Source organism: Rhinoderma darwinii, chromosome 3, assembly GCF_050947455.1.
Source record: "Rhinoderma darwinii isolate aRhiDar2 chromosome 3, aRhiDar2.hap1, whole genome shotgun sequence".
Taxonomy (NCBI): Eukaryota; Metazoa; Chordata; class Amphibia; order Anura; family Rhinodermatidae; genus Rhinoderma; species Rhinoderma darwinii.
Window position 1 is genome coordinate 383,251,732 of NC_134689.1, and position 60,948 is coordinate 383,312,679.

At 42.3% G+C, this 60,948-nt stretch overlaps 1 protein-coding gene across 1 annotated transcript; it reads left to right on the forward strand.

Annotated features, from left to right (window-relative positions):
* Positions 1–1,311: 1,311 nt before the first annotated feature.
* Positions 1,312–59,837, forward strand: DMTN (dematin actin binding protein). The gene is given in 17 exon segments (XM_075858855.1): positions 1,312–1,394; positions 37,299–37,352; positions 38,847–38,905; positions 41,361–41,435; positions 48,569–48,724; positions 51,594–51,638; positions 51,707–51,818; positions 51,907–51,963; positions 52,050–52,190; positions 52,267–52,373; positions 52,470–52,575; positions 53,642–53,679; positions 54,497–54,545; positions 56,586–56,621; positions 56,624–56,745; positions 58,390–58,470; positions 58,603–59,837. Coding segments are annotated over 15 exon segments (1,257 nt in total). The 5' UTR covers positions 1,312–1,394; positions 37,299–37,352; positions 38,847–38,887; the 3' UTR covers positions 58,717–59,837.
* The last annotated feature ends 1,111 nt before the right edge of the window (positions 59,838–60,948 follow it).

Consider the following 60,948-nt stretch of genomic DNA (forward strand, 5'->3'; position numbering starts at 1 on the left):
TCGTATGCTCCTTTTACAAGGAGCTATGATTAGTAATGTATGGGGACGAGCGATCGTTACTACGGTCGCTCGTCCAAAAAAACATTTCTATCACGTCGGTAGCACATCTGCCTGTTTACACAAGGAGATGTGCTGCCAACATCGATAATATTTCTTGCTGCATAAATTATATGATCAGCCAATGACCAAGCGTTTGCTCATTCATCGGCTGATCGTTGCCCTGTTTACACAGGGTAATGATTGAGAACCAGCGTTCATATGAACGATTGTTTTCCCGATTATTGGCCGTGTAAAAGGGCCCTAAGACTACATGGCCTAACACATTCATATAGATACATAGGAAAAGTCCCTACTGTTCTCTCTCTTTTACTATAGATCAATAGTCTTGCATCACTACATCTAAGGCCCTATGCCCACGACCGTAGATTTAATCCGTAATTACGGACCGTAATTACAGTCCATAATTACAGACCCATTCATTTCTATGGCCGACGGACTCCTTCCCGCATATTTACGGGAAGGTGTTCGGGCCGTAGAAAACTTCCGTCAAAAATAGGACATATCCTATTTTTTTATTTTTTTGGACTGTGCTCCCATACTTTATAATGGGAGCACATTCCGCAAATGCGGATGACTGTCCTCAGGCATCAGCGGCCGGCCGTATCCGTGATTACGAGCATGGTTGCGTGCATGGGGCTTAAAGCATTGGTCTGGGTCCTCGTTACATATTCATATCGGCTTGTGTCATTCATTATTAATATATGGTATTGTGCACTATTAAATCTAGTTTTCAGAACTGGAGATATGTGATATAAAGTAGTGATCATTGAGGCAGTGACTGGACTTCCCGTCATTCATCCCATTGAAGAACACTACATCTTGAAATAGCTGATAACAGGGAACACTAGTCAGCATTGAACTGTAGATGAGATATGATGTAAAGTGTGTTGTTGTGTTTTTATATTATGGCGTTCTTTTTTTTCTTAAATCTGTCGCCAGAGGTGTGCGTGACGTGACGTTGTATAAGATAGAGGAGGGGGCTGGTAATTTATTACTGAGAGGTTATTGTAGTGCACCATAGATAGAAGGAAGGCCATGCCATCGCCATTACCTACAACTAAATACGTATGTTTATATAGAAGGTGTTACAGGGATGAGGGTGCAGTGACAGCAGACAAGGTGAAACAATTGTTGTTCTGCAGATGTTCCCCTCTCGCTCGCTGACTGGGAGGAAGGGGTAGCGATGCGCTGCAGGGAGGGGCGGCTGCTGCTCTGCAGGCAGGGAGGGGACCGTTCAGCTCCCTGGTGAGGCTGAGGATTAACTGTTGCCATAGTTACAGGAGTCAGGAACAGCAGATGATGCTGACACTGTCTGTACTGCCCGGGAACCCACGGTAACACAACGATGGGAGGAGGTGGTGGTGAGGGAGGGGGTGAGACGAGCCGGGGGGGGGGCAGGGTGCATGGGTAAGTGTGCGAGGAAATTTAGGGTGTGTATAAGGGGTAATATGGGGGCGGAGGTGGATATGTGACTGTGCATCTTGTGACTGCGTAACAGGGAGCTGGGCCTGGCCATTGTGTACGTATTTATAGGTGTCTGTGTGTGTATAGGACTGCGTGCTGGTGTGTTATCACCGTATGGTGTGTAGCTATACATATATATGTCATATAACATGACGCATGCTTATATCTGTAGAATACGCAATATCTCAGTATTGTCAATGTGATTTTCCATATGTTTGTGCTATACCTATGTGAATATTCCTAGTGCATCCATGCCCGTACACCTGTTTCTGCAGCGGCGGGCACGTGTACTTATTTATTCTACGTAATTCTTTATCACTGATCCCGTCTTCTCCGTCAGGAAGGGATTTGCAGGCTACAGTCGTTGCTGGATAGAACTGTCTGTAGTGCTGGGTATTTGCTTCATAAAACAGATTAGTCATTCTGTATTGCTGAACAGAAATGTCTTTATGTGTCCAGTGTAGTGGAGACAAAGGGTAGAGGGTCAGCAAGGAGTGCCCGTGCAGGAATGGCACACGCATGCCAGGGCAAGGGGGGCTGCTTACAACTTGAAACGTCTTACTGGAGATGCAAAGAGGGACTAAAAGCGGATTAATGGCTATGGAAATATGATTAATGTTTAATATGTTTACGTTCTGCAACACTGGTGACTGGTGGCACATGATGGGATGTTCAGAGGGATAGCGTATCGTGCCCTGGCATACAGGATACTATTGGTATTACTGTATCCTATATGGTGTTGGTGTCCTTAGACATGTATATATGAGTGCTGTATATGGGGTACTGTACGATATATATATATGTATGACTATCCTGGTTGCTGCTCATGTGACATAACAAAACATCATTACCTCCGAGTGTGTCTACATCCCTCTTATATTGTAACGATGATAAAGCTCTAACAAGACTTACATATAGAATTAATCTACATAAAAAGTTGATTAATTTTCTTAATACATTACAATATCATTTTGTTCCTGTTTTACAGCCTGTATTGTAGTCCAGAGCAGCATTTAACTGAATTCTGCCTGCTTCAGAGCTGAAATCCCTACAATACTTGCTGGCTCAATGTTTACACAGAGCTTGGACTGTGAAATCTTTGTACCAGGCAGTATAGTAATTTTACTGTCGCGCTGCATTATAGGAGCTCACATAAGATGGTAGGGGTGTGTGTGTGTGTATGATAATTAGCTTTTTGACTGTTTACAGTAAGAGCCAGCAGAATTGTGAATGCAGCTCTGGAGTATAATACAGGCTGTAACGCAGGATCAGTACATAATAAGTAATGTAATGTATTTACAAAGTTACTTAACTGTTTAAGTTAATTATATTAATACAGTTTATAATCTATAAAATTGTACTCAAGTTTGGTCATAAGCTTTTATAATAGTCAGGGAAAATAGTGAAGGAAAGCTCAATTTCGGAAAAATTTTGCAGCAGTTCACAATTAAAATATACAATATTTTCTAATCATATAAAGGCAACTTTATATCACTTGCTTTTTGCACCCGTATTATGGATGCAACAGCCGGACCTCCAGTTCTATGGTGCTCTAACTCCGGTTCTCAAGTAAGCCTCTTTCTGGATCAGCGCTCCGCTCGCAATAAAATATCAAAACTCTCATAGAATTGGGGGAAACTCTTACTCTAGCAATAGTATGAAACATTGTATTGTATTTTTAATAAATGTATTTGTTAAAGTGCTTTTCCCACAAACACATGGATCCCCTATCCACAGGATAGGGGATACATGTGTGATCACTGGGGATCCGATCGCTGGTACCCCCAACGATGAGAACGGGGTACCGAAAGTTCCCCGAACTGCTCCACGTCCGGCCAGCACTCCATTCATTTTTATGGAGCTGCCGGAGACAGCGGTCCCAGAAGTCCCATAGAAATGAATGGAGCGCTGGCCGAGCATGCGCAACAGCACCGTTTTCATTGTGTACTTTGGGGGGGGGGGGACTTTGGGTCCCCCGTTCTCCTCATCGCTTGGGGGTTCCAGCAGTCGAACCCCTAGCAATCACACATGTATCCCCTATCCGATAAGGGATACATGTGTTTTGTGGGACAACCTTTTTAACTACTCGAGTAATTGCTGTAAACGGCTGTAAATATACAACGCTGTGATCACACAGGCACAGTAGTTGTGCTTGCTCGGTCACCCATTAATGACAGCCGACCTCCTGCTCTTACAGCCAGCATCAGAGAAAACTCAAATTTACTAGTTTGGACTTTCAAAACGCAGCAATTTTGAACAAATTTTTGCTATTTATTTTTACAATGTTCAACGTGGGGTATAAATGAAACGTTAACTTTACTCTGTGGGTCATTACAATTATAGCAATACCAAATTTATATAGTTTTTTTTTTTAATAATTATTTATTTATTTATTTATATTCGTGTCACAAAATTTTGAGCGCTATAACTTTTTTATTTTACCATCAACTGAGCTGTTTGAGGGTTTGTTTTTTAAAAAAAATACTTTTTATTGCTTTTTTGGTCAGGCGAAATTACCAAAAAATAGCAATGCTTCCATACGTCCCAACTTTCAACGAGCATAAGGCATCATTTACACGAGCATAATATACGCGCGTGCGACGCGCGTGCTTTTCACGCGTGTCGTACGAACCTATATTAGGCTATGGGGCAGTGCAGACAGTGCGTGAATTTTGCGCAGTGCGAGTGCGTAGCATAAAACTCACGACATGTCTTTTCTTTGTGCGCTGTTCGCGCATCACGCAGCCATTGAAGTCAATTGGTGTGTGAAAACCACGCATGCCGCACGGAAGCACTTCCGTGCGAACTGCGTGGTTCGCGCAACAGCTGTCAAACTCTGAATGTAAACAGAAAAGCACCACGTGCTTTTCTGTTTACAAACATCCAAACGGAGTGTCATAATGATGGCAGCTGCGAGAAAATCTCGCAGCCGCGCGTCATACACTGATGACACACGCAGCTGTTAAGTGCCTTTTGCGCACGCAAAACGCTGCGTTTTTTGCGTGCGCAAAACGCACACGCTCGTGTAAATCAGGCCTAAGGAGGCACAACTCTTGTGGCGCTTCAAGCATGCCAGTTTTATTCAGTTAAACCACCTCTCTAGCAACGCCCAATCCTTGCCCAAACCCTCTCCATACAGACCTAGTTCCTTTGTGCCCAACACGGTGTCATGCCTCCATAGTGCCCCCACGTAGTATCATGCCCCCAGTGACTCCTGACAGTATAATGCCCCCATTGCCTCACCACATTATAATGTCCCCAGTGCCTCCCCACAGTATAATACCCATAGTTTCCCACAGCACGGTGTAATTCTGGCATTGTACCCCCCTCGGGGTATAATACTGCCATAGTGCCCCCCCCCCACACAGTCTAATGCCCTATAGTGCCCCCACACATAGTATATTTCCCCTGTTGCTCCTCTCACAAGAGTATAATGCCCCCGTAGTGCCACCACACACAATATAATGCCCCCATAGTGCCCCCACACACACAGTATATTGCCCCTATAGTGCCTCCCCACAGTATAATGCTCCCATAGTGAACCCAAAACATAGTAGAATGCTCCCCATTGTGCCTCCGCACACAGCATACTGCCCCATAGAGCCTGTCCACACAGTATAATGCCCCTATAGTGCCCCCACACAGTATAATGCAACCATAGTGCCCCCACACAGTATAATGTACCTACCATATAGTGCTTCCTAAGAATAATCCAATAAATACTCACCTAGACCCATTCCCATGATGAATGGAGGAGATCCGTCTCCTGATGTCCTTCTGTTTGTTTTTGCATTTTTCCTATTATAACGCATTTTGTTAGTTTTAATGAACTTTTTGTAAACTTTTTTTTAGCCTCTCTATGGGACTTGAAAAACGATCTTCTGATAGCTTCTTCTATGCATTGCAATACTTCTGCATTGCAATGTTCAGTGTATTGTGCCTGTTAGTGTTACACCTTAGGCAGCGTCTAATATGCTCTTGTACGTTGCAGACCTGGTGGCCATGACATGGCAACCCATTGGCACCCTGTGATTAAGTCGCGGGGGTGCAGGTGATCTTACAGAGGGAGCAACCTCCCTATGTAAAACCACTTAGGTGCTGTGGCCACAATTGACCACAGCATCTAAGGGGTTAAACAACCGGAATCATAGTTATTTCCGACACCAGCCGTTAGAGCAGCGTGTCAGCTGTATAATACTTCCGACACCCGCAAGTAATGGCACGGACACAGCTCCTGTGCTTGCCCCATCTCTGCACCATAAAAATGCGACGGTTCGAGGAAACCACCCGCTCAACGCGATATACTATTATGGGACAGGCCAGAAAAGAGTTAACACTAAATACAGCACCTAACATAGAACCCCAGGCCTGTCTGGTAATAATGCCTGTTAGGCCATACCTTAGGGATACCCTAACACAGTGGGGGAGATTTTTTTAATACTGTCCTAAATTTGAATGGTAAAAAAATAGACCAGACATTCTGAAATTGCACCAAATTTATCATAGTGGCGCATGTTATACGATAAATTTGTTGGATACTTTTCTCTGTCTTACGCCACCTCTTGCCTGGCCTACTTTATGCCATTATTTTGCCACAGGAAAAAGGGTGCATACTATTAATAGAGTAAATCTGTCACATTTTTGCAACTTTTTGTAGCCACATCCTTATTTTTTAAGACACTTTTCAAAACTGTTAAAGAAGGTGCAAAAAGTGTCTAAAGCCCATAATAACTTTAGCTTATTTGTACCCATTGCTTTTCAAATTATGGGATGCCCACCAGTTTTTGGTGAGTTGCAGCTGGGGAGACAGTTTTGCATATGTTGCACAGGCAGTGGCGTAACTAGTGTTCTATGGGCCCCAGGACAAATTTAGCATTTTACTGTGAGTCTCAAATTCAACATAGGTATAAGACAATTTTCTATGTATGATAATATACCTCTAAATTATACAGTTGTAAAGTTACCACATAATACAACTATCCATTATACAAGGAACAAATATCACCATACTGTTACTTAACAAAACCCAGTATACCAAGGCCAATATTACCAATAATAACACTACACAAGAGACAAACAATACCGCCACAACATACTACCACCACATGGTGACTGAATAATACCACCATACTCTTACTGAATAATACCGCCACACCATAACCTCATAGTGACTGAATACTATCCCCGTACTGTTACTGAATAATACTGACAAACCATAACCACATGGTGACTGAATAATATCAGCATACTGTTACTGAATAATACCCCCATACTGTTACTGAATAATACCCCCATACTGTTACTGAATAATACCCCACACCATAACCACATAGTGAATGAATAATACCACGATACTGTTATTGAATAATACCGCCACACCATAACCACATAGTGACTGTATAATACCCCCATACTGTTACTGAATAATACCGCCACACCATGACCCCATTTTACCACTACATAGTGACTGAATAATACCACCATACTGTTACTGACTAATACCACCACATCATGACCACATATTACCACTACATGGTGACTGAATAATACCACCATACTGTTAATGAATAATACCACAACACACCATGACCACATATTACCATTACACAGTGACTGAATAATACTACCATGTTGTTACTGAATAATACCGCCACACCATAACCACATATTACCACCACATAGTGACTGAATAATACAACCATAATATTACTAAATAATACCTTCACACCATGAATACATAGTACCACCACATAGTGACCGGATAATACCACTATACTGTTACTGAATAATACCGCCACACCATGACCACATATTACCACTACATAGTGACTAAATAATACCACCATACCATTAATGAATAATACTGCCACACTATGACCACATATTACCACCACATAGTGACTCAATAATACCACTATATTGTTACTGAATAATACCCCCATACTGTTAATTAATAATACCACCGCACCACGACCATATATTACCAGCACATAGTGACTGAATAATACCAACATACTGTAACTAAATAATACCCCACACCATAACCACATAGTGAATGAATAATACCACGATACTGTTATTGAATAATACCGCCACACCATAACCACATAGTGACTGTATAATACCCCCATACTGTTACTGAATAATACCGCCACACCATGACCCCATTTTACCACTACATAGTGACTGAATAATACCACCATACTGTTACTGACTAATACCACCACATCATGACCACATATTACCACTACATGGTGACTGAATAATACCACCATACTGTTAATGAATAATACCACAACACACCATGACCACATATTACCATTACACAGTGACTGAATAATACTACCATGTTGTTACTGAATAATACCGCCACACCATGACCACATATTACCACTACATAGTGACTAAATAATACCACCATACCATTAATGAATAATACTGCCACACTATGACCACATATTACCACCACATAGTGACTCAATAATACCACTATATTGTTACTGAATAATACCCCCATACTGTTAATTAATAATACCACCGCACCACGACCATATATTACCAGCACATAGTGACTGAATAATACCAACATACTGTAACTAAATAATACCTCCACACCATGACCACATATTACCACCACATAGTGACAGAATAATACCACAATACTGTTACTGAATAATACAACCACACCATGACCACATATTACCACCACATAGGGACTCTATAGTACCACCATACTGTTATACCATACTAAATAATAAAGCCACACCATGACTACATATTCCAATACATAGTAACTGAGTGATACCATCATACTGTTAATGAATAATACAGCCACACCATGGCCACATATTACTATTACATAGTAACTAAATAATACCACCATGCTGTTACTGAATAATACCGCTGCACCATGATCACATATTACCACCACATAGTGACTGAATAATATCACCATACTGTTACTGAATAATAGCGCCACACCATGACCACATATTACCACCACATAGTGACTGAATAACACCATCATACTTTAACTGAATAATACTGCCACATCATGACCACATATTACCACCACATAGTGATTCTATAGTACCACCATACTGTTACTGAATGGTACAGCCACACCATAACTAGATATACCAATACATAGCAACTGAATAATACCACCATACTGTTACTGAATAATACAGCCACACCATGGCCACTTATTACTATTACATAGTGACTGAATAATACTACCATATTGTTACTGAAACAAATCCACTATACAAAGACCAATATTACCACCATACAGTGACCATATAGTGGCAGATACCAGTCCTACACAGGAGCTCTGCAGACCATATAAGTGAATACAGTACAGTTCCATTCAGTGACATACAGATAACGTATTCTCAGATTGGAGTCGGATCACTGTCCCTTTTCTTCTTCATTTGGTCCAGACCGCCATGGCGACTTCTTCCATTCAGGCTGATGTGTTCAACGTTATCAGAAGCCTAACAGCCACAGGCCTAAAACAGCTTGTGGCTTACCAGAGGTAGTGGTGGGGCAGGGAGCCAATGACTCTCTAATACTCTCTAATACTAAGCAGTGCTCATACGGGGGTCCGGGTCTGGAGGGTCCGCTTCTTCTTCGATGGCTCCTGTGCACAGTCCTTTCACTGGTTGTACCAATCTCTGGTTTAGCAACATGACAGACTCCTTTTGTGCCAGTAGAAAATAAGTTTTTAGAATGGTTTTTATAATTGTCTACAAAAGTGGGAGTGGTAAGATGCCCCAAATTTATTAAAGACCTGCGCAAGATATTTGTGTATAGGTATGCTAGCCATGAAATGGCGTAAAGGAAGAGAAAATGCACAATTTTAATAAATTTGTGCAATTTTCACGAACTCAGAAATACATGCGTTCTCTAGCCATATTGATAAATTCTCCCCTTAATTTTTATTATTTGTTTATTTTACAACTGATTTTTCATGTGCAACTGTGGCTGCTGAAGGATGGAAATGGCCCTGATATTGTTAAAGTAGTCACAACCAGCAGAATTGTGTATGCAGCTCTGGGATATAATAAGATAAGTAATGTACTTACAAAGCTACTGAACCTTTTACATAGATCATATCCATATAACTACTGTGGACATGCAAAGTTTTACTTTAATTTAAGGCTACATTATGTGCATTAAATGGGTATTCCAAACATTGATATTTATTGCATACCTGAAGGATACTAAATAGAATTTTAATTGGTGGAGTCCTACCTATTGAAAGAACGGGTATCTTATGAACTCCCTGGCATAGGCAGACCTCCAATGGTAGAGGCGGACGTCCTCTCTTTCTCAGTGGTCTTCTGTTGTTCTTGGCACTACTCTCTCTAGACCGCACCTATCATTTATAATATATCCTATGGATACCCCATAAATTTAAATGGTCGGAATGCCCCTTTAATTACATTTATTTAAAAAAATTAAAAAAAACAACATGATTCACTGAAACTATTTTCCATCCATTTCTCTATTACTCCTGTGTGCCAATTTTTTCCTCAGAAACATGAACAGACGAGTAATTAAGAGAGATTTGTCCAAAAACAAGTTGTGTGCAGTTCTGTACGAAATATATTTTTGCATAGATAAGTAGTTCATGTGAATATACAGTATGGATCGTCCTTACCTTTCAGTAGCCTTTAGTTTCCCTTTCTCTGGCTTTAGGATCTCTGTAAATGTTCAGAAACCTCCTCAGTCACCCAAAAAATCTGTCTAGTGTAAAACAGTAGATACTGGACAAGGGAGGTGGAGGGGAGGAGGGGGATGCAACTGCAGCTTCTCATTCAAGGTTCAGTGAAACCGCATGAGGGGGCAAGTCGGGAGACATCTCAGAGCACACAGCTCTGCTGTGGTATGAAAACCTTTACAAGTATATGCATCTATGTAATTAATGTCTTTTTTGTGTGCAATATAGCTTACATTTTGAAACATTATGAGAGGGATTGAGTTTCAAACCACAAATTTTTCATTGTCAGTATTAGTAATAACAATTACAATAGAACTAGAATATTTCACCATGGATATATTTTATAAATAAAGAATTATGAACGAGTCAGGTGCCAAGTGCCATCGTATAACCCTACAACAACATGGAGGTGCATACAGCGAGTAAATCACTATAAAGTTGTATTGTTGTTGCTCAGCATGAACTTAGTGCAGTTTATGGCGGTATTTATAATAAGGATATTTAACACCTATTCACGTAACACAGTCTCAGCAGTGTGGAAGGTCCTGACCCATTGAGCTGACTCTTTGTATCCTGGGTAGGGCAGGCGATTCCTCGCCCTTTGTTGGAATTCACTGCTCATCATTCCAGACTGCACTGAAAAAGAAAAAAAATCCTATAACTGAACTGATGCCTAGTGACAAAAATTATCTGTGTATTTATTAAGGGATACGACCTCCTTTATCTTTTGACATGTCAGAAGATAGAATCGCTAGAGAGAATAGGAGGCAGGGCAATACAGAATGTAACAATAAAAAAAACTGGAGCTTCTGCTGTTCCTCGGTCCCAGGTCCTCTCTATTTGCAATGTTAATGGAATAACATGACGTCGGAACGACATCATGTGACAGTGGCAGCAATTGCCATGATGTCACCATGGACGATAGCTCATCGATGAGGGCGGTTGCTTGATGTAATGTTGCACAGACATCATGTTATCACATACATAGAGAATCTGGAAGTGGCGGCTCAGAGCAGAATACCATGACTATACCGGCATAATGTCATGATTCTATGTATTTCAACTGCTGGGTGACCCCATGGGTAGTCCATTCCTTAGTGGCCCCTTTAAGTTTGCAACTATAAGCAGGTGTCTATGGTATAATTTCCTATTTTAAGAGCCCCCAAAAAAAAAATGGCTGCAGAATATTTAATGCTCTGGTGGTATCCCGAGCTCTTTGTTTACATCAATGAGGACGTGGCAATCACTGGCTGGTCATGAGCTGGTATATAGAATGTGGAATGTAAACGTAGACTTTGGGGGACCACCGGACCATCTGCGCTCGAGTGGTGGTGGTGGGGGGGGGGTTAATAATTGAGAAATGTGTTGTGTTTTTTTATTTGATTAAATTTTTTGCAGTAATAGGGCATATGGACAGGGATTGTTTTCATGGAAGATCCATGAGACTCAGTAACAATGTTTTCTCTATTTTACCCAGTGGGGTCTTAAACCAATGATCATATTTTAAACCTTTTGATCCCTCCAAGTTGGAGAGTCACCAACATTTCATAATTATGTTTTATTTCCTTATAGAGATATTGACATTTTTCTGTTACAGAAGTGCAGCCATATTGGTTGTCAACTTTTTTTTCCGAATTTTTTTTAGAAACATACAGACGGAATGAAAGTTTACCATACGTTTTTGAGAAGCTAAGTCACAGGTGACAACCATAATGACTTTTTCTACTAATTATCAGCCACAAAAATGGCCAGCACCACAAAGCAGAGAAATGCCAATATGTCTGTAAATAATAAGGCAAAATATATATTATTATCAAACTTTGGCTGCAGTTCTGGCTTCGGATTAATAATTTATGGACAATTTTACATTTTGGATGGAAATCCTCTTTTCTCCCTCAGATTCGCGTTTGAGGCTCCGTTCAAAGCCTCTGCGGCAAATTTTTTCAGATCGTAAACTAATGAGGTCTAATCCGGTACTGCATCATGGCTTCCGTTATAAGTGAAAGCCGCGACACAGATGTGAACAGAGCCTAAATATTTGCTAAAATATCTGTATATAAACAATAAAGCCGCAGTGTCTTGTTGTACGGGCTGATGTCATGTCCAGTAGTCATATGACCCCCATCTCCAATAAGGTTTAGTGCCACAAGCGCTCAGTTCTAGCATTTGATGATGTCATCATGTGGATGTACTGGATGCCACGACACAGTGACTCTTTTGATTAGATATGGCCATAGCTTTGTAAGTTAAAGGGGCTATCCGGGATGTGAATTTTTTTTTATTAGGGGCTGGACATGAAAAAAATAATCCAAAAAAAACAATACTTACCTATTCTTGCCCCCAGCAATCCATCGCTGACGCTCCGGCGGCACTCCCGTTGGTTGTTTACATGCACGTAGCTTGTGACTGCTGCAGCCAATCAGAGGACTCAGTGTGGCTCAGCGGCCATATGTTGTATTTATGGCATTATGTCAGAAATACAATTCGTCACCAGTGAGCCCTGCTGAGCATTCTGATTGGCTACAGCAGTTACATGCTACATGCATCTAAACAACCACCGGGAGTGCCGCCGGAGCGACATTGGTGAATCATATAGGGACTAAGTCTACGCCGTTACTAATATTATCTAGCGTGAGTCATTCAGTACAATGCAGATTGGAGGAGCAGTTTAGTCATGTATGAAGAAGACTTGGCTCTGGAGCAATATAAAAAATCCATTGCACACCAGTTTATCTCATATTTCCTAACACTGCGCAAGGAAGATTATTGCCTGTAGGGAGATGTGGAGGGAAGTGAATTATCCAAAGCCCCCTCTGTAGAGTCAGTGATGGAGATTGCTGAGGTCACTAGTCTTAAAGTCATCACAATAAATGCAACCCTAAATGGGAAGCCGGGAAGCGGGATTATGCGCTACTCCATGTTCTGGGCGTGCACCTCTGTGTCCATCACTTGACCAGAACAGATTTTTATCCTCTGGCAATGAAGGTTGCTATTGAATGCAAGCAGAGATCTTAAATTATCGTGAGGAATTGGTACAGGAAGAATACCCTAAAATTGTCTAACTTTTCATTATACAAAAAAAAAACATTTATTTTCTGGAACTGGAATACCCCTTTAAGGACATACTACATCTGTGTTCACATTATTTTTGCCTGGAAAAGGAGGAAGAATTGTCTGACTACATATCTAGAATGGAAAAACATATTGCGCACCACAAACTACATAACGATAGCGGAATATAATCATCACCAATTCACATGGTTGAATACATAAACGTACAAAATATACGAGTCAAGTTAATATATTATCTAAAAGGTGCCCAAATCATCGACTGAAGAAAATATCTTAAAGAGAACCTTTCACCTCCCCATACATGTGCAGCTGAGTGCAGCATGTAATGGGGAGGGCTGCACAAATCCTGGGGCACTTTACATTCTTTTTCTACCTCCCTCCGTTATTTAGATATCGGTGCCGTTATATTTGGCGCCCGATATTTAAATAACCCCCTGAACAGTCAATGGGGCGTGTACTGTCAAGGGGGCGTGTTACTATGGCTGTGACACTGTCCAATCAGATATGGACAGTGCCCCAGCAAGTGCGAGGAGAGAGAGTGTGCGATTGCAGTCTTTTCACCCGAACTGGAAAGGGGGTGTGTCACTGCTACAGACAGTGTACGAGCTGGGGAGAGGAGAGCGCGCATGCGCGCTCTCCTCTCTTCAGCTCTTGTGAGAGATCAGTCTTGTACTTTGTCTGCCGAACTGGCAAGGGGGCGTGTCACTCCTACGGACAGTGTAACAGCTGTGGAGAGGAGAGCGCGCTCTCATCTGTTCAGCTCTTGATAGAGATCAGTCTTGTACTTTGTCTGCCGAACTGGCAAGGGGCGTCTCACTGCTACGGACAGTGTAAGAGCTGGGGAGCGCTTACACGGTCCACAGAAGTGACACGCCCCCTTGCCAGCTCGGCAGACAATACAAGACTGATCTCTTGCAAGAGCTGAAGAGATGAGAGCGTGCTCTCCTCTCCACAACTCTTACACTGTCCATTAGCAGTGACACACCCCCTTGCCAGTTCGGCAGGAGACTAATCGCACACTCTCTCTCCTCGCTCTTGCTGTAACACTCTCCATATCTGATTGGACAGTGTCAGACGCGTCGCCAAGACAACAGCCGGGGTACGTATGAACTTCTTTTACTTACAATCGCTGCATTCCACTGCGGAAACTCTGCCCGAAATGGCTGCCCCTTCTCTCTATCCACCACTGATAGAAAGAAGGGGCTGCCGATTAGTGCAATGCAATTTTGCAGAGAAAACGGGTCCGTAAATACGGGTAGAATACTGGTGACAATTGGCCCGTAATTACGGGCACGGGTCTGTAAATACTGGTGGAATACGGGTCGAATACGTGTGACTAAGGACCCGTATTTATGGCAGTATTTACGGGAGGAAAAAAATACGTTCGTGTGCATGTGGCCTTAAGTCTGGTCTCACCCCTTATCACGGGGCATCATCACAAGATGGCCCTCATTATCATCTGCGACCCTCGCTTGAATCGCTCCCCCCCCCCTTTTAATGGTGTTTTAACCTGTATTGTTTGTGGGTGTATGTGTGTGTATATATATATATACACTACCGTTCAAAAGTTTAGGGTCACTTCGAAATTTCCTTATTTTTGAAAGAAAATCACAGTTTTTTTCAATGAAGTTAACATTAAATTAATCAGAAATGCACTCTATACATTGTTAATGTGCTAAATGACTATTCTAGCTGTAAACGTCTGGTTTTTAATGCAATATCTACATAGGTGTATAGAGGCCCATTTACAGCAACCATCACTTCAGTGTTCTAATGGTACATTGTGTTTGCTAACTGTGTTAGAAGGCTAATGGATGATTAGAAAACACTTGAAAACCCTTGTGCAATTATGTTAGCACCGCTGTAAACAGTTTTGCTGTTTAGAGGAGCTATAAAACTGACCTTCCTTTGAGCTAGTTGAGAATCTGGAGCATTACATTTGTGGGTTCGATTAAACTCTCAAAATGGCTAGAAAAAGAGAACTTTCATGTGAAACTCGACAGTCTATTCTTGTTCTTAGAAATGAAGGCTATTCCATGCGAGAAATTGCCAAGAAACTGAAGATTTCCTACAACGGTGTGTACTACTCCCTTCAGAGGACAGCACACACAGGCTCTAACCAGAGTAGAAAAAGAAGTGGGAGGCCCCGCTGCACAACTGAGCAACAAGACAAGTACATTAGAGTCTCTAGTTTGAGAAATAGACGCCTCACAGGTCCTCAACTGGCAGCTTCATTAAATAGTACCCACAAAACGCCAGTGTCAACGTCTACAGTGAAGAGGCGACTCCGGGATGCTGGCCTTCAGGGCAGAGCGGCAAAGAAAAAGCCATATCTGAGACTGGCTAATAAAAGGAAAAGATTAATATGGGCAAAAGCACACAGACATTGGACAGAGGAAGATTGGGAAAAAGTGTTATGGACAGACAAATCGAAGTTTGAGGTGTTTGGATCACACAGAAGAACATTTGTGAGACGCAGAACAACTGAAAAGATGCTGGAAGAGTGCCTGACGCCATCTGTCAAGCATGGTGGAGGTAATGTAATGGTCTGGGGTTGCTTTGGTGCTGGTAAAGTGGGAGATTTGTACAAGGTAAAAGGGATTTTGAATAAGGAAGGCTATCACTCCATTTTGCAACGCCATGCCATACCCTGTGGACAGCGCATGATTGGAGCCAATTTCATCCTACAACAGGACAATGACCCAAAGCACACCTCCAAATTATGCAAGAACTATTTAGGGAAGAAGCAGGCAGCTGGTATTCTATCTGTAATGGAGTGGCCAGCACAGTCACCAGATCTGAACCCCATAGAGCTGTTGTGGGAGCAGCTTGACCATATGGTACGCAAGAAGTGCCCATCAAGCCAATCCAACTTGTGGGAGGGGCTTCTGGTAGCATGGGGTGAAATTTCTCCCGATTACCTCAGCAAATTAACAGCTAGAATGCCAAAGGTCTGCAATGCTGTAATTGCTGCAAATGGAGCATTCCAAGACAAAAGCAAAGTTTGAAGGAGAAAATTATTATTTTAACTAAAAATCATTATTTCTAACCTTGTCAATGTCTTGACTATATTTTCTAGTCATTTTGCAACTCATTTGATAAATATTAGTGTGAGTTTTCATGGAAAACACAAAATTGTCTGGGTGACCCCAAACTTTTGAACGGTAGTGTATATACAGTATATATATATATATATATATATATATATATATATATATATATATATATATATATACACACAGGTAGAAAAAAGCAGCACTTCGTAGTAAAGTGGCGGGTTCTATGCGGTCCTGACCTTGATCCAAACGGTCCTATAGATATATGCAAAAATGATCGCAGAACTCCAAAAGTTGGTTTCAAATAAAGATGTGGTTTATTGTTCCATGTCCAATAACAAGCTAAGTTTCAGTCCTCTCACAGGCTTGAGAAAGGTCCTGTGAGATGACTGAAACATAGCTTGTTATTGGACATGGAACAATAAACCACATCTTTATTTGAAACCAACTTTTGGAGTGCTGCGATAAATTTTGTATATATATATATATATATATATATATATATATTCATTTTTGTATTTTTAAAAAAATATATATTTTGTATATTATAGGTCATTAAAGTGTTTTCTGCATTTTTCCATTATTGTGGGTGGGCATACCTCTTTTGGGTAGTCACTTTCTTGTTTTTTAAATCCAGCTCTCACTTGAGTGCCACGCACATTAGTACCAGGTTTGTGATATAGCATAGGAGGTGTAATGAACTTCTGTATTTCAGGATATGCTTTCTTCAAAATAGGCTAGTGTAAGAATATAAATTGATAGGTCTTGGGACTAAATAGATGGGATCTGTGTACAAAAGAAATTTAGTAGAATTTTGTAGATTTTGATGTTTTTATCCCTTTCATATCTCATTTTGATGGAAAGTTTAAGAATGTGTGGAGGATAGCCCTTATCTTTGAAATGGTCAGACATCTCAAGTAGCCTCTGGTCGAGAATCACAGGATCTCTTACTATCCTTGCCATTCTGCTGTTTTGGGAAAGTGGTGCTAGCTGCTAGGAGGATGACAGCTAGAATAATGTAATAAACTATTACAATCTGTAGGTTTGGAATATAAGTCCATAGACAGGACTCCAAGTGAGTCCTTCAGTACTGTGGTATAAAGGAAATTCATACGGTTATTATCATAATGGATCATAAGTTGGATTTCTTGAAACATGGAATTAAGGATGTGGTGGAACTCAAGTAGGCTTTCAATGGAGCAGCTCCATATGCCAAAGATGTTGTCTTTATATTTATGCCAACAAATTGCATGTTGTTGAATGGCTGTGGAGCAAGTGTAATAAGTAACTGTGGCTGCTAGTAACTGTGGCTGCTAAGAATACAATCTGAGAAATGGGGCATCTGAAAAAGGTATAGAAAAATTATGCAGCAGCACTCTGGTCCCCTGGTAAATCACCTACCTCAGACTCTACAAAAAATACATCCCATACTAAAAATGGTTGGCCAATTTCTGAATTAGACTTTCAAAGCTAATGGCCATGGTCACTATTTCCACCAGTATTTTTTTCTTCTACTATTTATGGATTATTTTGGACCTGTCAAATTTTGCATGAAAATAGGGATCTGCCCACGTGTGGCCTGCATAAGCCACATGAACCTCATGACATTTAATCATGAAAGTCTTTCTTTATATCTTATGCGTCTTATGTGTTTATATCTTAGGGCTTTTAAGTCCCTTATACATTATAATATTAATGCGCCTGCCCCCGGGAGAAGAAGTCTGTCCCATTAGTATATAACTCTTTCATCATTCTCCTCTCGAAAACAGCCAAGGTTGTCTCCTCTGCTATTTTCTACTCCTCCCTCCTGTTATCTCTTGTCTCTCCATCTAATTCTCTCCGTTGACCTCTACTGCTTTCTCTTTCCCTCTTCCTTTCCCACTCTTCCATCTGTTGCACTTTCACCCTACACCATTTCCATGACATCTTCACAGTCTGCAATTCTTTCCCATTAATCTGAAGAGACACCCCATGGTCCTTGCGAATCTCCTCCCTGGACAGGACATTTCTTTGCAGACAGTTCGCAGCTTCTGAGTACAGGGAGGGGCACTGAGAGACTGCCTGGATATCTGCAAACACAGACCAGACCTTAGAAAGAGACTGCACCTGCAAGAGACATCAAACCACTTGACTAAGGTGCACTGTCATATCCTATGTGTGGAATATGGGGTCGGTTACATGGAAAGGAAAGGAAGCCACTTGGACAGAGGAGCAGTGACAGGACTGTGGGTGGGTGTGTGTGCATATATATATATATATAATATGGGGTGTATACAGCGGTGGAGGGATTCCTGGATTTGGAAGACATAATGCTACATTATTAAGACTCTTTGTACATTAATGATAAAGGATAAGTAGACCACAGGGTGGAGATTATATTGATTATAAGGTATTAATACTAATGCATTCCAAACCATGAGGTATATAAAAGCATGTGGGTGTCAGAAAGTGCAACTATTACTGCTGGGAAGAATGATGTATGATGTGTGTTGTATGTGTGTTCACAGGGGGTTATTAATGTAGCAAGATGAGAGTGGAAGGGGTACATAGATGACATCTATGAGTATGGAGCAGAGTATGACAGCCTATTGTCAGCAATGAGAAAGCTATTTTTATGTATACAGCCCTGTATCTACCCCTCTAATAAAAACTGTGTAGAGTTTTGTTTTACCGATCCATTTAAATTGTGACCTTATTCCATATTAATTTCTGATTTTATCATATATTATTAACCCTTCTATTGCCATAGGGTCTGCAGTGTCGCTTTGCTGGATAAAAACAATATCTACAGCAAGTTGTCTCAGTGTATGCCAGAGATGTGTAGAGAACTGGTCATTAACCTTTGTGTATTTTCCTGGTCACATACCTTGCACAAATGATATAGATATTGATATATTTATTACAAATTTACAATTTAACCGTTTGTTAAATGTAACATTTTAATTTTAAGAACATATTTATTACCTAAGAATTCCACAGATGGGCTGAGCTGATATTTCTAGAGGACATGTGACCTCCTGGGTGGGGCGCTCCATGTTGTGCATTGATAAGGAGCCGAAATGTGTTATGAGCACGTGTAACCCATCATCAGCATGCATGTACAGATGCTTCGAAGTTTTTGCTTTGTACTAACAATTTTTTACAGACAAAGTCTCTGGTATATATATCATTCATAAAATAGGATTGTTGTCCGGTATACATTTCATCGTTTACTATGCATATATATCATTTATATAATAGGACTGTTCTCCGGTCTGTATATCAGTGTATAGGACGCAGTCTCCAGTGTATATATATCATTTATATAATAGGACTGTTCTCCGGTCTGTATATCAGTGTATAGGACACAGTCTCCGGTGTATATATATCATTTATATAATAGGACTGTTCTCCGGTCTGTATATCAGTGTATAGGACGCAGTCTCCGGTGTATATATCATTTATATAATAGGACTGTTCTCCTGTCTCTATATCAGTGTATAGGACACAGTCTCCAGTGTATATATATCATTTATATAATAGGACTGTTCTCCGGTCTGTATCTCAGTGTATAGGACACAGTCTCCAGTGTATATATATCATTTATATAATAGAACTGTTCTCCGGTCTGTATATCATTATATAGGACACAGTCTCCAGTGTATATATATCATGTATATAATAGGACTGTTCTCCAGTCTGTATATCAGTGTATAGGACGCGGTCTCCGGTGCATATATATCATTTATATAATAGGACTGTTCTCTGGTCTGTATATCAGTGTATAGGACACAGTCTCCAGTGTATATATATCATTTATATAATAGGACTGTTCTCCGGTCTGTATATCAGTGTATAGGACACAGTCTCCGGTGTATATATATCATTTATATAATAGGACTGTTCTCCGGTCTGTATATCAGTGTATAGGACGCAGTCTCCAGTGTATATATATCATTTATATAATAGGACTGTTCTCCGGTCTGTATATCAGTGTATAGGACGCAGTCTCCGGTGTATATATATAATTTATATAATAGGACTGTTCTCCGGTCTGTATATCAGTGTATAGGACGCAGTCTCCGGTGTATATATATCATTTATATAATAGGACTGTTCTCCGGTCTGTATATCAGTGTATAGGACACAGTCTCCAGTGTATATATATCATTTATATAATAGGACTGTTCTCCGGTCTGTATATCAGTGTATAGGACACAGTCTCCAGTGTATATATATCATTTATATAATAGGACTGTTCTCCGGTCTGTATATCAGTGTATAGGACGCAGTCTCTGGTGTATATATATCATTTATATAATAGGACTGTTCTCCGGTCTGTATATCAGTGTATAGGACACAGTCTCCAGTGTATATATATCATTTATATAATAGGACTGTTCTCCGGTCTGTATATCAGTGTATAGGACCCAGTCTCCGGTGTATATACATCATTTATATAATAGTACTGTTCTCCGGTCTGTATATCAGTGTATAGGACGCAGTCTCCAGTGTATATATATCATTTATATAATAGGACTGTTCTCCGGTCTGTATATCAGTGTATAGGACGCGGTCTCCAGTGTATATATATAATTTATATAATAGGACTGTTCTCCGGTCTGTATATCAGTGTATAGGACGCAGTCTCCAGTGTATATATATCATTTATATAATAGGACTGTTCTCCGGTCTGTATATCAGTGTATAGGACGCAGTCTCCGGTGTATATATATATATCATTTATATAATAGGACTGTTCTCCGGTCTGTCTATCAGTGTATAGGACGCAGTCTCCGGTGTATATATATATATCATTTATATAATAGGACTGTTCTCCGGTCTGTCTATCAGTGTATAGGACACAGTCTCCAGTGTATATATATCATTTATATAATAGGACTGTTCTCCGGTCTGTATATCAGTGTATAGGACACAGTCTCCAGTGTATATATATAATTTATATAATAGGACTGTTCTCCGGTCTGTATATCAGTGTATAGGACGCAGTCTCCAGTGTATATATATCATTTATATAATAGGACTGTTCTCCGGTCTGTATATCAGTGTATAGGACGCAGTCTCCGGTGTATATATATATATCATTTATATAATAGGACTGTTCTCCGGTCTGTCTATCAGTGTATAGGACACAGTCTCCAGTGTATATATATCATTTATATAATAGGACTGTTCTCCGGTCTGTATATCAGTGTATAGGACGCGGTCTCCAGTGTATATATATAATTTATATAATAGGACTGTTCTCCGGTCTGTATATCAGTGTATAGGACGCAGTCTCCAGTGTATATATATCATTTATATAATAGGACTGTTCTCCGGTCTGTATATCAGTGTATAGGACACAGTCTCCAGTGTATATATATCATTTATATAATAGGACTGTTCTCCGGTCTGTATCTTAGTGTATAGGACACAGTCTCCAGTGTATATATATCATTTATATAATAGGACTGTTCTCCGGTCTGTATATCAGTGTATAGGACGCAGTCTCCGGTGTATATATATCATTTATATAATAGGACTGTTCTCCGGTCTGTATATCAGTGTATAGGACGCGGTCTCCAGTGTATATATATCATTTATATAATAGGACTGTTCTCCGGTCTGTATCTCAGTGTATAGGACACAGTCTCCAGTGTATATATATCATTTATATAATAGGACTGTTCTCCGGTCTGTATATCAGTGTATAGGACACAATCTCCGGTGTATATATATCATTTATATATTAGGACTGTTCTCCGGTCTGTATATCAGTGTATAGGACACAGTCTCCGGTGTATATATATCATTTATATAATAGGACTATTCTCCGGTCTGTATCTCAGTGTATAGGACACAGTCTCCGGTGTATATATATCATTTATATAATAGGACTGTTCTCCGGTCTGTATATCAGTGTATAGGACACAGTCTCCGGTGTATATATATCATTTATATAATAGGACTGTTCTCCGGTCTGTATATCAGTATATAGGACGCAGTCTCCGGTGTATATATATAATTTATATAATAGGACTGTTCTCCGGTCTGTATATCAGTGTATAGGACACAGTCTCCGGTATATATATATCATTTATATAATAGGACTGTTCTCCGGTCTGTATATCAGTGTATAGGACGCAGTCTCCAGTGTATATATATCATTTATATAATAGGACAGTTCTCCGGTCTGTATATCAGTGTATAGGACGCGGTCTCCAGTGTATATATATCATTTATATAATAGGACTGTTCTCCGGTCTGTATATCAGTGTATAGGACACAGTCTCCGGTATATATATATCATTTATATAATAGGACTGTTCTCCGGTCTGTATATCAGTGTATAGGACGCAGTCTCCAGTGTATATATATCATTTATATAATAGGACAGTTCTCCGGTCTGTATATCAGTGTATAGGACGCGGTCTCCGGTGTATATATATCATTTATATAATAGGACTGTTCTCCGGTCTGTATATCAGTGTATAGGACGCAGTCTCCAGTGTATATATATTATTTATATAATAGGACTGTTCTCCGGTCTGTATATCAGTGTATAGGACACAGTCTCCAGTGTATATATATCATTTATATAATAGGACTGTTCTCCGGTCTGTATATCAGTGTATAGGACACAGTCTCCAGTGTATATATATCATTTATATAATAGGACTGTTCTCCGGTCTGTATATCAGTGTATAGGACGCGGTCTCCAGTGTGTATATATCATTTATATAATAGGACTGTTCTCCGGTCTGTATATGAGTGTATAGGACGCAGTCTCTAGTGTATATATATCATTTATATAATAGGACTGTTCTCCGGTCTGTATATCAGTGTATAGGACACAGTCTCCAGTGTATATATATCATTTATATAATAGGACTGTTGTCCGGTCTGTATATCAGTGTATAGGACGCAGTCTCCAGTGTATATATATCATTTATATAATAGGACTGTTCTCCGGTCTGTATATCAGTGTATAGGACGCGGTCTCCGGTGTATATATATATCATTTATATAATAGGACTGTTCTCCGGTCTGTATATCAGTATATAGGACACAGTCTCCAGTGTATATATATATCATTTATATAATAGGACTGTTCTCCGGTCTGTGTATCAGTGTATAGGACACAGTCTCCAGTGTATATATATCATGTATATAACAGGACTGTTCTCCGGTCTGTATATCAGTGTATAGGACGCAGTCTCCAGTGTATATATATCATTTATATAATAGGACTGTTCTCCGGTCTGTATATCAGTGTATAGGACACAGTCTCCGGTGTATATATATCATTTATATAATAGGACTGTTCTCCGGTCTGTATCTCAGTGTATAGGACGCAGTCTCCGGTGTATATATATCATTTATATAATAGGACTGTTCTCCGGTCTGTATATCAGTGTATAGGACGCAGTCTTCGGTGTATATATATATATCATTTATATAATAGGACTGTTCTCCGGTCTGTATATCAGTGTATAGGACGCGGTCTCCGGTGTATATATATATATCATTTATATAATAGGACTGTTCTCCGGTCTGTATATCAGTGTATAGGACGCGGTCTCCGGTGTATATATATCATTTATATAATAGGACTGTTCTCCGGTCTGTATATCAGTGTATAGGACACAGTCTCCGGTGTATATATATCATTTATATAATAGGACTGTTCTCCGGTCCGTATATCAGTATATAGGACGCAGTCTCCGGTGTATATATATCATTTATATAATAGGACTGTTCTCCGGTCTGTATATCAGTGTATAGGACGCAGTCTCCGGTGTATATATATATCATTTATATAATAGGACTGTTCTCCGGTCTGTATATCAGTATATAGGATGCAGTCTCCAGTGTGTATAGATATCATTTATATAATAGGACTGTTCTCCGGTCTGTATCTCAGTGTATAGGACACAGTCTCCGGTGTATATATATCATTTATATAATAGGACTGTTCTCCGGTCTGTATATCAGTGTATAGGACACAGTCTCCGGTGTATATATATCATTTATATAATAGGACTGTTCTCCGGTCTGTATATCAGTATATAGGACGCAGTCTCCGGTGTATATATATAATTTATATAATAGGACTGTTCTCCGGTCTGTATATCAGTGTATAGGACACAGTCTCCGGTATATATATATCATTTATATAATAGGACTGTTCTCCGGTCTGTATATCAGTGTATAGGACGCAGTCTCCAGTGTATATATATCATTTATATAATAGGACAGTTCTCCGGTCTGTATATCAGTGTATAGGACGCGGTCTCCAGTGTATATATATCATTTATATAATAGGACTGTTCTCCGGTCTGTATATCAGTGTATAGGACACAGTCTCCGGTATATATATATCATTTATATAATAGGACTGTTCTCCGGTCTGTATATCAGTGTATAGGACGCAGTCTCCAGTGTATATATATCATTTATATAATAGGACAGTTCTCCGGTCTGTATATCAGTGTATAGGACGCGGTCTCCGGTGTATATATATCATTTATATAATAGGACTGTTCTCCGGTCTGTATATCAGTGTATAGGACGCAGTCTCCAGTGTATATATATTATTTATATAATAGGACTGTTCTCCGGTCTGTATATCAGTGTATAGGACACAGTCTCCAGTGTATATATATCATTTATATAATAGGACTGTTCTCCGGTCTGTATATCAGTGTATAGGACACAGTCTCCAGTGTATATATATCATTTATATAATAGGACTGTTCTCCGGTCTGTATATCAGTGTATAGGACGCGGTCTCCAGTGTGTATATATCATTTATATAATAGGACTGTTCTCCGGTCTGTATATCAGTGTATAGGACGCAGTCTCTAGTGTATATATATCATTTATATAATAGGACTGTTCTCCGGTCTGTATATCAGTGTATAGGACACAGTCTCCAGTGTATATATATCATTTATATAATAGGACTGTTGTCCGGTCTGTATATCAGTGTATAGGACGCAGTCTCCAGTGTATATATATCATTTATATAATAGGACTGTTCTCCGGTCTGTATATCAGTGTATAGGACGCGGTCTCCGGTGTATATATATATCATTTATATAATAGGACTGTTCTCCGGTCTGTATATCAGTATATAGGACACAGTCTCCAGTGTATATATATATCATTTATATAATAGGACTGTTCTCCGGTCTGTGTATCAGTGTATAGGACACAGTCTCCAGTGTATATATATCATGTATATAACAGGACTGTTCTCCGGTCTGTATATCAGTGTATAGGACGCAGTCTCCAGTGTATATATATCATTTATATAATAGGACTGTTCTCCGGTCTGTATATCAGTGTATAGGACACAGTCTCCGGTGTATATATATCATTTATATAATAGGACTGTTCTCCGGTCTGTATCTCAGTGTATAGGACGCAGTCTCCGGTGTATATATATCATTTATATAATAGGACTGTTCTCCGGTCTGTATATCAGTGTATAGGACGCAGTCTTCGGTGTATATATATATATCATTTATATAATAGGACTGTTCTCCGGTCTGTATATCAGTGTATAGGACGCGGTCTCCGGTGTATATATATATATCATTTATATAATAGGACTGTTCTCCGGTCTGTATATCAGTGTATAGGACGCGGTCTCCGGTGTATATATATCATTTATATAATAGGACTGTTCTCCGGTCTGTATATCAGTGTATAGGACACAGTCTCCGGTGTATATATATCATTTATATAATAGGACTGTTCTCCGGTCTGTATATCAGTATATAGGACGCAGTCTCCGGTGTATATATATCATTTATATAATAGGACTGTTCTCCGGTCTGTATATCAGTATATAGGATGCAGTCTCCAGTGTGTATAGATATCATTTATATAATAGGACTGTTCTCCGGTCTGTATCTCAGTGTATAGGACACAGTCTCCGGTGTATATATATTATTTATATAATAGGACTGTTCTCCGGTCTGTATCTCAGTGTATAGGATGCAGTCTCCAGTGTATATATATCATTTATATAATAGGACTGTTCTCCGGTCTGTATATCAGTATATAGGATGCAGTCTCCAGTGTGTATAGATATCATTTATATAATAGGACTGTTCTCCGGTCTGTATCTCAGTGTATAGGACGCAGTCTCCAGTGTATATATATCATTTATATAATAGGACTGTTCTCCGGTCTGTATCTCAGTGTATATGACGCAGTCTCCAGTGTATATATATATCATGTATATAATAGGACTGTTCTCCGGTCTGTATCTCAGTGTATAGGACGCAGTCTCCGGTGTATATATATCATTTATATAATAGGACTGTTCTCCGGTCTGTATATCAGTGTATAGGACACAGTCTCCGGTGTATATATATCATTTATATAATAGGACTGTTCTCCGGTCTGTGTATCAGTGTATAGGACGCAGTCTCCGGTGTATATATATCATTTATATAATAGGACTGTTCTCCGGTCTGTGTATCAGTGTATAGGACACAGTCTCCAGTGTATATATATCATTTATATAATAGGACTGTTCTCCGGTCTGTATATCAGTGTATAGGACGCAGTCTCCGGTGTATATATATTATTTATATAATAGGACTGTTCTCCGGTCTGTATATCAGTGTATAGGACGCAGTCTCCAGTGTATATATATTATTTATATAATAGGACTGTTCTCCGGTCTGTATATCAGTGTATAGGACGCAGTCTCCAGTGTATATATATAATTTATATAATAGGACTGTTCTCCGGTCTGTCTATCAGTGTATAGGACACAGTCTCCAGTATATATATATCATTTATATAATAGGACTGTTCTCCAGTCTGTATCTCAGAGTCAGGGGCGTAGCTAAAGGCTCATGGGCCCCGATGCAAAAGCACTTATTGGGGCCCCCCCCCCCGCAAACTCCTCATGGCCGATGGTCCGCAGCTTTCAGCTGCATCGCTGTGTCTCCTAAGTGACACAACAATGCAGCACTAGCAGCCGGGGCGTCACTAAGGCTGGGTTCACACACCCTATTTACGGACGTAATTCGGGTGTTTTAGCATTGAATTATGTCCGAAAATGCGGCTCAAAAGCGTTGGCAAACATCTGCCCATTCATTTGAATGGGTCTTACGATGTTCTGTGCCGACGGTCATTTTTTTTTACGCGCCGCTGTCAAAAGGCGGCGCGTAAAAAAGACGCCCGCGTCAAAGAAGTGCCTGTCACTTCTTCAGACATAAATGGAGCCGTTTTCCATGGACTCCATAGAAAAACAGCTCCAATTACGTCCGTAATGGACGCAGCAAAAGACGCCTGCACATGCCATTACGGCTGAAATTACGGTGCTGTTTTCTCCTGAAAACAGCACCGTAATTTCAGCCGTAACGGACGCTGCCGTGTGAACATACCCTCAAGGCTTAAAATGTCAGGGGAAATAGCCCCAATACATATGTGTCCGCCCAAAAAAAAATGTGTGTATAGGAGACAGCATAGCATATCTATAGCACTACGACCCTATAAACTATAGATAGGATTAGATACATTGGCTCAGCAGACAGTATCACACATAATAGGATTAGATACAGTGGCTGAGCAGACAGTATCACACATGATAGGATTAGATGCAGTGGCCCAGCAGACAGTATCACACATGATAGGATTAGATACAGTGGCTCAGAAGGCAGTATCACACATGATAGGATTAGATACAGTGGCTCAGCAGACAGTATCACACATGATAGGATTAGATATAGTGGCTCAGCAGACAGTATCACACATTATTGGATTAGATATAGGGCCCAGCAGACAGTATCACACATGATCGGATTAGATATAGGGCCCAGCAGACAGTATCACACATGATAGGATTAGATACAGTGGCTCAGCAGACAGTATCACACATGATAGGATTAGATACAGCGGCTCAGCAAACAGTATCACACATGATAGGATTAGAGATAGGGCCCAGCAGACAGTATCACACATTATTGGATTAGATATAGGGCCCAGCAGACAGTATCACACATGATCGGATTAGATATAGGGCCCAGCAGACAGTATCACACATGATAGGATTAGATACAGTGGCTCAGCAGACAGTATCACACATGATAGGATTAGATACAGCGGCTCAGCAAACAGTATCACACATGATAGGATTAGAGATAGGGCCCAGCAGACAGTATCACACATGATAGGATTAGATACAGTGGCTCAGCAGACAGTATCACACATGATAGGATTAGATAGTGGCTCAGCAGACAGTATCACACATGATAGGATTAGATACAGTGACTCAGCAGACAGTATCACACATGATAGGATTAGATACAGTGGCTCAGCAGACAGTATCACACCTGATTGGATTAGATATAGGGCCCAGCAGACAGTATCACACATGATAGGATTAGATATAGGGCCCAGCAGACAGTATCACACATGATCGGATTAGATATAGGGCCCAGCAGGCAGTATCACACATAATAGGATTAGATACAGTGGCTGAGCAGACAGTATCACACATGATAGGATTAGATACAGTGGCTGAGCAGACAGTATCACACATGATAGGATTAGATGCAGTGGCCCAGCAGACAGTATCACACATGATCGGATTAGATATAGGGCCCAGCAGACAGTATCACACATGATAGGATTAGATACAGTGGCTCAGAAGGCAGTATCACACATGATAGGATTAGATACAGTGGCTCAGCAGACAGTATCATACATGATAGGATTAGATACAGTGGATGAGCAGACAGTATCACACATGATGGGATTAGATACAGGACTCAGCTCGCTGACATTGCGGCTCCAGCGTTGGACCCAGGAAAGGTAAGAATAATAATTTTGCTTCTTTATGTGTTAGGGTATGTGCACACACACTAATTACGTCCGTAATTGACGGACGTATTTCGGCCGCAAGTTCCAGACCGAACACAGTGCAGGGAGCCGGGCTCCTAGCATCATACTTATGTACGACGCTAGGAGTCCCTGCCTCGCTGCAGGACAACTGTCCCGTACTGAAAACATGATTACAGTACAGGACAGTTGTCCTGCAGCGAGGCAGCGACTCCTAGCATCGTACATAAGTATGATGCTAGGAGCCCGGCTCCCTGCACTGTGTTCGGTCCGGTACTTGCGGCCGAAATACGTCCGTTAATTACGGACGTAATTAGTGTGTGTGCACATACGCTTGCTGATTATTTTTGTGTGTTTGTGTTTTTTTACAGGTTCGGTTGTTGGACTTCAATGATGGCGTTTTTTTATTCTCAATAAAATGGTTAATGAGGGTTGTGTTTTTTTATTTCAATAAAATATTTTTTCTATGTGCTTGTATCTTTTTAAACTTTATTATCACCGCCTTAGTAATGGCCGCTGGCTGATTGACAACCTCCATTACTAAGGCGGGGCTTAGTGTTAACCGGTGCAGAGGCCAATACTAACCCCCATTATTACCCGGTACCCACCGCCACCAGGGGTACTGGGAAGAGCCGGGTACGAACCAGTACCCGACCATCTGTAGTGACGGGCAGGCACCGGGGTGGCCGCAGGCTGGTAGTATTAGGCTGGGAAAGGCCAAAAACAGTGGCACCTACCACCCTGGTAATGCTGCCTGCTGCTGCTGTGTTGCATCTGGCTGGTTATGAAAATTGGGGGGGGACCCGACATCGTTCTTTCCAATTATTATTATTTTTTTTATTTTTTTTTAAATGACGTGGGGTCCCCCCCATTTTTCAGAACCAGCCAGATACAATAAAGCAGCAGCAGCCTAGCATTACCAGGGTGGGAAGGGCCACTGTATCTGGCCTTTCCCCTCCTGATACTACCAGCCTGCGGCCAACCCAGTGCCCGACCATCCCTACAGATGGTCAGGTACTGGATTGTACCCGGCTCTTCCCAGCACCCCTGGTGGCGGTGGGTACCGGGGTAATAAAGGGGGTTAGTGTTAGCCTCTGCACCGGCTAACATTAAGCCCCTCCTTAGCAATGGATGCTGTCAATCAGCCAGCGGCCATTACTAAGGCGGTAGTAATATAGTTTAAAAAAAAAAACAAAGACATATAAAAAATATTTTATTGAAATAAAAAAAAAAACACACAACCCTCATTATCCATTTTATTGATAATAAAAAAAAAAGCCGTCATCGAAGTAGTCCTGGAATCCGACGTAGTCCAACGACCGAACCTGTAAGAAAAAAAACACACAAAAAAAAAGATTAGTAACACAGGCTTAGATACAGGGCCCATGTGTGATACTGTCTGTGGGACCCTGTATCTAAGCCTACCACAAGGTAGGCTTAGATACAGGGTCCAGCAGACAGTAATCTTATACAGTATAAGATTGTGTGCTGGGGCCCTGTATCTAAGCCTACAGTGTGGTAGGCTTAGATACAGGGCCCATCAGACAGGATCACACAAGGGCCATGTATCTAAGCCTACCATGTGATTGGCTTAGATACAGGGCACAGCAGACAGGATCACGCATGGGCCATGTATCTAAGCCTACCATGTGATTGGCTTAGATACAGGGCACAGCAGACAGGATCACGCATGGGCTATGTATCTAAGCCTACCATGTGATTGGCTTAGATACAGGGCCCAGCAGACAGCATCACACAATCTGTGATCCTGTCTCATGGGCCCTCTAAGCCTGCTACATCGTAAGTTTAGGGGTTGTGCAGTCCCTAAACATTGATGGCCTATCCTCAGGATAGGCCATCAATAGCTGATGTGTCGGGGTCCGTCTCCCGGGACCCGCCAATCAGCTGTTTTGAAGGGGCCGCAGCACTCGTACGAGAGCTGCTTCCCCTTCATTTCACTACTCGCTCACACTGTGAATCGCCGACACCGATTCACAGTGTGACCGGAATGAAGGGGAGCAGCTCTCGTACGAGTGCTGCGGCCCCTTCAAAACAGCTGATTGGCGGGTCCCGGGAGTCGGACCCCGGCAGTCAGGGCTAATCTTACCTTCCTCTTCAGCCGCGGCGGAAGTTCTGTACTCTCATGTTGTGCGCGGTGCATAGCGCTGTGACGTCATGCGCTGCGCACATGTAATGATGTGGGCCCCCCTGGCTTCGGGGCCCGGTCGCAATTGTGACCGCTGCGACCCCTATAGCTACGCCAGTGCTCAGTGTATAGGACACAGTCTCCAGTGTATATATATCATTTAAATAATAGGACTGTTCTCTGCTCTGTATATCAGTGTATAGGACACAGTCTCCGGTGTATATATATCATTTATATAATAGGACTGTTCTCCGGTCTGTATCTCAGTGTATAGGACGCAGTCTCCAGTGTATATATATCATTTATATAATAGGACTGTTCTCCGGTCTGTATATCAGTGTATAGGACGCAGTCTCCGGTGTATATATATCATTTATATAATAGGACTGTTCTCCGGTCTGTATATCAGTGTATAGGACGCAGTCTCCAGTGTATATATATCATTTATATAATAGGACTGTTCTCCGGTCTGTATATCAGTGTATAGGACACAGTCTCCAGTGTATATATATCATTTATATAATAGGACTGTTCTCCGGTCTGTATATCAGTGTATATGACGCAGTCTCCAGTGTATATATATATATCATTTATATAATAGGACTGTTCTCCGGTGTGTTTGTCACAGGCGCTGGGGGGGGCCCACTGGGCCGTACCGCGTAGCGGGATAGCTGCTGGCCAAACAGGTACAATGCAATGTCTATAGTTCAGAAGGGGTACCTGAGGCAATGTAGACAGTAGCGATAGATTTAGGCTAAGATGAGGCTCCGATAGTGGACAGACACCCGGCGGGGGGGACGACACACTAGATGCAGCGGAGGATACAACATGACTCCAACTCTTGACGGCACAGAGGCACGGTAGCACGGGATACAGGGTACGGGCAGCAGGAACGGGTAACACTGGGAACTGGAAAACAGTAGGAGACCATTTGCAAAGACAAACTTTAGGTAACACAACAACGCTCAGGCAATGATCAAGAGGGTAGAGCCCCTTTTATAGTCCAGCAGCATTCTGGGCTAATTGCAGATACTCTGCAACTGTGCGCGCACTGGCCCTTTAAGGCCGTGCAAGAGTGGGCGCGCGCGCCCTGCGGGAGACAGTCTCTGAACCAGGAAGTGAGTGCCGGCGTCTCTCAGGAGGGAGATGCCGCCGAAAACTCACACGTTCATGGCCGCGGCCGTCAGAAAGTAAGTCAGAACGAAGGTCCGCAGCCATAGACATTGTATATATATATGTGTATATATATATATATATATATATATATATATATATATATATAAAATAGGATTATTCTCTGGTCTTGACCTGTATCTCAGGTTATATGTCTCATTTGCTAACTCGTTTATACTTTTATTTTCTGTGTTGGCACATTACTTTCTATGTGCATACGTATTTAACTTAGTTTTCGTACCAACTTATAAATTTGAAGATGTCAATAGGGTTTTCATTTACCACATAGAAAAGAATAAGTCAGTGAATTGAATTCATTAATATAGTGCATGAAGAGTCCACATAACACATGACAACCATATAAATGTACATAACACTTATTAGCATCAGACGATTCAATTCCGAGGCCCTTTAATTATGGTTACCCCACACATTATCTCATGTCACCTCTTCAGTATGTTTGTGTGTTTTAGTCTCCGTGCTTCCCTCTTTATACTGATATATCCTCATTGTCCCATATACTGTGAGAGGAAATGCAGTGCGTCCTGTATGGCTTGTGCTCTGGGAAGGGAAGTGAGTGTATGGGATAGGGAAGGGGAGTGAGACCAACACATGGAAAAAGAGCAAGAGGTCAGACAGAAACACAGGTGGTGTGTTCTCACTTTCCTCCGATAACCTGTCATACGTTCCCCTCTCATTCACAACAGTATAACAATATACATTTACGGTGGAATATTTACGGCGGATTCCGCCGTAAAATTCTGCCTCCCATTTATATCAATGGGAGTCAGACATTTCTTTTTCCCACTAGCTGATTTTTTTCAGCTAGCGGGAAAAAGAAGCATCCTGCCCGATCCTTGGGCGGATTCCGCAGAAACCTCTCATTGAAGTCAATGGGAGGAGGAATCTTCCAGGAATAATTCCACGGCGGACCCGCCACGCACAATCCACCGTGTGAAATGACCCATAGTGTATTGCTTTTATCAATAGGTTATTGGTTGTTTGTATATACAGGACTATATATAATGAGCTTTACCATTTCCTAGCCAGATAAGATGGTTGAATAAGATTTAAAACTGGGCCATTTATGGGAAGATGAACACTAGAGGTAAATTGTGCTTTATAACCCACTCTTTAGGCCAAACTCGGACGTGAAAAATGGCAGTTTTTGCACGTTCGAGTTGCACCCGTGCGGGACCCGTTTTCACGGATCTCTCATAGACTTGAGTCTATTGAGGAATCCGTGAAAACGGACGAAAATAGGACATGTCCTATTTTTTCACTGGCCCTTCACATGGTCTATTAAAACAAAGGCCCTGTGAACAGCCTCATTAAAATACATGCGTCCGCGTGACAGCCGTTAAAAAAACTTATAATACGTTCATCTGAATAAGACCTTAGGGTGTATTAAACAGTATAATAAAAACGCATGTGGTTTTATGGTTTTTGACGTAGTTGCGTTTTTTACCTCAGCCGTATCGAAAACCACTCCAAATCACGGTAAAATTGCATGCCTTTTTATGATGCGGTTTGAACCGCAGCATCTGAATACAGCCTTAAAGTAAGATGGGAAGGATGATCACTATCCATTAATTATTTGCTGCAGCTACTTGGATGATCCAAGAAAGACAGAGATGTCACACTGGCTTAGGGGGCTGTACAGAAGTACACGGAGTTCATGCGGCGACGTCCAGTGGTGTAACTACCGCCGTAGCAGCAGTAGCGGCTGCTACGGGGCCCGCGGCATGAGGGGGCCCGTGTCGCCCGCCGGCACGGGCCCCCACCATGGCCGGAGGCTCCGCTAGCAGCCGCTATGGCTGCTACAGCGGGACGCCACTGAACACTACGGCAGAGCAGGGAGGTATCTCCCCGCTCTGCCATTAACTGGTTCCCGACCGCTGGCTGTATTTTTACGGGTCCTTAAAACCCGAGCCATAGACTTTCTACGGCTCAGGTTTTAACTTGCTGCCCGCACGATCTGGCAGCTGAATGTCGGGTCTCCGGCTGTCAGTGACTGCCGGGGACCCTGAGGAGAGGATAGAAGCAGCTTTCGCTGCTTCTGTCTTCTCTGATCACTTGTACACAGCGCTCAATGCGCGCTGTGTACAGGAATAGAGACAGCAGCAGCGGCGCTGTCTCTATTCCTCCCGGTGATCATGTGACAGGTCACATGATCGCCGGGTGCCGTTAGTGGCAGGCTGCTGCTGGGTCTTACTAGACCCAGCACAGCCCTATTAGTGACAATCGTCACTATGAGAGGGCTGATTTCCCCTGTAACTGGGGCTGCTGTGCAGAAACATGGTGTAAAAGAAAGAAAAAAAATATATAAAGTTCCCCAAATGTCTTCTTTGACCTTTGAGGATCAGACCATAGTAATAAAAAAATAATAAAGTAAAGTGCAAAAAAAATAAAATATAATAAATACACATAAAATACCCACCCCAAAAAAAAAAAATTCCCCCCCGCCAATCATTGTTGTAACGCTAGCGCTGACCCAATTACCCTAATATAGACATGTAATATATAAAAATTTACGGTAGACAATGGCGATCACAAATAAAAGGTCTATTTTAGGGTAAAACTATGTTATTACCAAAAAAAAAAAAAAAAAGCTCAAATGTAAAAAAGCTTATTTTTTTACTATTATTTTCAAACTTTATGAATAAAAATTCTAAAATAGCAAAAAAGGATGTGTATAAAAACGATAAAAAATGAAACCTGCATTGTCTACGGAAAAAACGTCGCAAAAATCACGTCGTTAGCCCAATAAATAAAAAAGTTATAGCCATTTAACTAACACGTGCTAAAAATGGCTAAACGGTGTCTGGTCCTGAAGGCGCAAAATAGAGCAAAAGACATGTATCCCCTCCCTCTCCACAGGACATGTATCCCCTCTCCACAGGACACGTATCCCCTCTCCACAGGACATGTATCCCCTCTCCACAGGACATGTATCCCCTCTCCACAGGACATGTATCCCCTCTCCACAGGACATGTATCCCCTCTCCACAGGACATGTATCCCCTCTCCACAGGACATGTATCCCCTCTCCACAGGACATGTATCCCCTCTCCACAGGACATGTATCCCCTCTCCACAGGACATTTATCCCCTCTCCACAGGACATGTATCCCCTCTCCACAGGACATGTATCCCCTCTCCACAGGACATGTATCCCCTCTCCACAGGACATGTATCCCCCCCCTCTCCACAGGACATGTATCCCCTCTCCACAGGATCTCCACAGGACATGTATCCCCCCCCTCTCCACAGGACATGTATCCCCTCTCCACAGGACATGTATCCCCCCCCTCTCCACAGAATCTCCACAGGACAGGGGATACATGTGTGATCGCTGGCATTGATAGGGAGAACGGGGGACTGAAAGTCCCCTGACGTTCTCCATCACAAACCTCGGACTTCCGGGGTCTGTGTCGGCAGCTCCGTAGAAATGAATGGAGCGCCGGTCGCGCTTGTGCGCATGCGTGACCAGCGCTCCTTTCATTTTTATTGAGCTGCGCAGACGCCGGAAGTCAGAGGTTTGTCATGGAGAAGTTCAGGGGACTTTCAGTCCCCCGTTCTCCCTATCACTGCCAGCGATCACTCATGTATCCCCTATCCTGTGGAAATCCTGTGGAGAGGGGATACATGTATTTTGTAGGACACACTGTAGGTCACATTTTTTTGGGAGGGGGGACGCTGTATGGCGTTCCCTACAGGGGGGGAACGCTGTATGGCGTTCCCTACAGGCGGGGAGCTGTATGGCGTTCCCTACAGGGGGGGGCTGTATGGCGTTCTCTACAGGGGGGGGCTGTATGGCCTTCCCTACAGGGGGGGCTGTATGGCGTTCTCTACAGGGGGGGCTGTGTGGCGTTCTCTACAGGGGGGGCTGTATGGCGTTCTCTGCAGGGGGGCTGTATGGCGTTATCTACAGGGGGGCTGTATGGCGTTATCTACAGGGGGGCTGTATGGCGTTCTCTACAGGGGGATGTATGGCGCTATCTACAGAGGGGGGGCTGTATGGCGTTATCTACAGGGGGGGCTGTAAAAAAGGCACTATCTACAAGGGGGGGGTTGTGTGACACCCAGGGGAGGGGGGCCCCAGTCAAAAGTTTGCTATGGGGCCCAGTCTTTCCTAGTTACGCCCCTGGCGACGTCTATGAAGCTGTAGACACTCCATGTATCGCTGATTGGCACACTGTGAGGCGGTATATTACACTTTACTCTCCCCTAGAAGCAATGTTTCTAGGGGAGAATAGCTACGTAATACAGCAGGTCTCAAGTTTTATTTATTGTGGATTATGTATGCCATAGTGTGGAATCCGAGGTATACAGAGGTACATTAGGACACCATAAAGGTCCATGGGACCCATAGTATGTTCGTGTGAATGAGCCTTTATAGTAAGGCCACATGTACACGACCGTAAAAATCGTCCGTAATTGCGGACTGCAATTACGGAGCCATTCACTTCTATTGTCCACGGACAACCTCCCGTTTATTCACGGGAAGGTGTCCAGGCCGTAGTAGTGTAAGGGCCGTGCTCCCATACTTTATATGGAAGCATGGGCCGAAAATCCGGACGGCCGGGCGTGCCTGCAGTTGCGGCCCGGGGGGCCTTAGACTGTTGTCTTATAGCCTTCCTAACTCTTTTATTGTTCAATTGCTGATATAGCTCCGATGTAGATCAATATTTATTATTACTTGATGTCATTTTTTCTAAATTTGTATAAATCTATTTTTTTTTCTTACCAGCAGAGCCAGAGCAGAACATAGGAGGTCACGTGATGCAGAGCAACACACAATCTGGTAAGAAATATAAAGGCGGAATAACGACGACGTACTTTTGTCCCTCGGCATGGTGGATGAACTATGGACTTGTCTAATTTTACATCTATGTCTTGAAGACACAACTTTTCTTAAAATTGCTGTACATATTACATAATATCTTTTAAGGTGTAAATAATATAGTAAATCAGCGGCTCACCATAGAAGTAATGCAGTGTAAAACATACAATAATTTGTGCCCTTCTAGCGGATAGCAGGTTGGATAGAATTTATTCCAAATATATTAAAAAGTCCAAAGGGGTGGATGCATCAGATAGCAGGTTGAAATATTACTTCCTTTTAAACCCAGCACTGGATCAAGTTTCTCTTTTTCTGCTTTCATTTATAGTAACGCTATTTAGGTGCTCGTATTCACCTATTGTATTCATTTGCTGGAGTATGGGAAATCTGCATGATGCTCGCTAATTTTCTGGGTACTACCTGTCAACGATCTTGTTATTACCCTTCAAATTAGATTTTTACTTGGCTTGGTGGAAACTAGCACCCATGGTCATACGATGTTCAAGAATGGAGCCTACATCATGACTAATGATCACTGTATCAGAGATGGTATTGGATTCTTCTGGTGGGTTTAGGAAAACAATGCTAGGTGTAGACACACAGACAAGAGGTTGGATCTCTTTAAAAAAAAAACAAACGACTGACGACCATTTGTCGTTGTGTCAATGTGACCCCATTTATGACAAGCAAGCCTGAAGATCATTACTCTAGATAAGGATTGCTAGACATTATTGTTCTAAGAATCAAGGATTAAGGCAGATTATCACTATTAGGATTTATTCAGACGAACGGGAATTACGTCCGTGCAACGCGCGTGATTTTCACGCGCGTCGCAAGGACCTATATTAGTCTATGGGGCTGTGCGGACATGTGCGTGATTTTTACTCAGCGTGAGTCCGCTGAAAAAAAGTCACGACATGTCCGTTCTTTCGGCGTTTTGCGCGAATCACGCACCCATTGAAGTCAATGGGTGCGTGAAAACCACGCATGCCGCACGGAAGCACTTCCGTGCGAACTGCGTGATTCGCGCAACAGCTGTCAAAAGGATGAATGTAAACAGAAAAGCACGTGTTTTTCTGTTTACAAACATCCAAATGGAGTGTCATAATGATGGAGGCTGCGAGAAAAGCACGCAGCCGCGCATCATATGCTGCTGCCACACGTTAGCGCTGTTAAGTGGCTTTTGCGCACGCAAAATGCCGCGTTTTTGCATGCGCAAAAACGCCACGCTCGTGTGAATCCAGCCTTAAATCCAGACGAACCTCCAAATAATTACTCATGCACTGTTGATGCCCTCGATTTGTTACATTAATCTAACCAGACATTGCACATAATTCGTGACTTCATGTCCAACACCCAGTAACAAGACAGAATTGAACTATAGGGGAATCATACAAGAGCAAAGATAAAACATATATAAAAATATGATTGATTCCTGTCCTTTTTCACTTCTAGATCTCCGGTATACACACAGAGCACTGAAACACAACAGCTGAATGGAAAAGTTTCCTAAGGTACCACTATTATTCAACTTATTTATAAATTATATAGAGGATGGGATTAATAGCACTATTTCTATTTTTGCAGATGACACCAAGCTATGTAATATAGTTCAGTCTATAGAAGATGTTTGTGAATTGCAAGCTGATTTGAACACACAGTGTTTGGGCATCCAGTTGGCAAATGAAGTTTAATGTAGATAAATGTAAAGTTATGCATCTGGGTACCAACAACCTGCATGCATCATATGTCCTAGGGGAAGCTACACTGGCGGATTCACTTGTTGAGAAAGATCTGGGTGTACTTGTAAATCATAAACTAAATAACAGCATGCAATGTCAATCAGCTGCTTCAAAGGCCAGCAGGATATTGTCGTGTATTAAAAGAGGCATGGACTCGCGGGACAGGGAAGTAATATTACCACTGTACAAAGCATTAGTGAGGCCTCATCTAGAATATGCAGTTCAGTTCTGGGCTCCAGTTTATAGAAAGGATGCCCTGGAGTTGGAAAAAATACAAAGAAGAGCAACGAAGCTAATTAGGGGCATGGAGAATTTAAGTTATGAGGAAAGATTGAAAGAATTAAACCTATTTAGCCCTGAAAAAAGATGACTAAGGGGGGACATGATTAATTTCTATAAATATATTAATGGCACATACAAAAAATATGGTGAAATCCTGTTCCATGTAAAACCCCCTCAAAAAACAAGGGGGCACTCCCTCCGTCTGGAGAAAAAAAGGTTCAACCTGCAGAGGCGACAAGGCTTCTTTACAGTGAGAACTGTGAATCTATGGAATAGACTACCGCAGGAGCCGTCACAGCAGGGACAGAAGAAGTGCAAATTGCAACTTTTACCCTTTTTATGCCACCTTTGCCACTTTCGTGTAAAGGAGCATGGCTTCTTAAAAGGGGCAGTGCTACATCCACCTGATACATTTATTATAATTTCTGCCAGAAAACTAGCATAAATTATAAGGGAAATCTACTGCAGCTCCAATGCCAGATTTCACTCTGTGGGGCGCGCCAAGGTAGATGCCTGTGCTGGGCCCCATGCTCAGCCAGTTAAATATAAAAAATATAAAAATTATCAAAAAATATATATAAAAAAAATGAATGCTCACCTCGCCACTCCTCTTCTTCCCTCCAGGTCCCCTCAGGCTCCCTCAACATGTTGTGGCTCATACAACGTACTTCTCGCTGCTCACTGAGGGAGCCTGAGGGGAGAAGAGAAGCGATGAGATGAGTATAATTTTTTTCGCTTCTTAATAAATGTGTTGCATCTTATTCCAACTTTCTTTCTATTAAAACTAGCATATGAAACGGTAGTTTTAATACATTTTCCCCAATATCTCTAGGGGTTACTCATAATGTCCTTATACTGTATTTTTAATATGTAGCACAGTGTATGATCGTAGCCTTGTGGGTAATTTCATGTAATTTATTTCAGAAGGGGGCATTTGGCTTAGAGACACTGGGAAACACGAGTCTGGAGAATTCAGGATTTATGGGTACATCCCTGGTGGTCTAACATAGTAAAAAAAATGAGAAAACTCTCCAGGTGTCTAGGGTGGTGAAAAGGTTAATGGATACATCCTTGATGGTCTAAAATAGTTAAGGGGTTATTTAGGGCGATGAAGGAGTTAATGAGTACATCCCTGGTGGTCTGGTATGATTAAGGGTTAATGCCAACATCTGTGGTGGTATCAATACCTGGTGTCTAGTGGGTTTCTCGTCTGTACAGGCTTCCATACTGCCTGGTGGATTGTTATAAGTTGCATCAGTGCAGGGTAGAAGGGGTAGGGGATAATTTTATCAGGTATAGTGCTCGGCCTGATCAATAAATTTTTGAAACTGCGGCATTCTGGCTTTTAATATGAAAAGCCGAGGTTTAGCTCCATCAAACGTCTATAGACCCAATCAGTGTGCGGAACCACATGCCAATCTCAGAAATCGTTTTTCACCTGCGGATTTCTCCTGCAGATTATCTTTAAAATCCATTATGTATTTGCCTAGTACAAATCCTGACCATGTGAACATAGCCTAATAGTTTATAGCATAGAGTGTGATGGTTTACTGAGAAACTTTTTGAAAAAATAAGAGGGGAAAATTGCATTTTGTATTACAAAAATACCTTTACTATCAACCCATTTTAGTCTTTGAGGACTGCGTTGGCTAGAAAATCATAATAAAAACATGAGCTAAAGCACGTGGAGGTCCTACTTAGAGGTCAGTTTGGATGTTTTTGTATTGCAGCTCAATAAAGGGACTTTGTTCAATCAGACAAACAAAATATAAATCCCATTACAGCAGTGTTTCTTCCGAACTAAAGGACGTGGTAAAAGAATATGTATTTCCTATATGTCCAGTCAGGGGCATTGATGTCCCACCTTCAGGTTGTGGGAAAATACTTTTGACTTTTTTGGATATGTATAACGTAGGTATGTAAGAATTGTTCTGTCTGTTTACAGACCCCTCTTACATTTCCTGGCAGTGTCACCTCGTCCAGAGTGTCCAGTGTACCAGGCTCCCCTTCTTCTATCACTGTAAGTAATCCATTCCCCAATATGTATATGTTTCCATGTTCGTATATGTTTATTTTTTTTATTTTCTATTGGACTGAAGCCATGAAGATAATGCGTAAAACATATAAAGGTTTGTACTTACACACTGGCTTCACCAGAATGTATAAAAATAACCTTAAAAGCATATTCCTGTCATTGAAAATTGTTCTCCATTAATAGTAAATGGCCACACAGTCACTTTTGCAATACACATTATTTTACAAATTTACAGTGGTGAAGAGATATTTTGATCCCACATTTCACCATCCCAGTCCATGTGTATAGCTCTAAGATAGATGATCATGTCCTGTAGTCCATTTTCACAACTTTGCCGGGTATACACTGTTCTGCCATAACATTAAAACCAGGTTGCAAGGGAAGAGTCAGTTCTTGAACTTGATGTGTTGGAAGCAAGAAAAATAGACAAGTGTAAGAATCTGAGAAAAATTGGCAAGGGCCAAAAATTTGATATCTAGACAACTGGGTCAGATCATCTCCAAAACGTCAGATCTTGTGAGGTGTTCCTGGTATTCAGTTGTTAGTACCTGCCAAAAGTGGTCCAAAGAAGGACTACTGATAAACCAGCGACAGGGTAATGGGCGCCCAAGGCTCATTGATGTGCGAGAGAAGAGAACGCTAGCCCGTCTGTTTCGATCCTACAAAAGAGTTACTGTAGCAGAAGTTGCTGAACAGGAGTCCCCCTCCCTCCCAGTAGGAGAGAGGTTCCAAATCCCCACGTTCCACCTCACTGCACGACCGCATGAGTGCAGCACTTGGCCATTTCCTTCAGCCCCATAGACATTGAATGGAGCAGTAGGGAGCATGCTCGACCACCGCTCCATTCAAGCTCTTCCTTTCTGAGTTTGTGCAGTGAGGATGAACATGGGGCTTGGAACCCCCACTCTAGAAATCGGTGTGGGTCCCAGCAGTGGGGCCTCAAGCGATCAGACATTCATCACCTATTCTGTAAATAGGTCATAAATGTAAATTGTGGGCAAACCCCTTTAATGATGACTATGGTAGAAAGGTGTCAGAACACCCAGTGCATCACACCTGCTGCGTTTGGGGCTGCGTAGCCGTAGACCGTTCAGAATTCCTATGCTGGCCACTGTCCACTGCCAAAAGTGTCTACGATGGGCACGTAAGCATCAGAACTGGACCATGGAGCAATGCAAGTCTCACGATGCGGGGTGTGGACCCACTGGGCTGTACCGCGTAGCGGAATGTCAGCTGGCCAAACAGGTAAGTACAGGCACATCCAGGACCAGGCGGCGGGAAGTCGTCAGGTGAGGCGTAGCAGATCAAGCGTAGGCTGTAGCACAGCCTGGCAAATAGCACAGCACGGCAATAGCACTAGGTAGCACGGAAACAGGATACGGGATACAGGAGCAAGGTACACTGGGAAACTGGAAGATACTGGGAGACCATACGCATGACAAATGAAGGGTAACGAACAACGCTCTGGCAAAGAGCAAGAGGACAGAGCCCTTTTTATAGCCCAGGGCATCCTGGGCTAGATTGCAGACTTCCTGCAAAAATGTGCGCACTGGCCCTTTAAGGCTGTGCACGCGCGGGCGCGCGCACCCGCCGGAGACACTCGAGGTCCGGAAGTGAGTGGCAGAGCCTCACAGGAGGACGATGCTGCAGCGAGGTAAGATGTCAATGGCCACGGCCGTCGAGGTTAACGACCGAACGACAGACTGTGGCCATAGACGTTACAGTATCCCCTTTCTTACACCCCCTCTTCTTGGGACCAGAGCGGGAGAGAAACTTCCTCATGAGGACAGGAGCATCGGTGTTCTCCTCTGGCTCCCAAGACCTCTCCTCTGGACCGAACCTCCTCCAATCCACTAAATAAAATGTCCTTCCTCCCACCTTCTTGGTAGCTAGAATCTCCTTTACTTCAAAAGTCCCCGATGAGCCGCCAGGGGCCACTGTGGAGCTAGGAGTCCTGGAGTAGCGGTTCAGGACCACAGGTTTCAGCAAGCAGACGTGAAAGTAGTTAGGAATCCTGAGAGTAGGGGGGAGCCGCAGCTTGTAGGATACCGGGTTGATCTGTAGCAGGATTTCGAAGGGTCCGAGGAACCTAGGAGCAAATTTGCACGACGGCACCTTCAGCCGGATATTCCTAGAAGACAACCAGACTTTAGTCCCTGGAAGGAACTGCGGAGGCGCCCGTCATCTTGTATCTGCCTTTCTCTTCATGCGGTCCACCGCCAATAGGATAAAAGATCGGGTCTGTTGCCATATCTGTAGAAAGTCCCTGAAGGTAGAGTCAGCTGCAGGCACCTGGGACATCGTAGAAACAGGAAGAGGTATCCGAGGATGTTGGCCGTAGATGATGAAGAATGGACTGGAAGTGGTCGACTCACTGGTGTGGTTGTTATAAGAGAACTTTGCCCACGGGAGCAACTGCACCCAAACATCATGACGCCTGGAAACAAAGTGACGTAGATAGTTCTCCATAATCTGGTTAACTCTCTCGACATGCCCATTGGACTGGGGATGATAGGCCGAAGAGAAGTCCAATTTTACACCGAGGAGGCCGCAGAGTGCTCTCCAAAACTTTGAGGTGAACTGGACCCCTTGGTCCGAGACAATATGCAGGGGCAAGCCATGCAGACGGAAGATGTGCTGTATGAAGAGGTCAGCCAATCGCGTAGCAGACGGCGGGGCGGTGAAGGGAATGAAGTGAGCCATTTTGGAAAATCTATCCACCACCACCCAGATCACACTGCAACTCGCAGAAGAAGGAAGATCCGTGACAAAGTCCTTAGCGACATGTTGCCACAGAGCAACGGGAACAGACAGTGGTTGGAGCAGGCCAGCAGGTCTGTAGTGAGCAACTTTATTTGCTGCGCATACCGTGCAAGAGGAGACAAAGTCCATAACATCTTTGGGCAGCGTGGCCCACCAGAACTGACGGGTGATTAGATCTTGGGTCTTATGAGCACCCCCGTTACCTGCCAGCTTAGAACTGTGACCCCAGCGAAGAATTCTTCCTCGGTCAGCCAGACATACAAAAGTCCTACCCGGAGGAATGTCTCTAACTTGCAGGGGATTCACAGAGAAGATGCAGGATGGGTCAATAATATTCTGTGGAGATTCCATGGCATCTTCGGTTTCAAAAGATCTAGACAAGGCAACACCCCTCACATTCTTGTCGGCGGGTCGGTAGTGGAGTTCGAACCGGAACCGAGCAAAGAACAATGACCACCTGGCTTGGCGAGGGTTCAACCGCTGGGCCGTCTGTAGGTAGGTCAAATTCTTGTGATCCGTGAAGATCAGGATAGGATGAACCGCGCCCTCCAGTAGATGTCTCCACTCCTGCAGAGCCAGCTTGATGGCCAGTAACTCCCGGTCCCCAATCGAGTAGTTGCGCTCTGCGGAAGAAAACAGCTTGGAATAGTAGCCACATACCATAGCCTTGCCTTTCGATCTTTTCTGGAACAACAGTGCACCAGCACCAACTGAGGAAGCGTCCACCTCTAACAAAAACTGCAGGGATACATCAGGATGGTGCAGAATGAAGGCAGACGTGAAGGCTTTCTTTAAGGATTCAAATGCGGCTTCAGCCTCCGAAGTCCACATCTTGGCTTTCATACCCTTCTTGGTGAGGGTAGAGATAGGAGCAGTCAAAGATGAGAAGTTGGGGATGAACAGTCGGTAGAAGTTGGCGAATCCCAGGAAGCGTTGTATGGCCCTTAAGCCTTGGGGGCGTGGCCACTCCAGGACAGCCTTTACCTTCTGGGGGTCCATCTTGAGGCCCCGATCGGAGATAATATAGCCCAGGAAGGATAGAGACTTCTTCTCAAAAACACACTTCTCCAACTTGGCATAAAGGCGATTCTCTCTTAGACGGAGCAACACCTGGCGGACATGACTCTGATGAGTTACTGGAGATGGGGAAAAAATCAAAATGTCATCAAGATACATCACAACACAAACATAAAGGAGATCACGATAACTGTCATTGACAAATTCTTGAAATACTGGGTGGGCGTTACACAGGCCGAAGGGCATGACTAAGTATTTGTAGTGCCTATCACGAGTATTAAAGGCAGTCTTCCATTCGTCACCTCGACAAATCCGAATCAGATTGTAGGCCACCCGCAGGTCTAGTTTAGAAGAAAAAAAATTCCAAATTGCGATCAAACAGTTCAGAAATCAAAGGCAGGGGGTACCTGCCCTTCACCGTGATCTGGTTTAGGCCTCGGTAGTCAATTCAAGGACGTAACGATCCATCTTTCTTTTTAACAAAGAAGAACCCCGCTCTGGCCGGGGATGAGGATTTACGAATGAAACCCCTCTCCGGGTTCTCCTTAATGTAGGCCGACATGGACTGGGTCTCTGGTAGGGAGAGAGGGTTCACTCTACCACAAGGAGGAGACGATTCCGGAAATAGGTCGATCAGACAGTCATATGCCCGGTGTGGCGGCAGGGTCTCAGCCTCCTTTTTATTAAAGACATCGCAGAACATGGAGAAACAAGAAGGCAACCCTGTCAAAGACTGACGAGGAGCAGGCTGTGGCGACTGGATATGGCCCAGACAGCGGTCAAGACACTTCGGACCCCACTGGAGGACTTCTCCAGAGTTCCAATCCAGGACGGGGGCGTGCAGATGAAGCCAAGGCAAACCCAGCAGTACGGGGTTGACGGCCTTGGACAGGACAAACAGGGAGATGAGTTCAGCATGAAGGGCTCCCACTTGGGAGTCTCAAAGGCTTGGTTACGGACACAACTGGGTCCGGCAATGGCAGTCCATCCACTGAGGCAACGATCAGCGGCCTTTCAAGCGGGATAGTAGGCAACTGTAGAAGATCCGCAAGGTCCTGGCAGACGAAGTTGGCTGCAGAGCCGGAGTCCAGATAGGCGGAGACCTGATGGGACCTCTCGACAGCAATGATGGTTATGGGAATGAATAGTTTGGAAGAGAGTTCTTGATTCAATGTGTTGACGCCCAGGGTTGTCTCTCCAACCAAACCTAGGCGCTGGGGTTTTTTGGCTTATCAGGACACAGACGCACAACATGGCCAGCAAGGCCGCAATATAAGCAAAGTCCAGAGGTGCGCCTGCGCTGTTTCTCCTGGACCGATAATTTTAGTCGGTCTACTTGCATCGGGACCTCGGGCAAAGCAATAGAAGCAGGCAAGAGGGGTTGCTGAAAGTTGGGCTCCAGCCTAGGGCGCCGACGCTCCTGACGAACCTCGTGAGATCTTTCCCTCAGCCTTATGTCTACCCGAGTGGCAAGCAGAATCAAGTCGTCCAAGGCAGAAGGCAGGTCTCAAGCAGCTAGTTCATCCTTGATCTCGGACGACAGGCCATGCCAATAGGATGCCACACAGTGTGGTAGGTTTACATACAGTAGTAAACACACACAAACACGGAACATACATTGAAATCTCTTACCTGCTCCTGCCGCCGCGGCTCCCTCCGGCCCGTCCGCTCCGTCTGCTGCCGCTGGTCCAAGTGCACAAGTCCGGAAGCCGCGACCGGAAGTAGTAATATTACTGTCCGGCCGCGACTTCCGGTCCACAGGAAAATGGCGCCGGACGGCGCCAATTTCAAATTGGACTGTGTGGGAGCGGCGCATGCGCAGTTCCCACACAGACGCCGTACACACAAGTGAATGGGACGGGAGCCGTTCGCAGTCCCTATGGGACTGTGGCTGCCGTATTCCATGTCTGTATGTGTCGTTAATCGACACATAGAGAAATGGAACAAAAAATGGCAGCCCCCATAGGGAAGAAAAAGTGTAAAAATAAGAAAAAGTAAAACACAAACACACAAATAAATATAAACGTTTTTAATAAAGCACTAACATCTTTAACATATAAAAAAATAATTTGTGATGACACTGTTCCTTTAAGGATCTGCTGCTAACATCTTGGTGCCAGATACTACAGGACACCTTCAGAGGTCTTGTGGAGTCCATGCTTCGATGGATCTGAGCTATTTTGGTGGCACGAGAGGGACTTACACAACATTTGGCAGGTGGTTTTGATGTTATGGCTGAACAATTTATAAAAATATACAGTACCGCCAGATCTGCACAGTTGAATCCTTACACATGTGGGTCTCCGTGTGCTCATTGAGGTAAAAAGCAGACTTGAAAATGTCTGTATAGGAAACCTCACCACGCAAAAACCTATACTACTGCGCATGCGCTGGTGTCCGTGCACAGATTCAGTAATGGCAGTCACTTAATGCCTCCACTTTCCTGTACTTGTCTATTGTTTCTCTACCGAGCCTCACTATTATCTGACGATGGGGAACACAAGGAGCGGTGCAGCAAGAGCATAGCACAAGGGGAGATGGTTGTTGCCTGTTTAATGCTTATCACGTGAGCCACGGCTAGGACCCTGCCCACTGATTTTCCCATTCATCGGACATTGAATGAGATTGTACCTATTGAATATATGATGACAAATTCCCTTTAACCCCTTCCCAACCACTGATGTACATGTATGTCATAGTTGGTAGGAGGCAGAGGAGTACGGAGCAACCTCACAGATGGAGCCCGCTTTATACATAGCGGGTGTCAGCTGTATATTGCAGCTTATACCTCGGACTAAATGGCTGGGATCAGATAGAAATCTGATCGAGGTCTTTTAACCGCTTAGATACCACTGTCAATAGCGACCGCAGCATATAAACTGTTAGACAGAGGGGGGCTCCTGGGTCACCACATGGCTCCCCCGCGACGCAATCACGGGGTGTCCATGGGTTGTCATGACAACCGGGTAAAGAAATGCCCCCAGGTTTGTCATGTTGGTGTTCCCATCAAGCCCTGCCTTAAATGGAGACGGCAAAAAATACACTGCAATACATAACTATTGCAGTGTATATTGCAAGTGATGAAATGATCGCATTTTCAATCCCCCTAGTAGGACTAAAAAGAAATGAAAGATAAATAAAATGGGACTATAGAGCAAAAAAATATTAAAAGCTCAAAAGCCTCCCCTTTTCCGATTTTTTCCCTAATGTAATGTAAACAATTAAAAAATATACGGAATTGGTATCACCGCGTCCATAAGAGTCGCATGGTGAACGCTGTAAAAAAAACAAAAAAACAGAATTACTTGTTGTTTTTGCATTTGTTTATCTCTTTTCAGGCCCGGATGGACAGTCGTGTCCTGGGTTACAAGGACCTTGCTGCCCTACCACGTGATAAAGCGATACTGGATATAGAGCGTCCAGACCTAATGATTTATGAACCACATTTCACGTACACCCTTCTGGAGAACACAGAGACTCTTCGGAGCCGAGAGGTAACATTAATACAGTTGCTGTCATTTATCGATCCTTCATGTTACAATACCAATCACTCATGTGCTGCTTTCATTAGCAGCCATGCACACCTTTGAAGGGGATTTTTACATAGATATATATATATAAAAGGTAAATCCTTGTGTTTGGGGCAACTGTATAATTATTTTTTATTACAAATTATTTTTACTTTTTGAGATGCAGCTGCTCTGTATTGTGCGCTAAGACCTGAATCCGTCAGTCCCGCAGACTTGAAGGTTTCAGTATCAGCGGGTCACGCAGGATTCACCTGTAATCTATCACAACTAACTTACGAACCTAGATGTGACGGATAACAGGTGGATCCTACAATCACTGAACCCGTCAGTCCCGCGGCCCTGGCGGATACAGAATTCAGCGTAATATACAGCTGCTCTGTATGCAGAATGCAGAACAGCTGTGTCTCAAAAAGTAAAAAGAACTTTTAATAAAAACAAATTATAAATTTGCACCAAACACACTGATTGACCTTTTTATAAAAAATAAATAAAATGCCTTTCAAAGGTTTTCATAGCCTTTAAATAATATAAATCAGTGCCCCCCAGTTGTTGGTGAGCCACAGCTGGGCAGATAGTTTTCACATAATTAATCATAAGCTGCACGGTCCTTTCTCTGGTTTAGCAACAGAATTGAGTCATTTTATGCTTATTTTATGTTCTAATTGGTTTAGGAAACCAGATAAATTGCACAATATCTTTTGGCATGTATTCCGACTATGGGTGGTGAGGCTTGGGCATCACCATGTTTTGGCTTGTAAGGCCCTAATAGAAAAAGTTTGAGAAGCCCTGATATATAAAAAAAAAGTGGATAAAACGACAGTATTATTCATCAGACAACTATAAATCAACGGATCTTAAAGTGTGACTCATACCGGACTCATAGATGAGTAAAGCCAATCAGAAACAAAGCGACACATCGCTCACCCAAGCACTTCTGCTGCTTTGTTTTAGCAATCTGTGGGGGTCTCAATGTTTGGACCCCCACCGATCAAAACTTTTGACATGTCGCTATAACACGTCAAAAGTTTTTTAACCCGTTCGCCCACCACGACGTAATAGCACGTCGTGGTGCAAGGGGGGGGGAGTGATGTATGGAGCAGGCTCACGCTAATACTGCTGCGGGTGTCAGCTGTGTATTAGATCTGACACCTGGGACTAACTGGCCGTTTAACCCCTCAAATGCTGTGGTCAATCGCGACCGGAGCGTCTGAGGCATTAAAAAGTGGGGGGTCCCCACTGCCAGCTCATTGACACCCCCACATCGCGATTGTGGGTTGCCGATATTTGTCATGGCAGCCCATGGGCCTAATCAAGACCCCAGGTCTGCCCTCACTCTGCCTCTGTTAAGCCTGTCTGCAAAAATGACAACATACTGCATTACATTAGTATTGCAGAGTATTGTACTAGTGATCTTTATCACTGGTTCAAGTCCCCTAGGGGAACTAATAGAATGCGTTAAAAAAAAAGTTAAACAAAGTTACTATTACTGAAAAAAAGTTTAACAATTTTTTTTTCCCATTTTTCGTCTAAAGTAATGTAAAAAATTAACAAAATTGGTATTGCTGCTTCCGTAAAATTCTGAACTATTACAATATACCATTATTTAACTTGCAAGGTGAACGCCGTACAATAAAAACATTTAAACCGCTAAAATCACAGTTTTTTGGTCAATTTAGCTCTAAAAAAAGTGTAATAAAAAGTGATCAAAAAGTTGTATGTAGCAAAAAATTGTACCAATAAGGATTACGGCTCGTTCCACTAAAAATACACCCTCACATCACTCAATTGATGAAAAAATAAAAAAGTTATGTCTCTCAGAATGTGATGAAACAAAACAATTTTTTTAAACAAATATATATTAAGTAGTAAAATATAAAGAAAACTATATAAATTTGGTATCGCTGTAATCATATTGAGCTGCAGAATAAAGTTAAGTTGTCATTTTTACCGTAATGTGAAAGCTGTAATAGCAAAACCCAAAAAACAATGGAGGAATCACAGTTATTTCCAAATTCCCGCAAATAATTTTTTTCCGTTTCTCAGTACATTAAATGGTACTTTAAATTCTACCGATAGAAACTACAACTCCTCACGCAAAAAATAAGCCCCCACATTACTTTCTTGATAGAAAAAAAGTTATGGCTCTTGGAAGGTGGGGAGTGAAAAATGAAAATGAAAAAGCAATAAATGGCTGAGTTTAGTTTAGTTACCTTTTAAAGAGGATCACCACTGAAATACATGAGAAAACATGGCCTAAAAGCTTCAGCCAATAAATGGGATCGTCAGAGTGTAAATCAGATCATCAAATAGTGTGCTGATAAGGCTGGGGGGTATCTTGCGCTACTTTCCAATTGTAGAGGAATACTAAACACAAAAATACACACAAAAAAAAGTATGTAGGAACATATTCTTAAGGGTCTGAAACGACTTTGAAAAATATCACTGAAGAGTAATAGACAAGTAAATCTGCACTAAAACATCACACTTTCCGGTGTGGGGCCGCCCTTTTTATTTAAGGGATAGGTATTAGAGATTATTAGTGATAGTTTAATGTTTTTGGATTGTTTTGTATGACAGTACTTTTTTTTTACTGTAACTTTTAAAATGCTTTTATTTAAAGGGGTTGTCCACTACCGGATAGGTCATTTCTATATCATCGGTGCGGGTCCGACACCTGAACCCTGCACCGATCAGCTGCACTGGTGGCCTGCGGGCTCCGGATGTTATGGCACATTATGCAATGAACGGAGCCGTGAAGCAGTTGGCACATGTTATGTTGCACAGATTTTATATTATAACATTTATAACGCATCTTATCTTGTTTGTTTTGCAGCGGTCACTGTCACCCAAGTCAATATCTCCACCTCCATCACCTGAGGTAAACTGCTGAATATTTGAGGTTAAGGTTCCTTAGCCCTGTAATACTTATGGTTTCTCAATACACAGGTTTCTGCACTCTGGGCTGACAACAAGTCTATAGTAGGTAGTTCAACTCTACCATGCTCCCGTGGAGGGTCCAATTCTCCTAGAGGAGGAGTCCAGCATTTCCACTGTCCAGGTAAAATTGAGATGTTAATATGTAGAAATATGGTTTTAACTTATCATGTAATCTTAACTGCCACTCAGACTGTACTCTGTTTCCTCAGAGATTTCTCAGGCCGAGCCAAACCTCTACAAGAAGCCACCAATCTACAAACAGAGAGGTAAGAAGAGCTTCTTGAGCATAGAAGTCAAAACAGTCTCCTGTTCTCTGGCGCTGACCTTTATGGTTTTAATACTGTCCTTTCAGAATCGGCACTCTCCCACAGGCTGGCCGATGACCCCATAGTTGAGTCTTCTAAATTCCCAGCTGCAAAACCACCAGATCCAAACCAACCAGCAAAGATCGAAACAGATTACTGGCCATGTCCTCCCTCCTTGGCGGTTGTAGGTAAGAGAGGTCAGTTATTTTGTATGTGCACCTGACCCAGGACATGGTCCAATGCTATATTTACTTTCCTCCTTAGAGTCAGAGAGACGTTACCGCAGAGAATCCAAAGAAAGCGAGAACGAGAGTGAAGAAAGTGAGGATGTGAGAGAACTGAAAGAACGGCATATAGTGGCACTGAACAAGGTAAAAGAAAACAAATGTATGTACCATCAAGAACACATGCCCCTCTGTCTACCCCCAACCATGGCTTCTCCTTCACATCTACCTTTTAACCTACAGATCCAGTCTAATCTAGGAAAACTCATCATAAAAGAAGAAATGCAGAAGGGAGAAACCCCACGAAGAAAAACTCGTTCCTTGCCAGACCGGACTCCAATCTACACACGTAAGTATTTTATCATTTTCAATCATCCATTAAACCAAGCGGCAATGATGAAAGATAACCAGGCAAAGATGAGATTAGATGCATTTCCATAGACACAAATGTATTTGATCTTAATATTTGGTACTATACTTACTGGTATTTTTCTAACCCCTCAACTGGTTGTAGTTTATTTATCAAGTAGTAAATCTGCCTACACCGGTCCTGTATAAGGATCCCAAATACAGTGCCCATCTGGGCAATCACTTCTTATGTCTCATACACATGAAATTTTGCACCGACCGGGTCCCATCAGTGATCCATGGAAAGATAGGACATGTCCTATCTTTCCACGGATAGGAGCATCGGGTCTGTTTTCACGAACCCGATTCACCCGCTGAGGTGAATGGGTCTGTGAAAACTATCGGGCGGCACTCGGATACCTTGAAAAACGGCCCGAGTGGCGCTCTGTCGTGTGCAACTACACATAGAATAAAGCCACCCTGGTGGTCAATTGCATGGCAACCATGTAATACATGGTTGTGTTAGGTCCACCAGAGTAAGAGCTAGTCTTTGCAATGGCTCTCTGCTCTGGCTCATAGGGGGGGGGGGGGTAATGGAGACTCCTTTCTATGATGTCCATATGTCTTAATATGCAGATGGGACAGCACCATATTTTATTGGAACATTCACCCCATTGTATTGTGGCTCGGCATACGCGGAGTCATGTGCATGAGGTCTTAGGGAAGATGAAAGTTCATTTGTATTGGTTTCATGGTGATACAGTCACATTAGAATTAATATACCAATGGGAATAAGGCAACAAGAGCAGCTGGAATGAATCTAGTCCAAGGCCCCATTGGGTCCCAATGCAAAATCTCTAGCAGGGCCTCCACCTACCATTTACATTTATATTACTGGTGTCCTAGTATGCGGCAGAGGGGCACTTGGGCATTCTCAGGGACCAGGAGATGTTTGCGACTGCTATAACTGCACCCACTATAGCTATGCTGCTGAATCAAGTCATTGTCCCCATAAATCCAAACCTAAAAAAATAAATTTTTGACATGTACGTGGTTTGTCTCCGCAGCCATTCATTCTGGACATGGAAGAAGCAGCTTATCAAGGGTATGTACTCACTGCTCTGGGCCTAAGAAGACAAATGCACTCACTGTAATATCATTTTTCATTAATATGATCAAGTAATTATTATTACTATTAACCACTGAACAGTGTGGACTGTCGTATGGTCAATGAGAACACTGTTAAAGGGGCACTAGCAGCAAACTGCAGTATATACATTTTAAAGGGGATATGCGGGGACCAAAAATTATTAGCAGTGTACTCCCTGCAGTATGTGAGTACACTCGCTAATATACATTCCGGTCCCCTGTCGCGCTGATTCTGAGATTGTCATAGATTTTTATAGCGCTGCCGGGGCACCGGAAGGCTTGTTGCACAATCTTTTGACAACTCTTCGTCATGTGACCGGCCCCACTGTACTCTATTTAATCTATGTACTACTACTTGTACATAGAGTACAGCGGGGTCAATCACAAGACAAAGACTCAAATCGTCATCACAGAAGACCGTGCAGCTAGACTTCCGATCCCCCTGTTACAACAATCTATGAAAATCTTATAATGAGCACGACAGGGGACCGGAACGTATATTAGCGAGTGTACTCACATACTGCAGGGAGTACACCGCTAATAACTTTTTGTCCCCACATAACTCCTTTAATAATAATGTGCTGCAACTGTGCCATGATAACTATATCTCTTTACTGTTTGGCTACGGGATCTTCTGTCTAGCTTTCTATAACCTAACTTGAAGACATTTATGAAATTGCTGGACCCCCGTGCTGACTAGTTACTGTTTTCGTCCAGTATAAGACACAATGGGTATATCTGGAATAATAATAATAATGGTGTTCTGTCTTTAGCTTCAGTCCGCAGAGTTCCACCACCCGGACCGGCAGAGAGAGAATACAGGTGAGAAGAAAATGGTTTACAAGCTGTGTAACTGTGCTATAGGTCATTATACTGCTAGGCACAAAATTCTCCAGAGACTTCAAAAAATATTTTACCCGTCCATGAGCCAAAATCAATTGTCGGCAATACCCCTGGCCAATCTCAATCCGGCAGCGAGGATCGTCCTGAAACAAATGTCCATGAGGTCTTCAGCCATGATTGTTGGGGTGATCTCGTATGATAGTTTATAATATACATTGGCGGTCTCCATCAGTGTGCACCTCTTACTATTTGTGGCACATGTTCCGCCGCCGTACATTAGTTTAAGACTGGATTTTGGCATGCCAGTATTAATATAGTTCCCCTTCAAGTTGTTTAAGGTCTCTTTAACCCCTTAACACACCATGACGACATTGTACGTTACTGTGCAGGGTTTGAATTATGGAACAAGGTCACGGGCTGAGCGCGCTCCATACGCTGCGGTTGACACCTGTGTATTAGAGCTGACTCCTTGCACTAATGGCCAGGAACAGAGGGAAATGGTTCAAATCCCATAGAGGGACTAATACAAATTGTAAAAATAGTTAGATAAAGTTTTCAATAGCGTACAAGAAATAAAAAGAACATTAAAAGTTGAAAAAAAACTTTACACAATTTTCCTCTAAAATAATGTATAAAAAAAAAAATAAACAAAATTGGTATCGCCGCGTCCGTAAAATTCAGAAATATCACAATATAACAGTTCAGGACCGGGCTATTTTGCGCCTTCAGGACCAGACACCGTTTCGCCATTTTTAGCACGCGTTAGTTAAATGGCTATAACTTTTTTATTTGTTGGGCTAGCAACGTGATTTTTGCGATATTTTTTCCGTAGACCATGCAGGTTTCTTTTTTTTATCATTTTTATACACACCTTTTTGCTATTTTCGAATTTTTATTCTTAAAGTTTGAAAATAATAGTAAAAAAGTAAGCTTTTTTAATTTTCAGCTATTTTTTTTGGTAATAACATGGTTTTACCCTAAAATAGACCTTTTATTTGTGATCGTCATTGTCTACCGTAAATTTTAATATATTACACGTCTATATTAGGGTAATTGGGTCAGCGCTAGCGTTACGACAATGATTGGCGGGTGGAACGTTTTTTTGGGTTGGGTATTTTATGTGTATTTATTTATTTATTTTTTTGCACTTTACTTTACTTTTATTTTTTTATTACTATGGTCTGTTCCTCAAAGATCAAAAAAGACCTTTGGGGAACTTTATATATTTTTTTTCTTTCTTTTTACACCATGTTTCTGCACAGCAGCCCCAGTTACAGGGGAAATCAGCCCTCTCATAGTGACGATTGTCACTAATAGGGCTGTGTTCTAGTAAGATCCAGCAGCAGTCTGTCACTAACGGCACCAGGCGATCATGTGACCAGTCACATGGACACCGGCACCAATAGAGACAGCAGCGGCCTCTCCTCAGGGTCCCCGGCAGTTACTGACAGCCGAAGACCCGACATTCAGCTGCCCGATTTCGCTCGGGCAGCAAGTTAAAACCCGCGCCGTAAAAAGTCTATAGCACGGGTATTAAGGACCCGTCCCTGACCGCTGGCCGTAAAAACACAGCCAGTGGTCGGGAACCAGTTAACTCACACGGTAAATGACAAAAAAAACCAAAAAACAATGGATGAATCACAGTTTTATCCAATTACACCCCAAAAATAATTTTATTTTCAGTTTCCCAGTACATTATATGGTATAATAAATGCTGGCATTAAAAACTACAGCTCCTCCCGTAAAAAATAAGCGTAAAAATAAAAAAGTTAAGGCCCTTGGAAAGCGGGGAGTGAAAATTGAAAACAAAAAATTGCTTGGACTTTAAGGGATTAAAGAGGATCATATCCTCCAATGCTCTTTCGATAACATGTCCCTGTACTTTTTAGCGATTACACCAGAAGACTAGAGGCCTCAGTTAGATTGCACCCTTTAAATTATAGACAAAAATAAACAATTTCAAGTATGAATGGTTATAAAACAATCTTTGCTAACCTCTTACTTGTCTGTTTCTTTCAGGGTTTCAGGTAAGCAATCATAGGGAAGGGATGGGGAAGATGGAGTAACAGTATCAGGACCCAGTACAAACGGAAATATCTTGTGTGTCCCACAGAACGGTGGAGGACAGAGGATCAGAATGGACAGGGGGAACTCCCTCCCCAGCATGCTGGAGCAGAAGGTATGTACTGATGAAATATCGTGAAAAATCCTTAGTGAATTATATTTATCTTAGCAACATAATGTGACTCATTAAAGGGGTATTCCAGCCTAAAATATGTATCAGCTATCCACTTTACTGTGTCCGTCAGTGCCATACATTTGGGAGTGGCTGTGCCAATGCTCTACCGGAACTCAATTCAGATTCTAGAGAACGCTGGGGGTCGGATTGAATGCCCACCGATCTAACATTTATCACATATCCGGTGGATAGGCGATAAATGTTTTAGGCTGGAATACCCCTTTAATGCCTGATTGAAATTTAAAGCGGATCTGTTATCATACATTGCTCTTTTTGTCTAAGGGTAGTATAGTATGAGGATAGGTCGGCCGTACTATTAGCCCATATGCCATAAAAAAAATATTGTGCTAATAGAGCCTAACAAAGACTACAGAGGTCTTACAGTTATGAGTCTGCTGTATTTTTGAAGGAAGTGCTCCCCCACCCCCCCTTACTAGTGACTGATGGTCTGCCGTGTATACATGTAGATACACCGCTGCCCGTCAGTCACTGGTGAGAGAGGCATGAGAAGCGCTCCCCCCGTGAATAACTATGAGTCCGCTGTATTCTTTGTTAGGCTCTGTTCACATCTGCGTTGGAGTCTCTGTTAGGGGCCACCGTCGCAGATCCGGCAGAGATTACAGGAAACAATAGCGTAGCATGCTGCGCTATTGTTTCCAGCAAACTTACGGACACCCCGACGGAAAACCGATGGAACCTATTAAAGTCAATGGGTTCCGTCGGGCGACGGTTGTATCCGTTGTTCAACGGAACCGTCGCTTTTTGCATTTTCATTATTCTGCTGCTCTGACGGAGCAGAGCAACGGATACCGAACACAGATGTGAACATAGACTTAGCTGCTGTTAGGGCTAATAGTGCAGTGGACCTGTCCCTATACCATGCTGCCCCTAAAAAGGAGATAGTATGATGACAGACCAAAACAGAAATCTAATGTAATATGTAAAGTGGAATATCCATTACAGTAGTATTCGTCTAACTTCTATCCCGAAATATGAGTTCTTGAATTTATAGGCCCAAAGCCTGAGGCTGCACTACTGAGTCATTCTTATAACAGTATTTCATGTTCTGATTTCTGTCCGGTGCAGCGTTGTTATAGAATAATTAAATACAACCATATATACATCCTAACTGGCTTAAATGATGTTAAAAGTGTGTATATGTATGAACATTGATGTAGATGGTGATGGTGAACACATGGGATGTCTTCTATTGCTGTAAAACGAAGCCAGTTATTATTTGGATCCAGAAAACCATCGCTGATTTCTAATAATAATATCTAATCACAGATTTCGTAAGAATCTATGAAAAAAACAATGGTATGCCGTATTTCGGAGGTATTCTACCAAGCATTGCTTCTAGTGGTGAATGCGATGCCTCACGGAAGCACCATATGGCGGGACGCGGTGCAGCTATCGCTTTGTAACATGGACCTGCGGTTCGCTTTATATGGTCTGTGCACACAACATTGCTGTGTGCATGGCCCTACAAGTGTCTCATGATGTATGGGGAATATGTTGCAGATGAGGCCTCTCGCTGTTGTATAATATGACATTTCCTAACATGTTTTTACGATTCTTTTTCAGGTTTTTCCATATGAAATGCTAATCGTGACAAACAGGGGGCGCCAGAAACTAGCTCCTGGGGTAGATAAGACTCAGCTAGAGGTAAGGACGAATATACTGATTTTCCCATGTAGAATACCTCCATACAACATTTAATACAATATATGACATAGATACCACAGTGTGATATTCTCTATCGGATGTTAATACTATTTTACTTGTCCTTCTCTGCAGAAATATCTCTCCCCTGAGGAATTTCAGCGAGTTTTCGGCATGACATTGGATGAATTTGTAAAGATGCCATTGTGGAGAAGAAATGAGCTCAAACGAAAACTGCTTCTCTTCTAGGGACACCACTGCCCGTTCACCACTAGGGAAGAGCAGAGTAAATGGGGTGACTTGAGGAGACGGACTCTTGTGACCGGCATGTCTGATATGAGTGATCTTATGGGGCTTGAGAATCAACCTAAACTTATGTCAATCATCTACTGTCAATCCCTCATTACTTAAGACACCTCAGACTCCTATAGGACCAAATTAATACACACACATATATATATATATATATATATATATATATACACACGTTAGATACCCCTTAATTATGCAACGTCAATCTATTTATCATACTGAACACTATTCTGTATGACGGATCGCTTGAACACACAAAATACAATTGTCTATGACAGATCACTTATTCACAAAACATACCTAATAGACGTCTATATAGCCAACCAGATACCATAACCTATTCCCAATAACCCTCCAGTATGTATTAGGCGACATTCACCATTATTTATCGCATTGGACATATCAGATTGCACATAGCTTCTAGGGTCTTTTTATGCACATAGTACATAAGTACAGCATTCAATCCACAGTTACCCTCAAATCCGAACATAGGATGCAGGCATTGTACTCTTAATATTACATTTCAACTAGTGAGTAGGGGGCGGAGGTGCTACTACCCCGTTGTTATATGCTGCCAGCGCTGTGTGTGTTATATGGGTGAGTGCTTTTAGTTTATTGCATTCCCATCTTCTTTTATTGCCCAAAGAACAACCTGGCACCCTCTCCAACAAAAATGGCAGTTTTTTACCCTCTCTTCTGCTGTGTGTGGTTTGTGATATGCTGAATTTTTGGTACATGCTCTTTCCTAGTCACATGTGCTTTAATGTATGTCCCACATATGTGTTTCATCTCATTCACATCCTTGTTTCATTTTTTCCGTACCATGTCCGATCACGTCACCACCTCTCGTCCTTCATACACTTCTCCACTTGTCCTCATGACTATTAGCTTTTCATTCGTCTTTTCGGACACCCTAACCTTTACTTTCACTCACGCCTACTATCTTCTACATACGTGTCCTGTCTCTACCTTAGGTGTTGAAGCATTTTCTTTTCATTATTTTTGGCTTCTGATGTATAATTAATAGTATTATAATTATTAAAGGTTACTGAATATTCTGATTTGTGTATAATTCCACACTGCTATGAAATGTTCTACAAATTAAAACCCCCAAATACATCATTGTCCACACATATTTACACCCTAACCCTAAATAGTGGTATTGATGTAGATGGTGATAAGGATCCAACACTGCACTTGACACATATCGGAGCGGGGTATCATCAGAATCTCTGTCATATAAGGTCCGTCATGACGTATCTGGCTTCCACCATAAAAATAACATGCCAACCCTGACGTGAATGAGACTGTTCCTGTCTATGGCTAGCATTACGATTACAAACTCATTCCTTTGGCCTGTAAGCCCAGCAGCACTCAATGTCAAGCAGCAGCTGCAAAAGCATTCACTGCGTATGGAAGAAAGAAGTTTCAGACATTACTATAGGAAAGGGTTGTTTACAGTTAGAGTAGTACAGTTAGACGTGTAATTGATTGAGAAAGGCTGAACTTGATGGACCTGTGTCTTTTTTTTAAACCTTTTTACCTATGTAACGTCAAGTGATCCTAGCTCAAAAACCTCTCTGTATTTCTTTAGGTATGACTCCTTTTAAAGGGAACCTGTCAGCAGGATTTAGGCCCACAAATACAGTCAACCTGTTATCCAGCAGGGTGATAGGTTCACAATGATGCTCCTCTGTAATCTTTCCGATGGTCGCGAAAAAAGATTTAAAAACTGCACATACTATATGCAAATTAGCTTGAAAGAGTCATATGGGCATTGCTGTTATTCTGAAGAGTCAGGCACTCCTAAAGACGAGCCCTTATAGTTTTATTGTTTTATTAGCGTCTCAGAGGCCGCGCTGCGTTAATTCTAGATTTCTGAATTCCCGCAGTTCTATTAGACTTCCCGGGCATGTGCAGCCAAGTGCAGTGGTTACTGTCCCTGGGAAGTTGAATGGAATGGCACAGGTGCGGCATTTCAATAATCTAGGAGTGATGTAGCGAGGTTTTTGAGACATCATTTAATCTGCGAGGGGCGTGTTTAGGCACCTGAGTGCCTGACTCTTCAGGATAACAGCTAATTTGCATAAAGAGCACACCGTTTTCATGGCCTGAACTCCAGTGGGAGAGGACGTGTTTCTAGAGCTCCGCAGGGGGCACACATCATTC